At 38.8% G+C, this 72,089-nt stretch overlaps 1 long non-coding RNA gene across 1 annotated transcript; it reads left to right on the forward strand.

The window, feature by feature from the left end:
- Window positions 1–1,175: 1,175 nt before the first annotated feature.
- On the forward strand, window positions 1,176–59,505 carry LOC139040957 (uncharacterized). Its single transcript, XR_011495282.1, has 3 exons — window positions 1,176–1,283; window positions 57,422–57,545; window positions 58,646–59,505. It is a non-coding gene; the product is annotated as an uncharacterized lncRNA (long non-coding RNA).
- The last annotated feature ends 12,584 nt before the right edge of the window (window positions 59,506–72,089 follow it).

Below are 72,089 nucleotides of genomic sequence, written 5' to 3' on the forward strand. Positions count from 1 at the left end.
AATTTCTTGCCATTCACCTTACCTTCAATGCTCTCACTCTCCCATGGAATATTCATTCCAGTTTCCTCAGCTCACCTCCTTCCGAGAACATGCTAACCAGGTTTCTAATTGCACCTTAAAAGCCATCCTATGTCATAAATAGAGCACACAAAGTTCATTGATGGCAAAAAAGAAGAATCAAGAATAATAACAATCTCTGAGAACTTTTTTAAGTAGAAGTGCTCCCCCTTGTTAAATATTTTTGATGGCTATGGGAAATATTCATATTAGTTTCCTTAAAAAATGATGACCAGGCTAAAAAGGCTATGTAAAAGTTGGCTGAAGGACAGTCACCAGGCTGATTTTATTTCACCAGGCAAGTTTTCAGTGACGGCTCTAAACTAGCAACTTTTCAATTAACTCCAATCTGTCACGGTGGGAAAACAGTGTGGCCAACAGGCCCTGCAAAGAGATTTGGCTATGAGTAGCCAAGTTAGCACTTTTAACTGAAAATAAGCTACATTTGTTTAAACCATTGCTTAAATAGCACTGCATATTTTTATTCCATTGCGGGCATTTATGCTACTAATTTATACAGTATACAATCAGGCACCGCAAGCTCAGTATTAGAATCTCCATGTTTCAGTCCTTCTCGTGTCTCTAAGTTTGCCTTGGTGAGAGTAAAGCAGAATGATAAAAAATCTTTTCTTCCCTTCTTTCTCTACTACATTGGGAGAAATTTTTGTCCTTGAGAATGTTAAGTGTCCAAATCATCTCCGTGCCTGGTTCATGGTCAGTGTTTAAAGGGAACAGTTTGAGACAGCAGGAGCCTCTTAAACCATCCCACCACAAATCTATTACAATATAACAAGACAGGAAATAATGCATCCATCCCTGCTTCAAACTCTAGTGACACGATGCCATTATTGTAGTATAAAGTACCTTCTTTTCAAGGTTGTTCTTAAGAGCTGTGGAATTACACGTTTTAAGAGACTTTACATTATTAACAAGGTTTGTATTATTAAAAAAACATAGAGGTCATAAATTAATGGCATCAATATTCCCTGGAACTAGACATTAGCTGTATTTGGTTAGAGACATTCTTATTTATATTGGTCTAATAAACAGGACGTTTGTCTGCTCATCACACTCCATCAATTTGGATTGGCTGTATATTAGTTCAATAGCACAAGTACCAGATTCAGCTCCAGGGGCATGTCAGTCATCTCATGTTCTTCTTCACCTCCCCCTCTCCTCTCTCCCTCTTGTGTTATGATTTAATTGCGAAAGCTGGAACTTTTCTGGTAAGTAAGGTTAAACGCAAACCGAAGCATGCAGGTAGGATCTTACTTCCTTTCATTCTCCTTTACTCGATGTAATGTGATCAGCCTTGGGAGGGGCAGGGGCCGACATACCAATATTTTATTGAGGGCAGCTGCCCTGCATTCTTTCAACTGCTGGATGTCCCTTGATTTAATTCAGGAGTAAATCAGAGGCTTGCTTTTCTTCCGTTTATGGATTTTCAGTTTCGGGAAAATTTTTAGGAAGTCAACAAGCCTTTTTTGTTGTTCATGTGCTGATAATAGAGTGTATATCTGGTGAATCTTTAAATTTCCTTTATGAGGCTCTCGATGTGTGCCCTCGATCAGTTGTGCTCGGACAATGATTGGAATTTTTATAAATAAAACAGTAACCGGCTAGCTGACGTGGATGAACACCGCTTTCAGGACACAGTGTAGCTTGTAAGTCAAGCACATGAGTAACACAGAGAGAAAGAGAGCTATGTGTTGGCGGTGCTGAATTTTGTTAGAGAACAAACTGGTCACCTTACCAAGGCTGACTTGAGCGCTACTATAAACATGCAAAGCAAGGAAATTGCATGCTTTGGGGGCATATTTTGTAAGGCACCATAAGGTCTATTTCAAGAAACTAAGATAACAGTGGGTGATGCTAAATGCTACTGAGGAACTTGCAATATTTTGCACATATGGACTGACTATGTGGCTGCATATATAAATATTTCACTTGCTAATTGTAGTTGGTTATCAGATTGCACATGAACAGACAGAATGACACATGAGAAGTTCCAAGAACACTGTGTACCAGGACATACAGCTGAGATACGGTTTTCTCACACTTGGCGAGCATTCGAACTCAGCAAATGCAACTTTTTCTCTATACTTTAATTAAGATTAAAATATTTAAAAATCACCAAATTGAGAACATCATTATATTGTCATGTTCAAGGACCGATGCCAAATGGAAAGTTAGAAACTGGAGCTGAAAAGCAATGTCTTGCAACTTGCTTGGTGCTATTTAGAATCAGTTGATAGTTCAACATCTGACTTTCTCCCCAAATTAAGTACCCAATACCTTTCTTTGTTCTTTTGTAGCTTAATTGATGAGCTAGTTAGTAAAGGAGAGAAAATAGAAATCAAAATAATAATTAAAAAAATTACTATATCTCTGAAAATCCAACTATCAAGTCAGCCATTTTTATTTTTCAAAGTAAAAATGAAAGGATTAGAAATATTTGGAACTGGAAGGGAAGGGACCATAAAAATAATCTAATAATTTCCTCTTTTATAGGGGATTTATACATAAATCTCCTGTAGATAAAGTGTTTCTCCAAGATCATAAGTCTGGTTTGTCAGGGCCAGGACAAGAATTCCTACATCTTTCCAGCTGGTTTCACTGTCCTGATTTTTAACAGACCTTTTTAATTTGTCTCTAAAATACGATTTGGGAGGCACAGCAGTTTAGTGAAATGAAGCTGGGTTTTTGAGTCAATGATATCTGAGTTCAAATCCTGGTTCAATCTTATTATCTTCATCTAGAAAATAAGTATAATTATACCTCATTTCCAGACATGCTTTAAGGATTAGCAATAAAGTGTGTATAGTGCCACAAATCAAAGAAGTTCAGAAAATGGTATCTGTTCTTGGTATCTTTGCATCCTGAAGGTGTGGACTCTTAGTATACGTTTAATAAATATTTGTGAGTAAATGAACAAATGAAGGAATAAATGACAGCACGAAAGAGTAAATACGTGAATGGATGACAACAGTAAGAAAATGGCCACTGAAAGATACATGAAGAAGAAAACTGTGAATATTTCCTTGGGGTTCTTTCAATCTATTAGGAATGCTTTGTTTGCTCTTTGATTGCACTAATTCATCAAGTTTGTTCCTTTGGCCTCCATGTACTTAAAAACATGACCCAGAAAATTGAAAATCAAAATGCACCAAATCACTCGAAAATGTATATCAGCTCAGTGCAGCCTAAATTGGAAAATCTAATTGAACACCTATCCAAACAGAGTTTTGTAAACGTTACCTGCACTAACTATCCAAACTCAGGCAGAAAATGTCTCCCAGGAACAGGCCAATTTAATTAAATTTACTGAGCAGTGGAGGGCAACATGGCCTTGTGCCTGGGTATTCTTTTTATTTTTTTAATTAATGTACACAAAATTACCCTCATACCATTTCAACAACCTGCTTAATCAGACTGCCTGCAAAAGTTGGGAGGCTCCAATACTAACTTTGCTCAAGTGTCCTTAAGGCCACAGGAACAAAGAGAACAAGAAGAGGTCAGCAGTTCGCTGTGGAAATGCTGAAAGAAACATTATCCCTTATGTTCCTAAGAAGCTGAACTTTCACTACAGAGAGGTCAGGATGAGGCAGCTGAGTGATCATAAGCCATCTCTCTGCCGAGCTCTTCAGCCCATATAATTCTCCAGCAAATAAAGCATGTAGAGGACCTCGTGTGAGGGATTTTTTACTTTAAAATGGTCCAGTCTGAAGATGGGAAATAGGTTAGATATCCTTAGATCACCAACTTTTAAAAAACAAAGTAATTATAGGAAGGAGGAAATGCAATAGTGTAAATCTGTATGGAAATTTGTAGAAAAGATTTAAAAGATATTGATGCTTTTGCAATATGGAAGAAATGCTTACACAATTTTTAAAAAATTAGGAGTGAGAGGAACAAATATAAAGCAAAGGGGGAAAAAAATCCCATCCTCTGGTCCATCAACATAAAACCAGTCTTAGTGGGTTTTTTGATCAGCTTATTTTTTTAAATCAACATGATTGAGGCATACTCTGCATACAATAAAATGCACTCCTTTTAAGCATACAGTTCAATGGATTTTAAGAAACGTATACAAGGAAGCAACCACCACTAAGGCAAAAAGTTCCCTTGTGTTTCTTGGAACTCAGCTCTACACCCTCACCCTTGGCCCGAGGCAATCACCAGCATGCCTTCTGTCATTACAAGTTGGTTTCCCTTTTGTAGGATTTCATATAAACAGAACCACACAGTACATATTCCTTTATGCATGCTTCTTTTCCTCAGCATGTTTTTGATATTCACTTCTCGTGTGATGTGTATCAGAGATTTGTTCCTGTCTGTTCCTCAGAAGTATTTCATTGTATGGATATGCTCCAATGTGTTTATCTATTCACCTCTTGATCCACTTTTGGTTTTTAGTTTCTTGCTATTAGGAACGCAGTTGTTAGGAACGTTCACCACAAGTCTTCGTGTAGACATATGCTTTCATTTCTCTTGGATAAATACCTAAGAGTGGAATTGCAGGGTTGTGTGACAAGGGATGTTTAATCTTATGAAAAAACAAACTGCCAAACTGTTTTCCAAAGGGACTGTAAAATTTTACTTTTCCTATAACAACGGTCACAGTTTCAGTTGCCCCATATCCTTGGCAACATTTATCACTATCCATTATTTTAATTTCAACTATTCTATTAGGTGTGTAGAGGTATTTTACTGTTGCTTCTTAATTAGCATTTCCCTGATGACTAACGATGTTGAGCATCTTTTCGTGTGCTTATTGGTCATTTATATATTTTCTTTTTCTGAGGTTTCAGTTCAAATCTTTTGCCCATTTTAGAAATTGTTGGTCTTATTGAGTTGTACAAGTTCCTAATTTATTCTAGATATAAATTATTTGTGAGAAATATGTTTTGTCAATATTTTCTTCCAATCTGTGGCTTGCTTTTTAATTTCTAAATGGTGTCTTTCAAAGAGGAAAGGTTTTTAATTTTGATAAAGTCTAATCATTTTTTTCTTTTAAGACTCATGTTCTTTGTGTCCTATAAATTTTTGCTTACCCAATGATGTAAAGAATTTATCTATATTTATTCTAGAAGTCTTGGCAAAACTCTCAGCAACATTTTATCCATATCTCTTAAAATTTGATGTTTTCATTTATATTGAATTTATTTAATTTTATTTATTTATTTATTTTTTGTGAGGAAGATTGGCACTGAGCTAAGATCTGTTGCCAATCTTCCTCTTTTTGCTTGGTGAAGAGTGGCCCTGAGCTAACATCTGTACCAATCTTCATCTATTTTGTAAGTGGGTCACTGCCGCAGCACGGCTTGATGAGCAGTGTGTAGGTCCACTCCCGGGATCCAAACCTGTGAACCCTGGACAACTGAAGTGGAGTCTGTGAACTTAACCACTATACCACCTGGCTGGCCCCTATTCAATTTATTTTTTGTAGTTCACTCTTGATTTCTTTTTTGACTCATTGCTTAAGTGATGCTGAGTATTTAGGCCTCTAAATATTTGGGGATTTTCCAGATATCTTTTTCATCTAGATTTCTAGTTTAATTTTGTGGTAGTTGGAAAACATACTCTGTATGGTATCAACTATTTGAAATAGTAAGACATTTTATGGCCCTATGTATGATCTATCTTGGTGAATATTGTCTTAGAAGAAAGAGCCTAGGAGAAACAAAGAAATCTTGTTATTTCTTTGTTTAACCTTCCAGTATGTATACTTGTTTCAATCTGAAATGCCACTTATCGAATAGAGCATGAAATTAAGATTTCTACAGGAACACATAGAATAATTCTGGAAATAAGAAATTTATCTGTAAATAGCCTAACAGACAATAAATATTTGAGGTTTATCTCATCATAATTCCAAGAAATCAGCAAAATTTTTTACTTTGCCATGTCTAATCTCATATACAAATTTATTGACTATTTTCCTGTAGGATATATAATTTTATACTCTCATCTTTTAATAATATTACTTTACCAAGTAATTCATCTTCCATATGGCTCTTAAAAAGAAAGTTTTCTGAACTTTTGACAGAAAATTTAGACATAGAAACCCAAGAGGAGGCTAATCTAACCAGGATAGTTGGGAGGTGGCCAAATATGTTTATTTCATACAATCTGCACTAAGATTCTTTGCATGTCAGGAAAAATTTTGAGGGAAATCGATTGTGTAATTGAAAATTCCTACCTCATCAAAATGACCTAAGAGTAACAACAATCCGAGGTCAAGAGAGCACTCTACTCCATTCCCAAAAGCTTTAATGATAAAATGGGAAGACAATAAGAAATGATGAGCAGTAAGCAGAAGGATGACTTTTCTTGAGCAGATTGCAGTCCTCAGTGAACTCTAGGGCACTAACTGACAGCACAACAAAACAGCTGCTCACCAATAACCATGGGTGATCACCATAAGAGATTGGACGAGGCTATGGAGTAGAGAAAAGAGCTTGGATGCCACGTTGGGAGAGGACCAAACTTTATTTGGGCCTGGGCAGCCACCATACATGATTTGTTTTTCCAGCGAAATTAATGAATGATTCCTCTTCAAACTGTTGGTAGATTTTTTTCCTCCCGTGAATATTCGTTTGGAGCGCTCTGCTGATGCCATGCGGTTCTGTCTGTTAGGAGTCAGCTATGTTAAAAATCTTGTATGGTAAGCAGCAAATGAGAAAGGACTTTGCTGCACTTTTAAATTCAAATTAGCTTCCTCAAACCACAGCTGGAATAGATTATTTTCGACCTTTCTTTAAATCATAATTTATATCTTTGCAAATTACCACCATCAAAGTTGTCAGGACAGCAAGAAAAATGTTTCTGTTTCACATAGTGGAGGATGTGATGCCTGAACGATGGTTCGCAATGAATTTGGGATTCTTTACTTACAGGTTTTCAAGACCTTCAGGCTGATCGCCATACATTCAGCTGGGAAGTTTATCTTGGTTTTATTTTTTTCTTTTCTCTCTTACCTACCTATGAATTCTAACTTTTTCTCTTGCCAATCTGATTATTACAAAAAGCAATGCCTATATGCTAATAGTCTGTATGTTTTTTAATGCTACTGTTTTCCAGGCCTCATGTTCCTTTAACCCTCACGATAATGTCAGCAACTGATGAGAAAACTGAGTCTTAAATATATTGCACTATGGGCACTGTCATACTAATAGTAAAGGAAAGAATCATGTCTTGGACCCTGAGCTATTTGAGCCAAGTCTGTTAAAAACCATATGTGACTAATTCAGTCTTTCATTCACTCATTTGTTTATTCATTCATTCACATTGAGCACCTGCTGTATACTCGGCATTATTCAAGATATTCAAGGTATTCAAGGACATGTCAAGATGAATTAAAAAGCAGACCTTTCCATCAAAGAGTTCACAATCTTTGATTAATTAAACAAACAATGTTAGGTCAGCCTTGTTCATGTGATGAAATCACCTTCTCCTACTGTTTAATATGCCTGACTAGATTTGTCTAAATATATTTTTTATTTTATTTATTTATTCTTTTAAAGATTGGCACCTGAGCTAACAACTGTTGCCAATCTTTTTTTTTTTTTCCCTCCCCAAATCCCCCCAGTACATAGTTGTATATTTTAGTTGTGGGTCCTTCTAGTTGTGGCATGTGGGACGCCACCTCAACCTGGCCTAATGAGCGGTGCCATGTCTGCACCCAGGATCCGAACCCTGGGTCACTTAAGTGGAGCGTGTGAACTTAACCACTCGGCTACGGGGCTGACCCCTAAATATATTTTTAAAAGTTGTGCTCTCTTTTAGCTTACCTTTGCCCTTGAAGAAATAGGTACTTTTTTAAACTAAATTTTTTTATTGAGAGATTATTGACATATAGCATTATATTAGTTTCAAGTATACAACATAATGACTTGATATATGTATATATTATGAAATGATCACCCAAATAAGTCTAGTTAGCATCCATCACCACATGGTTACAAATTGTTTTTCTTGTGAGAGCTTTTAAGAGCTACTGTTTTAGCAACTTTCAAATATACAATACAGTGTTATTAACTATAGTTGCCAGGTTGTATATTACATCCTCCAGACTTATTTTAGAGAATAATTACTTTTTAAAACTAAAGAGCAATTATATCTAATTCTGTGGATAGTTACTATGGGAATGATTTTATATAAATTTTATCATACTCAGTTAAGCTAATAATTGGGTGGATTCGAGAGATACTCAGAGCCTTTTCTCTAAAAAATAGAAAAAGGAAAGATGAGAAATCAAGTAAATAGTGGTTACAGTGTTTTGCAATCCACCAATCAAATGGCCTGGAGTTGAAGTCATGAATTGCCGTGTGGACATGTGGGATGTTGCAGCACAAGACTCCAGGTGAGGGGACAGAAAGAAAAATAACCACAAGGTTAAAGATCAGTCAGTATCCTTTGTTTGGAAGGACTTATGTCAATCAGATGTTGAAAAACTCAGAATACTCTGACCTATCAAAGTGTCCCATCTTGATTTAGAGTCCCAGGCAAATCAAAGCTGCTCAAAGTCTTGTGTACCTTCCAAATTACTCATCACAATTACGTGAGTTACGTGTCCTAAGAACTGGGAAGACCAGTTGAGGAACCAGCCAAGCAGAAGAAGGAGGAGAGTTTCTCCTATTTCTTCCGGATGTAGAGCTGATCCCAGACACCATTTGAAAGAGTATAGTTGTTTGTGTTTTAACAGCTTTATTGAGATATAATTCACCTACCATACAATTCACCCAGTTAAAGTGTACAATTCGATGGCTTTTATTATATTCCCATAGTTGTGAAACCATAACCACAATCAATTTTAGAATATTTTTGTCACCACAAAAAGAAACCCAGCGTCCCTTAGCCATTACTCCTCAATGCCTCCATGCCCCTCCTCTGCCCGCCAGCCCAAGGCGACCACTAATATACTTTCTAGCTTTATAGATTTGCCTATTTTTGACATTTCATATAAATGATATCATTAAATATCTGGTCCTTTATGACTGACTTCTTTCACTTAGCATCACGTTTTCAAGGTTCACCCACATTGTAGCATGTGCCTATGCTTCATTTCTTTTTGTTGTCAAAAAATATTCCACTGTAGAGATTTAACACATTTTCTATATACATTCATAGTTGAAAGACATTTGTGTTGTGTCTACTTTTTGGCTATTACGAATATTGCTGCTATGAACATTCATGTACAAGTTTTTGTGTGGTCAAATATTTTCAGTTCTCTTGGATATGTACCTAGGAGTAGAATTGCTTGTTCATATGGTAATGCTATGTTTAGCCTTTTAAGGAACTGCCAGACTGTTTTCCAAAGTAGCTAGACCATTTTACATTCCCACAAGCCATGCACGGGCGTTCAAATTTCTCCACATCCTCACCAATATTTCTTATTATCTGGTTTGTTTTATTATAGTCATCCTAGTGAGTGTGGAGTGCTTTCTCATTGTGGTTTTGATTTGCATTTCCATAATGGCTAAGGATGTCGAGCATCTTTTCAGGTATTTATTGGCCATTTGTGTATCTTCTTTGGAGAAATGTCTACTCAGATGCTTTGCCCATTTTTCACTAGGTTATTTGAAAGCCTTTTTGCTTTCTTAGCCCTCTGCTGCTTCACAGGGTCCAGACTACCCAACTTTCAAAGTGATTCAGGCTCCAGAATGAATGTACAAATGGCATTCCTCTTTGTCTTGGAGTAGACGGTTTTATAAAATTTTAAGGGAAGGACAATTTTATCAACCTTATTAGCACCCCTGTGTCTATGACTGATGGGACTTGAGTACATCCACATAAGTATTTTTAAGTTTTTCTGTTTCCCAAATGAACTTCTAATTGAGCACTACAGGATCCTTCACCCTGCCATGTGCCATCCTGGCTACCCCAACCCCCGGGCCTTTGCTCCTTGTCTTCTGTGTGTGTTCTGCTTGAAATGTTCTCCTCCCAGTGGTCTTCGTATAGCTACCTCCTTTGTGCCATTTAGGTCTGTGTCAAATGTCACCTTCTCAGAAGATTCTTGCCTGACTACCCCATCTGCATTTGACTCTCAACTCCCCCTCCTGTCATTCTCCATAATATTACCAAGGTATAACATTACCATTATTTTTCCTTTATATCACTAATCATTATCTCTAATTATATATTTAATTATTTATTCTGTTATAGTCTCATTTCTCTTGAGAATGTGACATGAAAACTGAAGCTTCATCTCTCTTCTTAACCCTTGTATCGTGGCACCTGGAACCTTGTCACAGAGACAGGAGATTCCCAATAGATGGTTGTTGAATCAAACAAAGACTCAATTGAAACCCAGAAATATTCATGCCAATCCCTGACTATGAGCATGAGTTACTAGCATATGCAAAAATTTAGTCTTAAAATCAGAAAAAAAAACTGAATAATGAATGTGAGAATAAATGCTACTGTGTGTCAGGCATTTAGCAAAGTGCTTTATATGCATTATCTGTAAGCGGGGATTTTTTGGTTTCTTTTTTGAGGAAGATTAGCCCTGAGCTAACATCTGCTGCCAATCCTCCTCTTTTTGCTGAGGAAGCCTGGCCCTGAGCTAACATCCATGCCCATCTTCCTCCACTTTATATGTGGGATGCCTACCACAGCATGGCTTGCCAAGCAATACCATGTCTGCACCCAGGATCCAAACTGGCGAACCCCAGGCCGCTGAAGTGGAATGTGCGCACTTAACCGCTGCACCACCAGGCCGGCCCCCACTAAGTGGTTTTTTAAAAGTTATTTATTGGGGAAAATTAATATGGAATACAGAACAGTGTTTACAGTTTTAATTCTGTTTTCTAGATTGTGTCATTGGAGAAGATGTGACTAATGCTGGAATTTAGAGTATGTGCTTTCAAGTTTCAGTTCCATTACCAACAAACTCTACAACTTTAACAGATACTTCACTTCTCCTTGACTCAACTTATCCATCTGTCAAATGGGAATAATGATATATTCTACCTATTTTGTGTAGCTATTTTTAATGATAAAACAATAGATTTAGGGGCTGGCCCTGTTGCCGAGTGGTTAAAGTTCGTGCGCTCCTCTGCAGGCGGCCCAGTGTTTCATTGGTTCGAATTCTGGGCGCAGACATGGCACCGCTCATCGAGCCACGCTGAGGCAGCGTCCCACATGCCACAACTAGAAGGACCCACAACTAAGAATATACAACTATGTACCGGGGGGACTTTGGGGAGAAAAAGGAAAAAAATGAAATCTTTTTTAAAAAAAAACCAATAGATTTAAAAACATAAATGTGCTACACAATTATATAGGGTACGGCAATTATCCATATTGTGTATATTCATCTATTTAAAGAATCATGCAAACTTTATTACTTATGTCTAAATTTCCTTGCATTTTACTCCTTGTTTTCTAAGATGTCTGTCATTTATTCCTTTAATTGTTATTTTTATGGGGTTCTCTCATCACATCTCAACAAAACTCAATGTAAGATGTCCATGATTAATTAAGCACAATGGAGAAATGGTGTATTTCAGGATCGAGAGCTCCTTCATTCAATAATCTGATCTTGATTTACAGAAAAAATATATTGCATTTTTAGGTAGAGAGTTGACTTAGCAAAATGCCTGCCTTCAAATTTGAATCCTCCTAGTATATATACGTTAATATAAAACGTGTCAGTCACACTGTCCTAGTTGAACACACCCTCCCAGTTGATTCACTGTCAATATTTTGGTCTCCTGAATAAAGTCTCCTGTATAATTAAAATTTACAGCAGGCTGCTTTTTGTATTTTTCCGGAAGATCTTTTTTCAGTTTAAACTTTTTGCAGATTGAGCAGCCCTTACCTAGTAGTCACAATCTGCCTTTTGGGGAAAGATTTCCATTTGCCCACTGCTTCCCCGCAATGCCCTCAGCCCCTCTCCCGTTTCTTTCCCTTGGAGACCATTGGCCATGGATGAGAGAGTCTGTGATAGAATAATCCAACTGTGGTGTGGCCAAGACCTGCCATGTGAAAGTCATTGTGCTAGTAAATGGTTCAGCTTTTATATTTTATGGAGGAACTAAACTGGGAAAAAAATAGAGGCGAAAGGATGAATCAGTTTTGTAGATTTGGTCTTTTTAAAAGTGGCTTTGTATCTGTTGGAGATGATAAGACAGGAGAGGGCTGATCCAGGAAGAATTGCTATTTCTGTAATTAAAAAGAAGTGGAATCAAGAGAGAGGAGCTCTTGTTCAGGCTGGGTTTGAATTACAATATATCTTTAATTATCACCCTTTTCTTCCTATTTATTTTAAAGTTTTATTAATCCTGTTCCTCAAAATATCTTCTTCCTTTTCCAACGATTGAAATAAAATGTGACAATTTGTTTTCTTTTGTGCTTAGTAGATGGTGTTCTCTAACCCTATGGGTCAACATGACCTTAACTTTAGTTTTATTATATGATATCTACAAGGGTGGCTTATCAGTGCCTCCTACTCTTTTGTGTTTATACAATTTTTAAAGAATTACTGTGGCTCAGTGGACCTTAACCCTTAGTAGCAGAAAATCAAATTATGAATTCTTAACAATTACATGCTTAAGTTTCTTCTGAACTGAAATTACAAAATCATTAGTCAATTTTCTGTGGGGGGAGGAGAGATAGAAAGTGAAGGATCTAATTGGTGACTAGTAGGGTTAATTTGGATTCACTGATCATCTCAACTTCAAATACTAAGCCTTTCAACTGCAGATAACTAAGAGCTGAATATATCACAACATTGCTAAGGAAACCACTCAGACTGAATTAAGGCGAGGCTGAAGTCTTGGAACAAATTTGCAAAGAGACTGTGTGATCTTCTGCTTGGAGATATTTTTGATATGAGTGATTTTTACTTCGGTGGTTCTCAAAGTGTGGTCTACAGACCAGCAGCAGCAAGCTAATCTGGGAACTTGTCAGACATGTAGATTATCTGGCCCCACCCCATTTTCTGAATCAGTCTCTGGGTATGGGATCAAGCAATCTCTGTTAATAACCTCTCTGAAGGATTCTGATGTTTGAGAGCCTCTGATCAGCACATTGGTTCTCAAACTGGCTTTACGTAAGAATCACTAGGGAGCTTTCAAACATACCAAGGTGTGGGTTCTGTCCAAAAACTTTTAAATGAGAATCTTTTGGGGGTTGGACCCAAGCCTTGGTATTTTTCTAAGCTCCTCAGATGACCCTAATGAGCAGCCAGGCCGGGGAACAGAAGAGTATTTCTCAAACCTGGCTGCACTTTATAATCGCCTGGGGAAACATTAAAACATACCGATATCAGGGGCCCCACCATATAACTATTGAATCAGGTACAAACTTCCAGTTATAATATAAATAAGTCTCGGGGGTGTAATGTCCAGCATGGTGACAATAATTAATAATACTGTATTGTATATTTGAAAATCACTAAGATAATAGATCTTAAAAGTTCTCATCACAAGGGAAAAATTGGGGGAAAAAAGAAAAGAATCACTGAGGATGGGTCTGGGAATTGATATCTTTTAGAAGCTCACGATATAACTCATGCAGTCAGAGTTGAGAATTGCTCCTCCGTCTGAAGCATTTCAATGGATTAAATGATCTCTCTAGGTCTGTTCTCTTGATGCTGTTTAGCTTTTAAAGGTTGTGAAAAAAGGTATAATTTTATGTGGACACTTTTCCACTTACCACAGTTTTAACTTAGTTCAATTTTTTTGACCTTGTGGCATTTTTACAGTCCTGCATTGGGGTGGATCACCTGATGTGAGCCTGTTGTTAACGAATGAGGACAGATGCATTAACCACCACTGAAAAAAGGGAAAGAGTAGGGTCAAAAATACACCAGGGGTGAAAGCCAGCCACAGGAGGAACTTTCAGCTCACATAACTGAGACGATGGAGCAAGCTCTTGCTGCAGAAGCCGTGTCCACATTTAGAGAAGAGCAGGAACTCCTCTCTTTGGAGTCTGACGGCATGATGCAAAAGTGGATAAGGAGCAAAAAATTTTGACCTGTTTTGAGTCCATAGGTCTGTTATGTGCCAGGCAAAGCAGACTGGCCTTGATATTTACTTGTCTCTCTGCATAAAACTGTCAACACATAAACCACCTTAAAAATAACATACGATTTTGTTCTGTCTCACTTGTTGGTTGGGTTTCAGTGAAGGCTTTCATGAAGGAAGTTTTCAAAGATTTCTTTAGTGAACGGGATGAACCTTCTGAGTTGGATGCACAAATGCTCATCTAGGTCACCCTCGATGGTTACCTCTTGTTATTTTCCTATTTGGAATCTTCCACCCAACCCTATACGCAATTGCTTCCTTGAGAATGGCTCCAGGGATCACCATTTCTTCGCTATTCACATTCCACTACTCCAACTCTCCAGCTCTCACACCAATATTATTCCCATCATCTACTGACAAGCTGCCCACACACAGGGCATCTCCTGTCATTGCCCTTTGTTTCCTATGTCTGACACCATCCTGCATTCATGACAGCCAGAGATAATCGTCCTAAAGCCCTGTCCTGTCATGTCACTACCCTGCAAGATCTCCAAGTTTCCTTCAGGATAAAGTGAAAGTACCTTTGCATATTTCAAATCTTCCCTGAATGGATGCAACCCCTCTCTCCAATTTCTTTTATGCTGGTCCGCAAGACAAACTCTCAGCTCCAAGCAGCTGATCATCTCATTCTTTTCCATTTAAAAAAAATTATTTCTATTGCCATAACACAGCAGCTTATGCAGTCCATTCCACGGCCCACCTAACATCGCCATCTACCTAAGTTGTATCCATACTTCAGGTTCAGATGAAATTTCAAATCCTGGATTGCAGTGTTGGCTACTCTTTAAGGTTCTCTGAGTGCTCAAGTTCTCTACTCCTGCACTCACTGGCCTTCTCCTTACCTCTGTCCTCCTGATACGCTACAGTCCTTATCAAAGAGGTCAACCCTTAATTGTCCTTTCTGTGAATAAAGGGGCTAACTCAAGCTCAGTTCTACACAACTCTTTTCTTCAATTTCAGATTTGTCCATTCGTCTCTTACATAAATTGTAACTTCTGTGATGGCGGGGACCCACATTTTCATCTAGCGCTAACTTTATGGTAGGCATTTTCCTTTGTGTTTTACATGGATTATTTAGATTATTTCGCTTCTAGGCTGTAAATTAACAGATAAGGAAAATGAGACAGAGAGGTTTAAAAAAAACAGACTTACCCAAAGTAAACAGCTCTCAAGTGGGGAAGCTGGAATTCAGATCCACCTCTCATTCCAAAGACATTTCTCCAAACCATTCTTCAACTATTTATGACTGAGTTGAAATGATTTAGACTTTTAAAACAAAGATATCATTTTTTTTGGAAGATTTTATTTTTTCCCCTTTTCTCCCCAAAGCCCCCCGGTACATAGTTGTATATTCTTCGTTGTGGGTCCTTCTAGTTGTGGTATGTGGGATGCTGCCTCAGCGTGGTTTGATGAGCAGTGCCATGTCCACACCCAGGATTCGAACCAACGAAACCCTGGGCGGCCTGCAGCGGAGCGCGTGAACTTAACCACTCAGCCATGGGGCCAGCCCCTAAAGATATCACTTTTTTAAGAGGAGTGTTTCCATCTTGAATCTTTCTTAGGCAAACAGAGCAACGGAAGTCAAAAAAGAAAAAAACATGAATTTTCTTAAGTAGAATAATTAATTTTCTAGTCACTATAAATGGTTAGTGTTGATGATCATGGCACGTCGCCAGCGTGTAATGAGTCTGAGAAATCAAAACCTTGAATGCTGAATCAAGCCAAGACCCTGAACTGGCTAAATGATATATTAGGAAGGATGCAGAGGAGCAAAGATGAAGGGTGGGAGTTTTCCAAGGTTAATTACGGAACGAACATCTAGGAACAAGGAAGTGAGAACAGGGAGGTTTGGTATGTGACGTATGTTGAAGGGCTGGGACCACACATTGGAGATATTGTGCAAGTACAGTTCATTATTTAAGAACACATTACCCTCTGAATTGTCTAAAGGTCAGGGTCAACTTTACACTCAGACTTTATTTTCATTCTTTGTTGATTTAGAAATGGTCTCTTGAGGACCTCTCTAAGCCTCTCATTGTGTAGTCTGTAAGTACTCTGTTGAAAATATTCAGATTAATCACCCACTTTACTCCCTCTCTAGTATTTTCTTGGCATTGTACTAAGTGACACAGAAAGTGCATATATACATATATATATTTCTCAAAAAGATTGCAAGCTATTTAGGAATGAAAGATACCATTTATTGAGCATCTACTAAATAATAAATACTCGTGTATTTTTTATAACCCTATAGTAACTCTTCAAGATGGGTAGTAGTAGCTTCCATTTTACAGATAGGAAAACTGAGGTGTAAGATGTTCCTTAACTTCTCAAAAGCCACATTGCTATGAAGTGTTAAATCCAGGATTTGAATTCAGGTATCTCTCTCTTTTTTTGTGTGATTGAGTCCCTTTCAACTGTGCTAGTATATATCGCAGATAAATTAGGTTATGCTATGATAACAAACAACCCCAAAATCTTAGTAGCCTAGTCCATCATCGGTTAATTTCTTGTCCACACTGTGCTCTGTGGATTTGAGCAACTCTCCAGGGCAAGCGTCCTCAGTGTGGAAGCTCAGCATCACAGGCTGCTTTGTTCGTGGAGCACTTCCATATCTACATGGACCTCCAGCAAACAAACAGGGAGCACGGAGAAATGTACATCACTTCTAAATACTTCAGCTCAGAAGCAACACACTTCATTTCTGCTCACATTTTATTGGTCAAAGAAACTCTCATGACCATACCTACCTTCTGAAAAGAAAGGAGAACCACAAATCCTGGTAAGAATTAGTGTTTTCTACCTCAACAATAAATATTGTATTTCAATTCAGCAAATAGCTACTAATTCTTTACTTAGAATATAACATTTGGTTCAGAAAAAAATGAAGGGATTTGCTTCCTGATATGAAGTAATTGACAGTTTGATAAGGAAAGTAAATCCTGTAAAAAGGAACTAGTATATTAACACAGAAAGACAAAGAATATTTGAACTCAGAGGAGAAAAAGGCAACTGGGATCTGGAAGATTAAGGAAGGTTTAAGGCATTTATATTGGTCAGTGGAATTTAATTTGGAAGTATAAGAAAGAAACGGTAGTTGAAGAAAGAAAAGAGAGGAAGATATAACAGGACTTCTTGTCAGTGGCACAGCTGCTATTGGCAGGTAACTTATGACGTCCCCCCTCTGCAGAGGCAAAGCAAGCTCCCCAATGGCAATGGGAGGGGACAGCCGTTCCAGTGGTGGCCAAGGCAACAGGCCTGTAAGCGCCTGCCCTTTGACTATCTGTTCTGTGTGGTTCTTGCTTTCACACGGCTTCCACTAACACATGTTTTATCATGGTCACCACTAAGTGAATTTTAATTTTTTTTTCTTATTTAAAAAGTGCCACTTTTGGAAGATATTCGCGGACAGCGAGAAGCCTCTCCAGGCTCCACAACCAGATACACACCTGACCCTCCTCCGATGTTCTCATTTGCCTTTGGGCTTGAATATTGCTGAGAGGTGGAGTTAGACTGACTCCTCATTAACTAACCCAGGAGGCTGAGGAATCACATGTAAAGGGATGGGGCGGCTAACAAATATTGAGTCTCAGGGTCACAAACCAAGCCAGTGGGGTAGAATAGCTTTTGCCCCAAAGCCAGAAAGAATAGTGAACATTCTAGTAGAAAATTTACTTTAAGGGAATAGAGATTTTGGACCAAAAGGTTGGTGATGCACTCTCTACATACGTGCTCAACATCCATAGAATTTCTCCCAACTCAGGCCTGGAGAGGTGGTTATAGAGCCTGAGAGAAACGGCCAGTTGTGCGTTTTGAAAGTGCAGAGGCCAAGACTCACTCAGCAACACTGATACATGTCTCAGGAAATTTGTGAAATCATTTGAAGGAGGAGACCTTCAAGAAAAGACGTGAGTCAGCCGCAACTCTCATCCATCCAGCTCAAGTGGTCAATCATTCTTCCATCACAGGACAGTAACCTTGGAACCAGAGGTCTCTCCCATCCATCAACTCCCATTTGTTCTTCCCTTCTGGGCATGTTCAGTTGAGATTGCACAGGCCCTCCTTCAGTCACCCTCTTAGAAATGTCTTCTTAGTGAACTGAAGCCCTGTTGACTTGCCCAGAAACTCAGGTCCCTTTCTTCCTCACTACAGGTAACAATTTGAACTTACCATTACCTTGCATGTTTTTGTACTATTACTACTTATGCATGCATGTCTAAACAATAGATAATATCATTCTTCATGTTCTAAAACTTTATCAAATGGTATAATACACTGTATTAGGGATTTTGCTTTTTTCCCCTCGACAGTTTTTTTTTGTGGCTTATCCATGTTGATTTGGCTATCTTAACAGAAAATTTACTCAAATGCATTGAAATTTTGGTTCACAGGCTCATTTTCAGTGGATGAGATTTCTTTTGTGCAGGATTTTTGGTTTTTATTTTGTTTTCCTTTTCTCTCTCCATTTACCTTTGCTTCATTCATTCATTCAACACATATTTATTGAGAACTTATAATTGGCCGAGTCCTAGGCACTGAGAATATTGCAGTGAATGAAACAGATTAAAAAAACCAACCAAACAAACAAAACTCCCCAGTCTCATGGAGCTCATTTTCTGGTGATGGAGAGATAGATCATATAGAAATACATGTGTGTAACAATTAATGTGTCAAATGATAAAGAGTGCTGTGGAGAAAAATAAGAAAAGAAAGGGATCCAGGGCATGTCTATGACAGGGTTTCCAGTTTCTAATAGAATGATCAGAAAAGGGCTCATTGAAAGGTAACGTTTGACAAAAGGCTAAAGTGGGCGAGAGGGTAAGACCTGTGGTTCTTGAGGACAACATTCTAGTCAGAGTGAAAAGCAAATGCAGCTCCTGAGACAGTAGCATGCATATTTGTGTTCAAGGAACATTGAAGAGACCATTGAGGCTGGAGTGGAGTGAGCAGGGGGGAGAGTTGGCCAAAAGAGGTCAGAGAGACAGCAGATTGTGTGGGGCGTTATAGACTATGGATTCTCCTCTGGAGAGGTGGAAAACTTTTCAAACATTCTGAGCCAAGGTTTGACATGAAATGACTGATGTATTTCAAGGGCTCCCTCTGAGTGGCATATGGAGATTAGACAATAGGAAGGCAGCTGTACAACCAGCGGGAGAGCTAAGGAATTGTAATAATCCAGGTGAGAGATAGTGGCATCTGGATTCAGGGAGGTAATTTCAGAGAGAGTGAGAGGTGGTTATATTTTGGATATGATTTGAAAGTGGGGCTGTCAGGATCTACTGAGATTGGATGTGGGGTCATAGAAAGAGAAAAAGCCAGAGAATACACCAGTTTTCAGTCTCAGCAATGGAAAGGATAGAGTTGCCTTTAATTGAGGTGGGGAAGACTAAGATGGTTTAGTCACATGACTATGTTTTGTCCTTATATAACCCTAGATTAAATGCTTGATGTAAGTCATAGTCCCAGACAATGAGAGTGACTAATATTTTCAATCCCACCCTGGCTCCTGACCTAAGTGAGCCTGACCAATATTCCAAAACCTCAGACCATTTCGTATAAGCACTCTTGGACTCCAGCCCACTTGCCTACTCATTGTTTTAGCCCCACTAATTGCTTTGCATTGCCTTCCATTTGTATCTGGGAAATATTTATCTTGTTTGAGAACCTGGCTCTATAATTATTTTTTCTTTTATATTTTATTTATATGTGTGCTTGAATCAGAAGAGCTATGTCAGAGAGTAAGCTTACTCTCCACCTTGACCTCTCTGCTTCTCTCACATCCTTTTGTGAGAATTCAGTCCAGTTGGCTTTCCTCTTCTGGGATTACTTTTCTGACATTGGCTTCTATTACACTCACTATCCTGATTTTCTCTTGCCTCTCTGGCTATTTATTTGGCCTTTTGCAAAGTTCATCTTCATCTTCTAGAACTCTAAATGTGAGAATTTCTTGGGACTTAGTCCCAAGCCCTTGTCTTTACAATCTATACTGTCTCTCTAGTCATTCTTATCAGTATTTCCAGTTTAAAATACCATTTATATGCTAACGACTTCCATATTTGTATCGCCCTTCCTGACCTCTCTTCTAAACCCTAGACTTACATATTTAACTGCCCATATACTTATAAGAGTTCTTAGAAGCATCTCAAACTTAAATTGTCCAAAATTAATTTTTTTTTTTTACGATTGGCCCTGGCATGCCATCTTTTGTCAATCTTCCTTTTTTTTTCTCCCCAAAACCCCACTACATAGTTGTATATCCTAGTTGTGGGTCTTTCTAATTCTTCTATGTGGGATGCCACCACAGCATGGCTTGATGAGCGGTGTGTAGGTCCATGCCCAGGATCAGAACTGGTGAACCCCAGGCCACCAAAGCAGAGCACACGAACTTAATCACTTGACCACAGGGCTGGCCTCTTAAATTTTTAATCTTTCCCCTCAATATGGATCCTCTCCAGTATTCTCAATTTCAGCATCTACCCAGTGGTTTGTGCCAGGAACAAGCACTGCATCTTTGACACTTCCTTCTTCTTCATTCCCACAGTCAGACCACCATCAAATCTTGTCATTCAACCTCCAAAATATACATCCAGCCCATCCTTTTGTGAAATAACTAGATAAGGCAAAGACTGAAGTGCTATGAAACAACACAAAACCAATGGAACCCCCTAGAAGGTGCATGGTAAGTGGGTGTCATCTGATCTTGGATGGAGCAAAATAGAGATGTTATACCTAAATCTCTTCTTTTTGAATCAGAATTATAAACATTTAAGGTTAGAATGGATCTTAGTGACATCTTGCCCTAATCGCTGTCTGTAATAAAAAACTAAAGTCCAGAAGGTGAATATCTTATTCAAGTTCCTACCATTAGTAGTGAAAGACTTAGGATTATCACCTACCTCTCCTAATTCAGTGCAGTGCTTTTTTACAGAGCCATGTTGGCAGGAAGTCATGGGCTGGGCTCTGATAAGTATGAGGCTGGTGCCATATAAATAATATTTTGTGGCATTTGTTATTTTCTATAAAGTAAGACAACTGGTTTTATAGAAATTTTCAGCTCCATAGCAGTAGTGTGAATTTAACTTTTGTCTTAGCATAAACATGGTTTTATTTATGAAACACTGACCTTAAAACAAACAAGCAAATTAACAAATAACTTGGCTTAAATACAGCTCAGGCTGCAAATAATGCAATTACGGTGTGGCTAATGGTATTTGGATATTTGTGCAAGGTCTAAGATTTTGGAAAAAAACTTCTGGGAAAGCAATGGCCTTTTGCCATCTCCACCTCACCCCTCCCTGGACTCCATGACTGCTTTCAAAACTATTCTGCTATAAGCTTCAAAGACTTGAGATTATCATCTTTTATTTGATAAGGAAGATAATCCTGTTGATGTTTTGCAACCAAGTTGTCTACAAACCTGATCCACTTAAAATAAAATATGATAACAAAATTGTGCCCTTCAGTCTCTAAAGAAACTGGTAAAAGAATGAACAAAATATAATTGAGATAATCCGAGAAAAGATTAAGGAAGTTGATGACAAAATTGTTTTCTTACAGAATGGAGTTGTATTTATGAGTGAAAGCTCAAATTCTCCTCTCCTTACTGGAGATGAATCCTATTATTACTCTAGTTCAAGAGGATCCTTGCAATTAAACTGCCATTGATGGAAAACTACCTGAGTGAGATCTTTTATTATTTTTAAATGCCAAGCATGAAATTTTAGGCAAATAATACTTATCGTAGAAATGGGACTAAAATCCTTTTGTAATAAAAACAGCAAAATCAAGTCTATTTATTTCATCCAAGATGAAATTGTCTGAGAATATCTGCTTAATTGGCATCTAACTGCTATTCTTTGCCAAAGAAGAATCATTGAGACAAATAGTATTTATATTGCAAAATATCTAATTTAAGCTGCATGTTTTTAAATCATATGGCATGTGCAGTCGGGGTTACAGGCATAGATTTCAGGTTCAGGAAGATCTGGTTTAAATCCTGCTTCAGTCATTTGCTTGTGACATTGAGCAAATTACTTAAAAACACAGATGCAAATGCCCAATATCTCCACCACACTAAACCGCTTAGCATTGCTGAGGTCATCATGCTCCCTCGGATTTCCACATCATTGTACCTGAAGCCTCCTTTCTCACTCTTCCGAACACCTTCATCTCCTCCACCCCTTCATTGTGTAGCTAATTCCTCATCTGTTTAGATTCAGTTCATGTGTTACCTATACCAGGAGTTCTCTCTGACCCACTAAAATTTAGGTTCAGACCTAGTGTATCTCAGTCTCAAGCCTTATTAAACTCTTTCAATTCTCTGTTTTATTGTTTTGTCTGTGAGCTCCTTCAAAGTAGGAATCTTGACATTCATTTTTGCATTTCCAGAACCTAGCATGAGACTTGGCCCACAGCTTGTGTGCAATGTATTTTGGTAAATTGGATGAAAAGAAAGTTGGAAGATCTCTGAACAGAGATTTCTCCAAAGAAGATATATGGATGGCCAACAGGCATATAAAAAGATGCTCAACATCATTAGCTATCAGGGAAATGCAAATCAAAACTACAATGAGGTATCACCTCACTCCAGTCAGAATGGCTATAATTAACAAGACAGGAAACAACCAATGTTGGAGAGGAAGTGGAAAGAAGGGAACACTTGTACACTGCTGGTGGGAGTGCAAACTGGTCCAGCCACTATGGAAAGCAGTAAGAAGTATCCTCAGAAAATTAAGAATAGATCTACCATTTCATCCACCTATCCCACTGCTGGGTATTTATCCAAAGAACTTGAAAACTCCAAGGCATAAAGATGCATGCACCCCCTATGTTCATCACAGCATTATTCACAGTAGCCAAGACTTGGAAGCAACCTAATTGCCCATCAAGGGACGAATGGATAAAGAAGATGTGGTATTTATACACAATGGAATACTACTCAGCCATAAGAAATGATGAAATCCGGCCATTTGTGACAACATGGATGGACCTTGAGGGCATTATGCTGAGTGAAATAAGTCAGAGGGAGAAAGTCAAATACCATATGATCTCACTCATAAGTAGAAGATAAAAACAGCAACAAACAAACACATAGCAATGGAGATTGGATTGGTGGTTACCAGAGGGAAAGGAGAGGGAGGACAAAAGGGGTGATTTAGGCTCACATGTGAGGGGATGCACTATAATTAGTTTTTGGGTGGTGAACATGATGTAATCTACACAGAATTTGAAATATACTACAATGTACATCTGAAAACTATATAATGTTATAGTCCAATGTTACTGCAATAAAATTAAAAAAAATAAAATATATAATGTAAAAATTAACTAAAGTTAGAAAACTCTTGGCCTCTATTTGGTGCTGGTAAAGGCCTATGGTTTCCACAGTCACCGGCACTCAGCAAGTGTTAGAAAATAAGGCAAAGACTTAATGACAGAAGTTCAGATCACTCCTTGCTATTCATATTCTGGTCGCTTGTCCAGCAGAGCCTGCAGGATCCATCCAACCACTCCTTTGGGATCAATCCCCAGGCCTATCTTCTGATTCGCTTCTTTTCTTTTTCCAGCCATGTTTTGAGTGACCAAAAAAGAGCAACAGGTGGAAAAAAATCAGGCACTTCAGGCCCTCTTTTTTCTTTCCTCCCCTTTTTTATCATCAGCCATGGAAAACCTTTCCTCTCCATGGGTAGTAGAAATGAATAGCCAAGTATCTGACTCCAACATAAGATTTAACCCTAGAGCCTAATTATTATGTAACGAAGCAGAGAGTTTATGAGACAAGTGTTATGGGGCAAAAAAAAAGAGTCTGAAGAGAAAGCAAGTATTAGCCGTCAACCATTCTGTCTCAGACAACAAGAAATGTTTACAGCTCCTCTTCAGCTGCAGGCCCATCACAGTCCTAAGAAACAGTACATGCTCGTCAGGAGCCTGGAAACTGCTCTCTCCATGTGATTAAAAAAACGCCTGAGGTAAAGTTACTTACTAAGGTTTTCCTACACTTTAGCCCGTGGGAAATCATCTTTTAAAAGTTAAATAAGATAAAATAGATTGAAGGAAATCACTATTTCAAAATGTAAATGCGTGACATTTAGCATCTGCATTTCTTTAATGAGTGAGAATTATGTTTCACAGTGTTCTGTTAATGCTGTTATGCAGATTAGTACAGACCTGGGGACCAAAAGAAACAAGGCGTAGCCTAAAGAATGAATTAGAAACCAATTAAAACAAACTGTCGGGTTGAAGCTGTGAAGCCAACCGCTTCCAGACACGTCCTTATTGGAACTGAAGAGGCACAGGCGAACAAGTTTTGCAAGACAAAATATTTTTTAAACTTGACTATGAGGCAGTTAATAAGATTAATCCTGATTTTAGAATAAAATTAAAAGTCCTCAAATCTTAATATTAGGATAAACTAAAGCCAAGCAACGAATGATATATAATGTAGCCTTGATCTTCAGATATGTTAACTGATTTCAGAGGCCTGAAATTTTATGTCCAACTTTATCCTTAAAGTTATTGATTAGGCAATGGAACCATATACTTCAGTAGAATTAAACTCTCCTGCCTCTCTTCTAGTTCTCACTTCTCAATTAATGAAGCCATTATCTGCTTGTCCTGTGGGCTGCCTTTGAAAGCATGGTTAGGACTGATGTTTTCTGGGTCATGCAGCTTGGGAAAGGCTCTTGTGACATGGTGCTCGGAGATTCTGAAAGAGGCTCACTACAGAGACCATTTGCAACAGCTGAGTGATCTTTTGATCAAATTAGTCATATCTGATTCAAGCTAACAGTGCAAGAGGGCTTCAAAGGGAATTTTCTCCTAAGATTTCAAAAGTCTTAAGGCATAGACTCAGAGTAGGGAAGAGTGTAAAGCAGGTCTCTTTCTACCTTACTTGCTCAATCTGGTGGAGCTAGTTGAAACCGGACATGTTTAGTCTGCAGAAGAGCTGGCTCTGTGGGAACATGATGCTGTTGTCAACTATTTGCAGGACTGTTTAGCAGAAGAGAGAGTAGACCCTCCATTCTGTGGCCTTGAGATAAAACAAAGATAATGCGGAAATTACAGGGAGACAGAAATCTGCTCGTGATAAAGACTTTCCTACCAGGCTAAGATGTAAGCCTACCTTGGAAATAGTGGCTTCATCATTACTGGAGGTGATTAAGTATAATCTGAACAGGCATTTATTGGATATTTGTTAAAGGAAATTCAAGTCCTATGGGAGTGGAATGGGGTGACCTATTGACGATCCTTGAGATTTTTTCTAACCGTGATAATCTATATGTCTTTAAAGAGCAATGTACTATGAAGAAAACTTCTGTTTCTGGCCGTGAAGGGGTGACTGGTACTGAACTAGCCCTTCTGATGTAAACAATTGAGTGGACAAAATATATAAAACCACTGTTTTTAGACTTTGGGAAAGAAAAATTAAGACTGTGATCTTGGAAAGAGGGAAAGCAAATGATGTTAGTCCTATGATTTCCCCAGGTTTCTTCTTGGAGGTACTTTCCAGGCTCTGGTGCATGGACGGGGAACCCACTGCAGATCCCAGTGGTCTTCCTGAATAGAAGAAACATAGATCAGAATTTGAGGAGGATTAGGCAACTAGAATTGGTGGGACTGAGTGAAAAGAAGGGAACTTCTCAAAGAAAGATCCCCCAAAATCTGCATAGGGGCACCCTTGAGTCTTTGGTTAATGTTAAAGTGTATGTGTATAGGGTGAGGCATGACAAGGCAGAACAAAGAACTCCTGGAGAAAGAAAAAGTATTGGGTAATGATAAACTGAATGTCTTAGTCCATTCAGGCTGCTATAACAAAATATCAGAAACTGGGTAGCTTATAAACAATAGAAATTTATTTCTTACAGTTCTGGAGGCTAGAAGTCCAATATCAGGGTGCCAGCATGGTTGGGTAAGGGCCCTCTTCCAGGTTGCATAATTGTCTCTTGTATCCTCAGTTGGCAGAAGAGACTAGGGAGCTTTCTTGGGCTTCTTTTATAAAGGCACAAATTTTATTCATGAGGGCTCCTCCCTCACGACTTAATCACCTCCCAAAGGCTCTACCTCTTAATACCATCACGTGGGCATTAGGATTTCACCATATGAATTTGGGAGTGAGATGAAGAACAGAACACAAACATTTAGATGGTAGCATTACTCTTGGCTCCCCAAATTCGTGTCCTCCTTGTATGGGAAATACATTCATTCCATCCCAATAGTCTCAAAAGTCTTAACTCATTCCAGGATCAACTCAAAAGTCTAAGCCAAAATCTTATCTAAATATCATCTAAATCAGATGTGAGTAAGAGGATTTATCCTGAAGCAAAGTGCTCTCCAGCTTTGAACGTGTGAAATCAAACAAATTATGTACTTCCAAAATAGAATGGTAGGGCAGGCATGGGATAAACACTCTTATTCCGAAAGGGAAGAAATAGGAAAGAAGAAAGGGGTAACAGGTCTCCATCAAGGCCCTAAGGCCCACTGGGGCAGAGGTCTTGCCTTTCAGACCCACTGGCGCAACAGTCCTGTACCTCTGACTTTGCTGGGCCCAACCCACTCTGCAGCTCTCATGAGTTGGAGCTGTGTGCCTGTGGCTCTTGCAGGCTGGAATTGAATGTCTGTGGCTCTACCAGTCTGGGGTTTCAGGGGCGGCCCAGCCCCTAAGGCTCCACTGGGCATTGCCTGTAAAAATTAATAAGCAGAAATCTCATTTAAAATGGAGATGGGGTGGCCAGAAGAGGGGGCTCTCACACCCTACAACAGTGGCAGAATCCAATGGGAGGAAGACTTCTTCTTGCCTGGCAAGAGCTCAGGCAAGGATAGACTGTTACAACTCAACCAATGAAAGGCCACTATACTTCAAACTCTCAGTTCTTCCAATGGGCTCTTTGTTTACACTAGTCCTCCCAACTTCCCTTCCTCTTTATAAGAGTTTCTCCTCCCCTTGTTTGGAATTTGCACATGGTTCACCATGGTTACAGATCTCGAATTGCAAAGTTCTTCTTCTGTTTTGATCGACAATTCCATTTTCAAGTCATTTCTCTCTTCTCACATTTCACTATAAGCATTCAACAGAAGCCAATCTGCACCTTCAACATTTTATTTAGAAATATCTTCAGCCAAGTATCCAATTTAATTGGTCACAAATTCTACTTTCCACAAAACACTGGAACACAAACAGGATTCAGCCAAGTTCTTTGCAACTTTATAGCAAGGATGGCCTTTCCTCCACTGCCCAATAACATGTTCTTCATTTCTGTCTGAGATCTCAGTAGAAAGTACTCTACCATCCATATTTCTACCAACATTCTCTTCACGACCACCTAGGTATTCTGTAGGAACACTGAGGCTCTCTCTACAGCTCTCCTCTTTTCCTTCTGGGTTCTTGTCAGAATTGCCTTTAAGGACCCATTCATGGTAATGGAGGCTTTTTCTAGCATCTACCTCCAAATTCTTCCAGGATCTACCCATTACCCTGTTCCAAAGCCACTTCCACATTTCTAGATATTTGTTACAGCAGCAGCATCCCCACTTCTATTTTTTTTTTTTTTTTGGAGGAAGATTAGCCCTGAGCTAACATCTGCTACAAATCCTCCTGTTTTTACTGAGGAAGACTGGCCCTGAGCTAACATCTGTACCCATTTTCCTCTACTTTATATGTGGGACACCTGCCACAGCATGACTTTCCAAGTGGTGCCATGTCCGCACCCCGGATCCAAACCGGCGAACCCCGGACCACCAAAGGAGAACGTGCGAACTTAACTGCTGCCCCACCAGGCCAGCCCCAGCACCTCTACTTCTTGATGCCAATTTATTGTCTTAGTCCATTTGAGCTGCTATAACAAAATACCACAAACTAAGTAGCTTGTAAAAACCAAATTTATTTCTCGCAGTTTCAGAGGTTGGGAAGTCCAAGATCAAAGTGTCAGCATGGTCATGTTCTAGTGAAGTCTCTCTTCCTGGTTCACAGCCAGTGACTTCTCACTGTGTTCTCACATGGTGGAAGGGGTGAGGGGTCTCTCTGGAGCCTCTTTTCTAAGGCTCATGACCTAAGAACCTCTCAAAGGCCCTACCTCCTAATACTATCATACTGGGCATTGGGATTTCAACATACAAATTTTGAGGGGACATAAACATTCAGAACATAGCACTGAACAAGTATTGAAGCTCAGGCACTGGAGGGCTTGGACGCATTCAAGTTGGAGACAACCAGCCAGAGTAGAGCGAGCTCATGGAATTTTCTGGATGTCCAACAGAGATCCCAGAAAGCTTACGTACTGGGTATAGAACTAAAGTAGTCCTTTGGTAAAAACTCCTGTAGACTCACCATAAAGAAACATTTTTTAAATGAATAGCTCAAGCTGACCTGCAGATCAGTGAATTGCCTGCTGAGATTGAAGTAGATTTCATAACTATAATCAAGATTTAAAGGAAATGAAGACAGAAATGGAAATGATGTATTAAAAAAATAGAACATCCAGAACTGAAAAATACAATATCTGAATTGAAAATATCCCTAGATAGGCTTAAAAACAAATTATACGCTGCCAGAGAAAAGATCAGGGAACCTGATGATATGGTGATAGAAACTAATCTAAGCAAATAGAAAAAAAGGCTGAAACAAACAAACAAAACAGAACTTCACTGTCCTGTAGGGTAACATAAAGCAGCGTAACAAACATGTAATCGGATCCCACGAAGGATTCACGGGTCAGAAATTGTATTTGAAGAAATACTGAGCAAACACTTTCTATATTTAACAAAAAATATTAACATACAGATCCAAGGAACTCATTGAACCTGAAGAAAATAAACACCAGAACAACCACATATCACAATAAAATTTATTTAAAACACTGATAAAGAGAAATTCTTAAAAGTAGCCAGCGGAAACAAGACAGATTACAAATGGGGGGAAAGAAAAAGAATCATAACCAATTTCTCATCAGAAACAATGCAAAGTTGGAGAAGATGGAATGGTATTTTTAAAGTATGAAAGGAAAAAATGATCACAATTAAATATTATATCCAGCCAAAATATTCTTAAAAAATGAAAAATTTTCAGGAAAAAAGTAGCTAAATGAATGTTAAATAACTCATGGGTCAAAGGAAAAATCACAAGAAAAATTAGAAAATATTCTGAACTGAAAGATAATGAAATGAAAACACAAAATGTAAACTTTGTAAAATACAGCTAACAGGGCTTAAAGGTAAATTTATAGCTTTAATACCTATATTAGTAAAGAAGAAAATACTAAATGATCTAAGCTTCCACCTTAAGATAGAAAAAGAAAAGCTAAAGAAACTCAAGGTAAGTAAAATAAAGGAAATAATAAAGATAACAGCAAAGTTAAAGAAATAGAAGAGACTATAAATAAAGTCATCAAAAGCAAAAGTTGGTTCTTTGCAAAGATCAACTTAACAAACCTCTAGCTCAGACTGATCAAGAAAATTTGAGAAAACACAGGCTCCAATGCCAGTAGTGAAAAAAAGAGAATCACTCAATATCTTATACACATGGAAAATATAATAAGAGGATATTATGAACAACTTTATATGTTGCCAGAAGATCACCATTATAAGAAAAGTTTTAAAAAAATTCTTCAGGCTGAAGGAAAATGCTAACAGATGGAAAACCAAATCTACCCAAAGAGAAGAACACCAGAAATGTTAAATATACTTGTATATATAAATGACATTTTTCTTGGTTTTTAATTTCTTTAAAAGGTAAATTGACTATTCAAACGAAAATAGGAATAAATAACACAACTAAGAACAAATCGTAGGACCTATGGCAACTAGCATCCAAGACAACCTAAATAAAAGGCAGGATGGGCCATATTCATGTATAGGAGTACCTAATATAGTAAAGATGTCAATTTTGCACAAATTAATGTATAAATACAAAGCATTTCAAACAGAAATCTCAACAAGTGTTTTCGTAAGTTCTAACAAGCTTATACAATTCACATGAAAGGCCAAGAATAGTCAATAGCCAAGAAAACTGAAATCAATTTCCCACCAGGTATCAAGATTTATTATAATACAATAAAATATAGTGCTATATAATTTCAAGATAGACAACGAGGCCAAGAGAACAGAATAGAAAGTCTGTAAATAGACCCTTAAATAAAGAAAATTTCATATAAAACAGAAGTGTCATTTCAGAGCCATAGGGAAAGCACAGCCTATTAAATATAGAGTGCTGGGAAAATTGGTTATTCTTACAGAAAAACATCAAATGTTATGTCTACCCCACACCACGCAAAAAAGCCAATTCTGGATGTATCAAAAGCTTAAAAGCCAAAAGAAACACTGTAAAATCTCAGAAAAAAATGTTGGAGATGGTCTTTTGGATCTCTGGGAAGGATTTTTAAACAAGATACAAAAAAGCACAAGCCACGAAAGAAAAGATTGATAATATATTTTTGTTAAAGTTACTTTTGTTCATTATACAATATAAAAATTAAAATGGAAGCCAAAAACTGATAGGAAATATTCCCAATCATTGTAATCAACAGAGAATTAGCTCTCAGAATATTTAAAGAACTCTTAAATATCAATAAGGCAAATACAAGGAAGTATCTAAACAAGCAGCTTGCAGAAGTGGAAGGTGTAGTTCCCAAGAAAATAGAAAAAAAGATGTTCAAAAACGAAAAAAAAAAACCCAACTCACAATAAGAATCCATTTTACAGCAATCAGTAGGGCAAAAATTACAGACTTTTGTAAAAAATACGATGCACTTGGGACTCTCATTGGCTGCTGGTAGGGGTGTAATTCACTATATCCGCTTTAGGGGAACGATTTAGTGATAGCTGTTAACTTTGAAAACATTTAATAAAATTATACTATAGCCACAAAAATAAGAGTTTCCTTAGAAGAAATATACTTAAAAACTAAAAGGAGAACTTTAACTACAAAGAGCAATAATTTGCTGAAACAGAAAAAAATAAGGCAGTATAGTAACTTTAATTAGAGAAAAAATGTGTCACATACCTTGACAACAATTAGAGTACATAAAGAAGGTACACTAGAGACAAATTGTTTGCCAAATGACATAGATTCAAACTAGTAGAACAAAATCTATTAAAAAGCAAGGAAAAATTTAGAGAAGTGTAATTTTTTCTGTTGGGAAACATTAAAAAATATTAATAGCCTTTGTTAATTCAAATACATGGAAATTGACATGGATAAGTTGACTAGTAGAATTATTAAACATCAGATCATAGATATATTAAACTTCCTACTTTAAAAATTGAACATACCTTCTTTTCCAACATCCATGGAAATTTTACCAAATTTAATCATGTACTATATCTCAAAGAAAGCATTAATTATTAATTAATTAAATAAAAAATTAAGTAATTTTAGATTACTTTAATTATTCTAAAATTAAATAATATTTAGGTATGCCCATAGGATATAAAATTTACATAAAAATCCATAACCTCCATGTATACAGATAATAAACAATTGGAAGTTGCCATAGAGAATTTCTCTTACAATTCTTCCTCTCTGTCTCAATATTTAGGAATAAACTTAACAAGAAATGGACAAAACATATATGATGAAAACTTGAAAGCACTTCTGATAAAAACAAAGACTTAAACCGATGGAAAGAGATACTTGTTCTTGGATAGGATGATTCAAACATCATAAAGACACCAATTTTCTTCAATTCAATGTATAAATTTAGAACATTCCCAATACAAATAAGTTTGTTTTATTCCTAGATCAAGGTAAGCAGTTTTGAAGATCATAAAAAAGAATAGTTTGGAAATCTCTGGAAAAGAAGAGGAATAAACGAGCAGTAGCCCTACTTGACATTAAAACATGCTATTAGTTCAATTTATAAAGTGTGATGCTGGCACATAAGTAGGTACACTAATGAAACACAGTAGAAAGCCTAGGAATAAACCCAGTGCACATTGAAAATTTCAAAATTGCTGGGGAAAACATGGACATCTTATAAATTTGGAACACTTGGATAAACATTTGGAAAAAAGATAAAATTGGGTTCATAGCTCACACGATGCACCAGAAAAAATTCCAAATAAATCTGAAATTTAAGTGTAAATAATCAGACCATATGAGTATTAATAGAAAACGGATGAATTTGTTATAATCTTGGAGTGGGGAAAGACTTTTAAACAAGATTCAAAATCCAGTTGCAATAAAAGAAAAGATTGGTGAATTTTACTAAATAGAAACGAATTGCATGACAAAGAAACCATGAGCAAAATCTAACGAAAATGACACTGAAAAAGTAAAAATGTCACAGATGAAAAGCTGATTTCCTTAATACATAAGGAATTTTTTACTACCAAAGGGGAAAAATATCAAAATCTGATAGAAAAGGGGGCAAAACTATGAATATACAATTCCACAAAGGTTCACATCTGGTATTTAAATATGAGAAAAGGACTCCACTCTTAATAAGAGAAATGCTAATTACATCTACTGTGTGATACAATTTCTTAACTGTCAGACTGACAAAAATTAAAAAGCCTAACGACTTGCTCTCTTGGCTGTGGAGAAACAGGCACTCACAAATTGCTGATGGAAGTGCAAAATGGTACAATCCCATTGGAAAGGAGTTTGGCCATGTCTAATGACTCTTCACACCCATTTAGCCATTGACGCAGCAATCCCACTTCTGGGAATTTGCCTGAAGGTGCACTCCCACAAATAAAAAAAAAAGTTATATATGCATCATTATATATAATAGCAATATACAGAAAACAACTGAAATAGTCATTCATAGGAGACTGAATAAATGATAGTATAACTGTGAAATGAAGTCCTGTGAAACTCCAGAGAGAAAGAGAGAAACTGACGTGGAATTGTTTCAAAGACATGTGGACCAAAAACAAAGTACGGATAATATGCTTCCTTTTTTCTATGAAAGAAGAGACAATAAGAATATGTGCGTGTTTGCTCATTCTTACTAAAAGAAACACAGAAAGGATAAACCATAAATTGCAATTGCCCATTAAGGACCAGGATATGTTCTGAGAAATGCATGGTTAGGTAGTTTTGTCCATGCGGGAACATCATAGAGTGCACTTACACAAACGTAGGTGGCATAGCATACGACATCCCGAGGCTCTGTGGTACTAATCTTATGGGACCACCATCGTATATACGGTCCATCTTTGACTGAAATGTCATTATGTGGCGCATGACTGTATGAAAATGATGGGGACGTGGGGCTGGGAGAAATCAGATACGGTTAGAGCTGTAGACAGAGCTAACCCTTGTTTGTTGGTTGATTGTTTCTTCATAATGCTGTTTGTTTAATTTGCTATTTTCTATGATTCTCAAATTGCCACTTCACTAGGTTCCTGATTCCTGGCCTAACTGCCCACGTAGCAAAGGATACATTCCTTTTTATTTGGACTTTAAAAATAAGGCTATGACATTTTTAAAATAAGGCTGTGATTTTTTTTTTCCCAAGGTGAATTACACTGCAAGATCACCAAAGCAATTTTCCCCTGTGCTTTCAGCTCTTTCTCCTGCAGGTTTGTGTGTTGAGAAACACAGAAACTCTCCTGTTGTGAAGGAAAGAGACCTAAAATAGATCTTATTGGAACTCAGTTAAGTTGAGGTGGGAGAGAGGGAGGGAGAATCTGTATGTTTTATTAGGTAGTGATAAGAAGCTAATACTGAATCGTTGAGCCAGGATGCCTCACACATCTATTTTCCTCTTTTCCTATGAATGTTCTGTATCTCCACACAACAAAATGCATTTGAAAAATGATCAGCAAATTCGGGTATTTATATGTAAGCTAAAAGCATTTTTGCTAACTGTTTAAATTGCAGGCATACTGACTGTGGCAAATTGCTGCTGTGGTAGGAAGTATTCTATGCGAACAGTAAAATTTTTGTCAGGAGAACAGCCCAAATAGAGGATTCTTGACAAATTTTCCTCAGCCAGAAAAGGGCGACCGGCAGCTTACCTGGTGAACAGGCCTTAGAGCTATCATGTTTCTCTACCAAGAAATATTCTGTCGGCGGAAAAAATGATGGCTGCCAAGCCCTTTAATAATCCCAACCTTCTTGCTACTGCCCACAAAGACCTGCATGACCTGCTCTGCTTAGATCTCTGAGGCCATCTTGTACCAGGCTTCCCCTGTGCTCTGGCATGACGTTTCCCTCACACACATCACACTAATCACTGCCAGAGGCACGAGCGATGGTTGATTCCTCTGCCTGAGATGTTCTTCTCACCTACCTTGGTATGGCTGGCGGCTGCTTCCCATGCAAATCGCTGCTCAAAAGCCGTCACCTCAGAAGCCACTCCACCCCACCTCCAGTCATCACACTAGTCCATTTTATTTTTTTCAGGATTTTTATCACTATTTGAAAGCCCCTTATTAAAAATATTTATTTACTTACCCATTTTGTGTCTGGCCCTGCTAGATGCAATCTCCATGAGTGTGAAAACCAGACCCGTCTTGTTTACTATTGACGGAAATGCCAACTTCTAGAACAATGCAAAGTTGTGCCAGCTCATAGCAACTGGTAGGCACTCAGTAAATTCCTGTTGAATGGGTGGCTGAATGCAGCCCCAAATCCCAGTCTTTTTAAAAGGGCTATGGTAGGCAGAATTATGATTCTCCTAAAATGTCTGCATCCTAAGCCCTGGAACCTGTGAATATGTCATTTTACATGGCAAAAGGGACTCTGTCGATGTGTTTAAATTAAAGATTTTGAGGGAGATTATCTTGGATCATCCAGGGGGGCCCAAGATGATCACAAGGGTTCTTATGAGAGAAACGCAAGAGAGTCAGTTTCAGAGATTGGAAGATGTGACACTGCAGGCTTTGAAGATGGAGGAAGTGGCCACTAGCCAAGGAGTTCAGGCGACTTCTCCAGCTGGAAAGGGCAGGGGGATGGATTCTTTCCTAGAGCCTCCAGAAGGAATGCGGCCCTACTGACACCTTGATTTTAGCCCAGTGAAACCTGTGTCAGACTTCGGACTTCCAAAGCTACATGATAATAAAGGTATGCTGTTTTAAGCCAATAAATTTATGGTTCTTGGTTACAGCAGCAATAGGAAATCGATACAAGGACTGAGTTTGCTCTGCCCAGTGTAATAGTAACACATCCACATTAGAGTTCATATTAGTCAGGTTTCTGCAGAGAAACAGAACTAACAGGATGTGTGTGTGTAAATAGAGAGAGAAAGAGATTTATTTTAAGGAATTATTGCATGTGATTGTGAAGGCTGACAAGTCCCATGGATTAATAAGTGGAGACTGGTGCGCATCTGAAAACAAATGCCACGTGAAGCCACTGCTATCCCTGGACTTCTTAATTCTCTACATCAGTGAATTCCTCCTTTTGCTTAAGCCAGTTTGAGTTGAGCTTTTTATAATTTTCAAGTGAAGGAGTACTGAATATATTAAAATCAATTCCTGCGATAGTGTTTTGCAAAAGCTAGAACCTAGAATGTGAAATTGACTGAGGTGAAGATATAGGTCAATAACGGTTTCTGGTCAAGACCTAAAATAATCCCGAGGCCCCTGACATATACCAAAGTGAACTAGGCTCCAAAAGAAGTGTTGCCCTCTGAAAGGGCATCCTCCCCACTGCCCATCTTTTGAGCAGGACAATGCACAAGAGAGATCCTTCCTCAGGCTAGAACCAGGAGCTGTGAGAAAACAGTGATGATGGACGACGATCTTAGAGAATAGAATCAAAGTCAACTAGATTGACGGACCAAAAGAGATTTCCTTGCCATGGGCTGAGCCATTGCTTTCCATGCCCTTAGAATAGGGTGCATACTATAAACTGGGATTCAGTATGCTTTGTTTTCCATACCCTCTGCTTTCTGAATAAATGTTTTGGTTGTAGTCACTTTGTTCTTTTTCCACCACTGCTCATTGGGTGTGTTGGGATGGTTAAATTTATCAGTCAGTCATGGGACAATGGACTGCCATTGCACATTGGATACACTGGTATATTTAGATTTACTCATTAGCCATAGGTCAATGGACCATGAGGACCAGCATCTTAATATGACTTGGGAGGACAGTACATCACGCAGAGATTTTGTACTTGAAGATGTTTGCATTAACTAGATGAGGCCTTAAAATGTCTCCCTTTGAAGTTTCACATTTGGAACAAAACAAAAGGAATGTGTGGAGGTTTCCTCTGTTGTTCTTGTCACTCATCATCTAGTCTCTCTTCTTATAGACACAGTGTCCTAACTTCCCCACACTCAGCTCCTGTGTTTGGTGTGAACATGCTGACTCCACCTCCATCTTCAGGAATGCAATGTATGACCAAAGTTAAGACAGTCTACTCATTCGGCTTCCCTGGTCACAGTGTTGGGCCACGGTCAGGGGTATGAGCCACGTCTGTCCAATCAGGACAATGAGACTTAGTTTTGGGACTACTGAATGGGGAAGCAGACTCTCTCTTTTATGCTATTGTGGGCCTAAATATTCTGGTATCTAGTATGTGTATGGAGAGAGAATGAAAGAGAGAGAGAGAGCAACAAGAAAGGGAGAGAGAGCCAACTCCGAAGAAACAGAACCAAGAAATGAATCTGGTGACATCATTTTGACCAGAAATCCAACTCTTCTCAAAATAATTCTCTCTCTCCAAAATAAATATATCATACAGTCTTTCAGTCCTTTTGGCTTAAGTTTTCAGTAACTTGCAAACAAGTGTTCTAACTGATAGAACTGCCTTATCCTGTGAGAGTGACTTTTGCTGGGATGGCCAAGAAGATAAGCATTGAGCAAAAGACATTCCAACCTGATGTTCCAACTGCTGCTATTCTCTGTGGTCAGAAATCTTCGTGGCTGCTTCTGTCAACATCTTTCATTGATGAAGGACTTACCCTTTCTAGCTCCTGGTGAGATCAACTGCCAACCTTTCTGACCTTCTTCTCACCTTCCTTAGACAACAGTTCATGATAAGCCCCCGGAAGTGGTTGCTGCAGTGCCACAAGGCTCTTTGCAGAGAATAAATTTTTCTTTTTGCTTATTTTTTTAACCTGCAAATTGTTCCTTAAGAACACTAAGAAAGGAAGGTTTGATGATTCTTAGAATTTTACAGCCGGAAGGTAATTGCACATTTATCTAACAACCCAAATTCATGATTTACAGATAAGAGGTTCATTGAATAAGCCACGGAAGGAGTGTATCAATTAAGATTATGTTCAGCTGTGAACAATAAAGGTCCCAAATGCAGTAGGTTAAACAAGACAGAAGCATATTTTCCACCATCTGGATAGAGTAAGATCGGCAGTTTCGGTCGAGACTGCTCTTTGCTCAGTAGCAAGCACTCTACCCTATTCTATTACAATAAAGTTGTTGCTGGGCACAAGAGCTGATTATCCAGGGGAGTTACATTTCTTAGCTTCCCCAGCATTCAGGTGTGGCCAAGAGGCTATAGTGTCACCCAAACAAAGTGAGCAGAAGTGATAGGTACCTTCTGTCATTGGATGTGTGTTCCTTGTGCTCTCTTTCCTTCCCACTGGTTTGACATGATAAAGACTAAGGCAATCTAGAAGCCAAGTGTTGAGAATGGCAGAGTGTCCTGCCAGTCTGGGTCCCTGGGTGATTTTGAGCCACATCACCTGCTTATCTAGCCCGTGAAAGGAAAATGAATTTCTAACTTGTTCGAGCCATCATGTGGAGGGGCTCTGTTTTCTAGGGAAGTGTGGCCTTCGCCATAATTAATACCGCAATCCAAGGCTGGCATATATGTTGTATGGTATCCAGAATCCCAAATATTTCAACTTTGTTGCTTTACTTTGCTTGATTTCCATTAAAGACCCCTTATGGCCCAAACTGGCTATAGAAACCCCTGCCATTATATGTACATTTCAAGCAGCAGGAAAATGAAGGGGAAAATATAAAACAGACAGTGCCTCTCCTTTTCAAAAGAGACTTTCCGAAAGTACTATACTACACTTCAGCTTACATCTTACTGGCAAGAGCTTAGTCACTTGGCCTTGCTTAGCCGCAAGGAAAATGTATCTTTAGATGGGTGGCAATGTGCCCAGCTATAAAAATCAGGGTTGTTTCAGAGGAATGGTAACCATAGGGAAGTAAGATAGCAATTTCTCCTATAAAAAAGAAATGAATCTTTAATTTCTCAGCAAAAGAAGAAATAAAAAACAATGAGGGGCTGGCCCCGTGGCCGAGTGGTTGGGTTCGCGCACTCCACTGCACGTGGCCCAGTGTTTCGTTGGTTCGAATCCTGGACGCGGACATGGCACTGCTCATCAAGCCACGCTGAGGCAGCGTCCCACGTGCCACAACTAGAAGGATCCACAACGAAGAATATACAACTATGTACCGGGGAGCTTTGGGGAGAAAAAGGAAAAAATAAAATCTTTAAAAAAAAAAACAAACACAACAATGAAGTTCACTATGGACATGGCAGAAATGGAGACGTCGAATCAGGATTGTTCTCAACCTGAACCATTAGGGGGCCAAGATAAGAAAGTTCCTGAAATCTTCAGCAAAATTCCTACTGTGAGGAATGAGGAACACCAGTTCCGGTTCCAATGTCTGCGGTATTATAAAGTGGACCTAAATTGGATAGGAGCCTATTTAGGCCAGACAAAAATTGGGCACTTCTTCACAGGGACAGTGAAAATGAGCAGTTTCTAAGAAGAGATTTTTATTTTTTTTTTGACCGAAGTGAAGGCTCTCTGCAAGAAAGGCCATCACACAGGGACGTCCACCCTCCTGCCTCCTCAGAATATTTTGCCTTGTTCTAGTAAGGATATATCCATGCCAAAATTATGCTTAGGTTATGCTCTCATATTTCTAAGGGAAACTCCTCGAGGATTTCAGAGTAGTCCTCATCAAGAGCCTCAGCATTATCCAACTTAGTTTCCAGGCGTATAGTTCAGAGATTTTTACAAATCGAATCATAGTTTCAGCTCTGGATATCTCAGTGGTTCTCAGTGTATATATGTGAAACGTGCAAACACTAATAATGACCCTGGAACAAGAGCATGGAGTAGAAAAAATGTAACCCAAGTATGAGCTTCTTGGGGTCCTTCAATCTTGTGTGACCCCTTGGAGTCTTCTCATTTGGCTCTGGGAGTGGATTATTCATAGATTGATGGATAAATAGATAAATAGGTGAGTGGATGGATGGATGATAGATGGATAGGTAGATAAATAGTAGATAGACTCTCCCGATCCCACATAATTTGAGAGAGCCATCATTCTCTGCCCACATTTTCAAGAATTTGCAGAAGGCTAACTTTTCCTGATCACCTCTCATTCCAGTTTCTTATTCCCCTACTGTCACTAGTTTCTTCTTCCCATGTCATAGCCTCAGCCATAAAACACATTCCTTTTACTGTGATTTTCTAAAGTAACTACAAACATAGACTAAGATAAAAATTCCTCTTTCTTTATTTTTCAGAGCAGTTCAGTTTTCTTGTCCTCACTCTTCTTCCTTCAAGAATTTTTCTAGAACTTCTCTTGACCCAATTAGAAATGATCAGCAAGGTCTTTTTAACAAAGGCAATATTCAAAGTCTTAAGATTGTGGTTTTGCCTTAAACACGATCATAAATTCTTAGGCACAGACTGCATACCCATCCATTTTTGCAGGTACAAGAAATATTGTGATTTATTCTTTTGCTAACATGAATTATTATCTCATGACAAAAGGCAAAAGTGTTGTAAATTTTTAATCTTAAATAGAAAATTTCATTTATATAAGAATCTTATGTTCAATAACTGATAAAAATGATGTGTAACAATTTCTTAACAGTAACACTTTAACCTTTATTTCAATAATAATAATAATCTGTTATGTATAGTGCTCCTGGCAATGTCAAATGCTGCTCTAGTGCTTTGCATCTTTCACTCATTTAATCTTTACAAGAACCTTGTAAGGTAAGTCTTATTAATTCCATTTTACTGCTGAGAAAATTGAGAAACAGAACAAGTATTGGGATAAACCCAATGTTACTGCAGCCTGGTGTGTTCCTACAGGCTTGTGTTCTTTGAGGCAGTAAGATGGCTTGTCCTGCTCTGTCCTGCCGAGTCCCTCTGGGATCTCGAACTGTTCAGCTGTCCCTCTCAACCCATGCCAGCTCAGAGGGTACAAATCCACGATCAGTTACCGAGTCTTGGTTTCCCAGGTTTAAGTTACTGCAAATTTTAAACCCAGTCCACTCCACTCAGCCCACATGCAACAGTCATCCATTTTCTGAAAAACGATTAAGCAAAAACTTTGTTACCTGATGGCAGCTTGTTCCACTCCCTGAGGTGCAAACTTCCTAAGCACAATAGAGACAAACTATTCAGTCAACTGAGGGGAGCTGGCAACTGCACTATTCTGTTTGCCAGGTCTGCCTTCCATCCCGTGCTGATGCCTTATTCTGGGGCTGTCCTGGTAGGAGTATAAATTTTACTACCCTCCAGAGCTGCCAGGAGAGCTTGTTAAACAAGACAAGAATTATCATTTTCATTCAATATGTCCTCCCTCTGGAAATGGTTTATGAGTGACTTGGGCATTTCCCCTAGCAACCCATTCTCTCTTTTAGGGAAATGGAGATAAAATACTTGACATTTACTTCATGGAGTGATTCAGAATAATATTAAGGAAAATTCTGAGACATTTCTCAAGCTAGTTGGAGGGAGTATGGAGTGGACATATTTCTTCCCCATGAGTGGTCTAGATGCAGGCTTTCTTGACATATTGGCAGAACAGTGCCATGTAGTCATACTCTGTGCTCCCCTAAGCAGGGACACCAAATGGATTTAGTCTGGAGAAGAATAGAAAAATCTAGTTAACACATAGCAAGAATACATATATTCCCTACTAATGATAAACCTCATTTCTCTTAGGACCTACCAGTACCGACCTGGCTTTGTTGATCTGGTAGAACCTTGACCTTTGTATGATTTCTTTTCCTTCAAATGACAGCACTTTTCCTGGATAAAAAAGGAAGGAAACAGTTCCTGGAACATTTTCTGTACATTTAACTTACAAATTCGACACAATTCTAAGATTTCTATTCCCTCCAATTCCAAAAATATTTGTAATTTTAAAAAAAACTTGAAGACTGACTTAGAAAAAATGAATGAGAGATATCTTGATGGTATTCAGTAGATCAGATGCCAGGCTACATTAAGGCATAGGCATACTCAACTTAACATCCCTACATAAATATTTTACAAGTATGGTAAACCCAATATGTCCAAAATCCAACTCATGACCTGCCCCAACATGTCTGGACTATCCCCATATCTCCCTGATATGAATTCTCCATGAATTTTTTACCATTCATCTGGTTGCATGCCCAGAAAACTGGGAGTCTCTCTTTACACCATCTTCTTTTCTGTCCCAGTAATCAAGCTACCAAGTTCTTCGAGTTGACCTCCAAAATATTGCTGAGATTTAAATACTTTTCTCATCTCCACAGGCCTGCTTTAGGCCAAGGTGGTCCACTGTATTTCTTCTGTCTCTTGCCCAGTTTTAAATCTGTTATCCACTTGCAGCCAAAATAACCTTTGAAAAATGCAAATATGATTGCGTATTTCCTTCCTTAAAATCCATCAAAAGCCTCCCATTGTTCTTAGGACAAATATCAAAGCCCTTATCATAGTCTTATGGCCCAGCAAGTGTAGATCCCACTTACCTCTAAAGCCTCATCTTAAGCCAATTTCTTGTTGATATGTTAGAGTGTTGTCTGTGCGTGTATTTGTGTGTGTGTATGCACAGGCATGTATGTGTTGTGTACTTTACAGAGTTCTTATAGGATGGATAGGGGATTGTCATCTTTTCCTCTCACCTCACCTCTGTACTGTCTCCCATTGGTTTGTGTCTCAATGCCAGAGAAGCCTTAATGCCAGCGAGAATTAGCAATCATTCCCTGGGGCCCTGCCAGGATCTTGCAGATCAATGATCCAGCAGGACCAATTTCCAGCCCAGTGGTGCACAAGCCATTTTAGCTTCCGCTGTCCACTGCACACCCTTCTAGGGAGCAACCTTCTTGCTAGAGTGGTAGCTTCGGGAAAGTGCTTATTAATCATTGCACTTGCAGTTCCTGGGCTGGTGCCTGTTGTTGGGTCCTGAGGGCTGTTTCTCAAGTGTAATGGCCCTCAACCTGTTAAAGAATCCCCCTCCCCCCTTTTTAATACCCTGTCATAAGATTAATAGTTCAAACGTGAGGCCACATGCAAACACCCTGATAAGATCTTACTTAATGAAAAGCCAGCAGAGTCTTTCTTCTGCGAACATATGTCTTTTGAGAAATTCAAAGCAAATTGGAGATAGCATGTAAAATGTCCCAGGAAAAGAAAAAGTTCTAAATGAGAACATTTATCATCATCATAGATTCATGTGGGCTGTCAAGACACAATAAAGATTTTAACTCATTTTGTCTCCGGCAGCCTTTTCCACAAGGACCTTCATTAACAATACTCCCTGCTTGACCTGTTTCTGCTCAGCCACATCTCCCACTGTGGAGGACAGGGTGTGAAATATATCTTTTCAAATGGATGTCATTGATTTTAATATACCTTTAATAATATTACAGCTCAGTGTTTTAATTACTCATACTTTTTGGTACTTCCGCCCTCTGGCAATTTTATCTAATAAATCTGATAAGTGCAGTAGACTCTGACACCCAGATATTAGATGTACAGTGTATGCTGTGGGGAGACCATCTTCTCTGTGGTGGATTCAGATGGGTCAAAGGTGTGCCCTGAGGAGCTGGTCACTCTGGCCTGCTGCCCATAGAAGGGAGAGGCTTCTGGATTCCCAGCTGCAGCGGGACATTCTTCTCTGTTCTGTAGCAGCACCACCAGGAGAACCCTTGGCTGACTGTTCAAATGACAGTTTCCTTCTGCCATGAGCCAACTATGCCAGGTCTAACCCCAGTCACAATGTGACACTCCTCCTACCTGCTTTGCTAGCACATAGTGCTTATCATTAGTATTCAGCTTCTCATATTTTATTCAATTAATTCTATTTGTATGCATTTTGCCCACTGTCACGGGTTGAACTGTGTCCCCTCCAAATTCGTATGTTGAAATACTAACCCCCACTATCTCAAACTGTGACCTTGTTTGCAAATAGGGTTGTTGCTGATGTAATTAGCTAAGTTAAGATGAGATAATATTGGAATGTTAGGCCCTTAATCCAATATGATGCGTTTCCTTATAAAAAGGGAAAATTTGGGGGGCTGGCCCCGTGGCCGAGTGGTTAAGTTCGCGGGCTCCGCTGCAGGCGGCCCAGTGTTTCGTTGGTTCGAATCCTGGGCGCAGACATGGCACTGCTCATCAGACCATGCTGAGGCAGCATCCCACATGCCACAACTAGAAGAACCCACAATGAAGAATACACAACTATGTACCGGGGGGTTTTGGGGAGAAAAAGGAAAAAATAAAATCTTTAAAAAAAAAAAAAGGGAAAATTTGGACATAGATAGGTACAGAGTGAAGACACAGAGGGAACAGCATCTACAAGCCAAGGCACGCTTGAGGCTACCAGAAGCTAGGGCAGAGGGAAGAACAGATTCTCCCTCACAGCCCTTAGAAGTCACCATCTTTGCTGACATTACTACCAGAACTGGAAGATGAGAAATTTCTGTTTGCTAAGCTACTTAGTTTGTGGTACTTTGTTAAGACAGCCCTAGGAAATTATTACACCCCCTAAAGTATAAATCTCTTAAGGGCAAAGATCTAATTTTATTCATCTTTGTAGACTTGAAATAGTACCAACATGAGGGAGTAGCGCAATAAATGGTTTATTGAACCTAGTTTTATGTGAGGTGAAGAACCACAAGACACAAAGGTGATCTGTTGGAGAGGAAAGACAGACAACGGTAAAGGACGGACTCTGCCATTACTGGGAGAGATGGGATGGGAGGAGATGATACTAAGGGAAGATCTGCTAGCAGGGGTGGGTCAGGTCCACACCACGAATGACAAGCACGTGCCCAAGCATGCTTCTAAAGCGGGTCTGGCAGTGTCGGGGAGGCAAGCAAGTAGGCTCAAAGGAGGGATGCAAGGCTGAGCCCTAAGACCCAAGCTGTGTTTATTCGACTGGCTTACAATGAGGCAGTAAACTCAAAAACATACTGCTGCCACTCAAGGGAAAACAGTGCTTTGGAGATAAAGGTTCTTGCAAAAACTGGAAGATAAATTATAGGCGAGACTATGGGACGCGAAAGAAAGTATTGGTAACAAGCAACTGGAATTCTTCAGACAATCTCAGATGTATGAGACCAACAAAAGGAGCACCTGGGAAGACTGACATTGACCTGGTGCTGATCTGAAGGATAAGGATCCTGTTTGCCTTTGGGGGTCTGGGTAAAGACGGATCTGTCTCAAGATGGTCTTTAAAATGCACTAGTTTCTATGATAATAGACTTGCTAAAGTCGAGGATAAAGTAACTTGACACAGTCCATCTATTTTTGGTATCGGTCCGCATCTAATTGCAGTGAATAACTATAACTGTAAACCAGTGACTGACTCAAGGAGAAGTTGCAAAGTGGCAGCTTCTAGTATGCAAGCAGTCAATAGGGGTTTTCTGTTAGGGTTGCATACTTGGCCCAATTTCCATTTTTTAAAAGTTTGGATTAGTCGCCAAAATGACCTACCACTCAGGAGCATTAGTTGAGGTATTGCTTCTTTCATTCATGACACTGGCGTGGCCCCCGTCATCATTTATGTGCCTGATCCTAAACTCAAAGTCTGTCATGGAACAAACTGATGAAATCCCTCTAGTTTTCCTTAACACTTTAAAAATTCTTTTCAAGTAAGATATAGAATAATGTTGGCCCAAATTGCTTTAATTTACATATATCTAAATGCAAATTCTAGGACTAGATTCTAGAGAAAAATCATAGCTGTCCTACTTGTAACAAACAGTTGCAGTGTAAAAATGTCTGGATGAAAATAAAGCATGACTAAGCCAGATGGACGGTAAAGTGACATAACTAATAAGAGTTTTAAAAAAGAAATTGGTTTTATGATTTTGTAAGTGACAAGTGAGAATCACAGAAAACTTGAAAATATAGAAAATTATAAAGAAAAAATCACCCACAGTTCCGCTACCTGAAGATAGCAACTGTTGAGATTTTTCTGTCTCTTCTTTTTGTGGTGTGTCATGTTCCTTTTTATCTTCAAATCAAATTTAATCTAAGGCCTCAGCAGCAGGATTGGAGGAAAATCACAGTCATTATTAACCCTATACCATGTGGAAGTTGGGTGGAGGGATATTTTCCAAAAGAGTTTCATGTGATGTTTTGCTGTAGAGAACATTCTAGAAAGGGATTTTTTCCTTCATTCCACTGGTCCCCACAGCTATTCAGGTTTTTAAAGAAAGGCATAAGGATCTTTGATTGGTCTCCCAGTCCATGGTTTTTAATGTTTAGTCCCTACCACCTCTGTTTTCCCCCCAATCCATCACCACACACTTGCACTATTCCTTCAGGTCATATTACTAGTGGGTTGAGTGTCACTCACTGTGGGGACTGGTCTCCATTAACTGAGGAACCTGCAAAAAAAAATCTCAGCTACTTTCCAGTGATGGGAGAAGCTCCCTAAACTTCTTGCCAATTCTCCTGTTTCCATCTCTTCTCCTCCCAAAACGCTTGCCTCCCAGCCACCATGCCCCACAGCCAGGCATAACCTCCTCTAGGAGGCTGTGTGAAGGTGGGAGTGGGATCTGCTGCATCTGGCAACTGCTGCTTTTGACTCTAGCAAAATCTCAGCTGAGTTAAGGGAACACAGAGGTCTGGAGACCTTTTCTTCTTTTTTGAGGAAGATTAGCCCTGAGCAAACAGCTGCTGCCAATCCTCCTCTTTTTGCTGAGGAAGACTCGCCCTGAGCTAACATCCGTGCCCAGCTTCTTCTACTTTATATGTGGGATACCTGCCACAGCGTGGCTTGACAAGCAGTGCATAGATCCACACCCGGGATCCAAACTGGGGAACCCTGGGCCACCCAAGCGGAATGTGCAAACTTAACCACTGTGCCACCAGGCTGGCTCCTGGAGACCTTTTCAAAATAGCAATAAAAATACACCCATAATTAGAAGGAACCAAAACAAATTAATTTCTTACTAAATTTTTCTGCCATATATATTTGATATGATTAGGATCATACCATACATGCAATTCTAAACCCTATTATTTTATTTACATTATAACTAAGTGTTTTTTGATGTTGTCAAAAACTCTAAGCAGATGTGATCAAGAGCTGTGTGGTGTGTAAGCACGAGTATGCGTCTGTGCATGTAGTATTGGGATAGGCAGCGTAATGTAGGAGTCACCAGGGGAAGCTGTGCAACTAGACAGTCTGGGTTGCAATCTCAGCTCTGCCACTTATTACCAGCATAATCTAGGTAAGTTACTGAACCTCACTAAACCTCAGTATCCTTCTGGAAAATGGGGGTGATAGCAGTATGTGTTCATACTGTTGTGAAAATTAGATGAGCCAATAAATGTAAAGTCTTGAGAAGAGTGTCTTGCTCACTGCAGAAATGCTGACTGTTATTTCAGTACCTTGTCCCGCTGTGTCATTAAGATAAGGGCTCTAAACAGCTGGTCCTCAGTTTGCATCTGACCTCTATCATCTGTGATCTTGAGTAAGTTACCTAGCTTTTCTGAGCTTCAGTTTTCTCATCTATAAAACAAATCATAGTACCACTTTTCAGGTTGTTAGGTTGATTAACTCCAACATTAAAGGTAAATTCTTTCACACAATTCTCAGCACAAATGAAGTGTTCAATATATTATGACTTAATCTTCCCACATCCCTTGTGCCTAACACAAAGCCTTCTAAATAGTAAGTTCTCAAAAACTATTTGCTGAATAGATGTTTATTGATTAAAGAGCTGGGTCACAATATACTTGTGTCAATGTAAAGCTTTATAAAAGATTCAGAAGGATACACACTAATTCCTTTAAAAAAAGCGCCAGCATGGAATGAGATTGGGGAGAGTTAAGAGGATTTCACTTTTTCTTTCCTTCAATTTTACAATGGAAATAAATTCATATTTTACTTTCATTAATTAAAACTAGTTTGAAAATAATTAAACCTGAAAATGAAAGGCAAGAACAGCATCTTGCAGAGTCCTGTATGGGTGGACGGTCACAATGCTATAGGTAGCATGAAGGAAGAAGCAGGACAGCACATGAATTCCAGATCTTTCCAAAAGGCTTCAGATCTGAATTTCTTTTGACTCTCCTTTCGAGCCCTAATACACAGGCCACCTAATATAGTCAGAATTGGTTTTTTCTGAATGAATGGTTTTCATATATATATGAATATATATAAATACCTATAAGATTTTCTCATAAGTTGGGCCAAAATTTTTTTAAAAGATTATTTTTACATCACCATTCAAGAGACGTAAATCCATCCTGGAGTAATATCTTGTTTTGACACAATCCTCTCCAAGTGAAAAGATTCCATTGTAATATACTCTATCAAAAGCCTCTTTGTGTTGAGATGAAGTGGTCAAAATTGCCTTGTGTGTCTATGGAAAAAGAGCTTAGCACAGTTGGCAAGATACGAATTTCCCAGGATTTGTCATTTCTCCGTATGCTGATGGTCTCCAGGGTCTTGCTCATGGCTGCACATGCGCATGGACCTGGTGAAGAGGTGACTGATTAGCTCTGCAGTAGACTCTCTTGGGTGGGTTAGGCCACCCCCAAGCAGCATCTGGCGGCAGGTGAAAGCATTGAGTCTGGAGCAGAGCATGATATCCATGGAAGGATTGATCATTCATTCCACCTGTCATATCCTGGTTGTAATGGGCTGGCCACTGGGTCTGTTCCCCTGTCTCCTTCTGCCAGGTCCCAGTTCCAACCAGCTTAGAGTTCAACCTTTCTCTTCTTATTGTACCTCATTCCTTTCTGTGAAGGAACCTGCCATTTGGCTGGAGGTGTGTTTGAAATTGTGGTCTGCGGCCTGGGACATTCAGGGGTCTCAGAGAAAGGAGAAAACCTCAGGTGACAAGCTGACATGAAGGTCTGTGTTCTTTTGCAAAGTGTCTTGTGAGTCTGAGTTTTCAGAGAAAATGTCACAAGTTAGAGCGGATGCCACAGTATCAAGTCAGAAAGAAAGGAAAACACTTGGGCTTAAGGGAACAACTCTTGGACAAGAAAAAGTTTGAAGAACAAAGCCAACTCATACAAAGTTGGAAGCTGATGAAATGTTACCTGATGATTTTCTATCCCTTTCTGGTGGCCCCCATCCCTCTAAAGCCTTGTTGTGGTGGAAAATGCACAGGACCGGAAGTCACACAGACATTGTTTCAAATTCTGGTGTTGCCATTTACTAGAGGGCTGACTTTGGTCATGTTCTTTTTCCTACAAGGTCCTCAGCTTCCTCATTTGCAAAAAGGGGATGAAAATATCTATCTCACAGGACTGTGGGGGAAGAATAATGACACAAAGTGGTTAGCATTTGGTAGACATTCAATAATAATAACCACAATTATGAGTAGCTTTTATGTACACTCAGAACTTAAGGCCCTCCCAGTCTCAGCCCCTCAGCTGAGGTCTACAAGCTGTCAACTGACTTTTTGGTTTAATAACAAGATTGAGGTGGTATTTTTTCACAGGTACTAGAGTTTAATAGAAGACATTTAAGAAATGGTTTCTCATTAATGTTGGTTAGAATGTAGAGAAATTACACCCCTTATACACTGCTGTTGGGAATGTAAAAGGCGGCAGCCACGACGAAAACAGTTTAGCGGTTCTTTGAAAAGATAAACACAGAATTGCCATATGACCCAGCAATTCTACTCCTTACGCAGCCAGAAAGATTGAAAACAGGGGCTCAGACAGATAATTGTATGCTAATGTTCATTACAGCATTACTCATAGTAGCCAAAAGGTGGAAACAACCCTACTATCCATCAATAGAAGAATAGATAAGCAAAATGTGTTATATACATATAATGGAATATTATTCAGTCATAAAAAGAAATGAGGTTCTGATACATGGCACAACATGGATAAACTTTGAAGACATTCTGCTAAGTGAAATAAACTGGACACAAAATGACAAATATTGTATGATTCCACTGGTATGAAATTTCTAGAACAGGCAAATTCATAGAGACAGAAAGTATATTAGAAGTTACCAGAGGCTGGAAGGTAGGGAGAATGAAAGTTACTGCATAATGGTCAAAGATTTTCTGTTTGGGGTGATGAGAAGTTTGGCAAATCGATAGTAGTGAGGGTTGTACCACATTGTGAATGTAATTAACGCCACTAAATTGTACACTTAAAAATACTTAAAATAGCAAATTTTGTTATATGTATTTTACCACCATAAAAATACTTTGCAAAATAAATACATAAATGTACAATTAAAATTTTTTTATAATTATAATTATAAAATTTTTAATATAAATTATTAATAATTTTAAATTATAAAATTATAATTATAAAATTTTTTGAATAGGTACACATAGTTCAAAAATAAAAGCAGTAAAGTATTTTTTAAAAGTATATAAAAATATAAAATGCATATAAAAATAAAAGAATAAAAGCAGTGGACATTGAGAATTCTTACTCCTCTTTCTAACCCCATCCATCTTCTTCCTTCCCCTCACTACTCTCCACAGGTAACCACTGTTAGTAGTTCCTTGAGTATCTTTTCAGTACATCTTATGCAAATAGCAAACAAGCATAAATATGAAATTTTATTCCCCTTTTCCATATATACATGTACTAACATATATGCGTTGTTCTATATTCTATATGCATCGTTTTCCATTTAAAGATACAACCTAGAGATGTTTCCATATCAGTATACACAGAGCCATCCTACTTTTTTGTAGTGCTGTCTGTTATTTCATTGTATGAATATACCATAGTCAATTTAACCAGTGATGGACTTAAGTTGTTTTGAAATTTTTATAGAGATTTTCGATATATGATTTTATGTATTTGTCATTCATATGTGCAGTTTTCACTGTAGAATCAGTTCCCAAGATTGGGATTTGTGGAATCAAATGGTAATTGCACTTGTAAATTTGATAGCTTTTCCTAAGTTTCCTCCAATAGAATGGCAACCACCAACAGTGCTATGAGTATACCTATTTGTCCAAAGATTAGCCAAAAAAAGTTAAATTTAATTTTTGCCCATCTCATTAGTAAAAAGCGATATCTGAATGTATTCTTAATTTATGTTACTTTTATTATGAGTATGGTTTAGCATCTTTTCAAATATTTAGAGGTCATTCATATTTCTTTTTCTTTTTTTTTTGAAAATTGCTTTCTTGTTTCTTTTTTTAAAGATTTTATTTTTCTTTTTTCTCCCCTAAGCCGTCTGTTACATAGTTGTATTTTTTTTTCATTTGTGGGTCCTTCTAGTTGTGGCATGTGGGATGCTGCCTCAGCATGGCTTGATGAGTGGTGCCATGTCTGCGCCCAGGATCCGAACCAGTAAAAGCCTGGGCCGCCAAAGTGCAGCGCACAAACTTAACCACTCGGCCACGGGGCCAGCCCCTTCTTTTTCTATTGATCCATAGGTTTCCAGAATTCAAAGGAATAAATAGTTAATGGCAGGGTTTCAGACCAGGACAAGTGGAAAAGAGATAATTAGGGGAACGGAGTCCATCTGATTCTCCCCACCCTCATCTCCATGATACCGTCTAGGCAGTTGCCTCTTAGAGCAAAAGCTGCTTTCAGATATCCTGGGGGGGTGGGGTGGGGGGTGGGTAGATGGGAGGAAGGGCACTGCTTTTGGCTGGAGGGGGTTGAGGTTTTAAGGAGAAGGCAGTCTGCCCTCTGTGTGCACTCCATCACAATTAGTATGAAGAGTCAATCAGCTGTGAGTCAATCAGCCTAATAAAATTACTTTGTCTAATGTCCTACCAACCTTTTCATGCAATTTCCAAAGAGGCGCCTGTGAAAATCTCCTCAAGAAAGATGATCACCTGAGCTTGCAGATTTCATGCTGTAGAGCTCCACAATTTCTTGGGAGAAACCACAAAGCCATTCAATCACTCCCTTTGAGATGAGAATAAATAACAACAATGCCACGTAAATAGTGTCAGTCGGCTGTGGGAGCAAGCTGTCATTTCCAGGAGAGGGATGTGGTTTTACATCCACGGGTGCAGCATATGATCATGTTAAAAAAATTTCAAAGATAGCAGAAATTCAAATGATTTGGTTTTGTCATTAAGCTTCCTGCAGGTGTTCTATTTAGATCAGATGCCACATTTGTGAACCAGAAGGAAAGAAGTGGGCTTTTACTTAATTCATTGAATCTCAAAGAAAATGAACATTTTTTTTTTTCCATGACAAACTGGAATTTTCCTCAGACGAGCTTGACATATTGCCTGTCTGTGGTCTAACTTGGTCTGAGAATGTCACTCCACTCTTCTAGAGTTGCCAGGATCAGAGGCCAAAAGGAAAAAGAATGGGGCTTTTCTAAGACTGCTGGATGATATCTTCCCCACAATCCATCCTGATGTGTCACTGCAAGTGTCCTGGTGACTAGGGTCAGAGAGGAAAACAAAAAGAGAGGCGTTCTTGAGACCAGAAATGGCTTCTGGTAAGATAAAATAACCAGGAACATGATGGCTTCAGGACATTTATAACCAACCTGGGCTGGATCAGCATTTCAAAGTTTTTAACCAAGAAATATTGATTTATGTTTATTATGCTTTATGGCACTTTAGAGCAATTTGTAACACTTACATTAAGGAATGGATGGGCCGGGAGAAAAGCCAATATGGGCACGAAAAAAGATGAAGTGCTGTCAGGAATAGCAACTTTCAAGCATCAGGTGCAATTTTTTGCTTTTGCATTTTATCTAAACTATTTAACATGAAGCAAGAAAATGATTATTGATTTTTAAGTTACACAAACAAAAAATGAGATAAGTTGAATAAACCTAAAGGAATTCTTAAAATACACACAGATATATATACACACACCTAGACATGCGTACATCCTCAACCGTTAAAACTAAAAAGCAAAAATAAAACCCTTCTCTATCTACTTATTTTCAAAATACATTTAAGTAACGTTATTATGTAAAAATAAAGGGAACAAATAGTACTGTATAAAATATGGGTTTTTATTTCAAATATGAGTTATTTTAATAAAAAACAAACAAATGCAGCAAAATACTATACATCTTTGCCAAGATAGTCACTCTTCTTCTCTAATAAGTTTTGATGAGTCAGGAAAGACTTTAGAGACCAGAGACATTTTCTTTGTATGTGTCCCATAAGAGCAGTTCCAGAATCTTAGCTTCAAGTAAACAAATGAAAATATGCAAAATAGTCTCAAGAGACCAAAGTAATGTGTATTGAAAAATAAAGTTTTACAGATGTAGAAGTTCATTCTTTTCATGATTATTTATTAACATCATCAATAGTTATTATTACGAAATACTTTCAGAGCTAGAAAGTTACCAAAAGCATTTATCTAATTCATTACTGTTATTATTAGCAATTTTAAACATTGAAACGGACATACAGCACATCTCCTTCAAAACAGCCTTGTTTTAAAGAACAGCCCAGGCTAAGATAAGGATAAAAAAGTAATTGGGAGTGAGATAGGTCACATTAAAATTTTTTAGGATGGATATAATTTTCAGTAACTTTAATTTGGAATTTTTCCTTTGGGAGAATGTTCATGACTACACAAGTCTTATAAGCATCATAGAAAAATCGAGTTTTGAGTTGAGTTTGTAAAGACTTAAGTAACATGATTTGTCAATATAAGGAGATGCAGTTCTAAGAAAGTGAAGTTAACATCAGACAGAAAGTGTGGGTTTGGTGGATGAGAAATGGAATAAGGAATCTCTGATAAAATTGATAATCGTAGCAGGAAGTCAGTATGATTTTAGAAGACAAAGTAATACTAGCAGAGGACGCTGAAGGCAATATTAAATATGACTTCAATGCATATGGACAAACAAAAACTTTGAAAGGGAGAAAGCTGGGATACAAGGATAAAGGAAAGAATATGACAGAATAGACCTTAAGAGAAATTGGTTCGGTTTGATTTGGGGGAAATCAGGTCCATATAGCGAAATAATATCTCCCCCAATTATCTAACTCCATGACTTTTCTCAGTCCAATAACTATGCTGAATTCCACTTAATGTTTTGTACTATGGAATTTAGACTGGCAGTCAAGGCCTTTCAAAGTGTGATCCTAATATAGTCTTCCAATGATATTTCCCCAAATTCTCCATCATTCCAGGCAATTATTCCATTTAGTCTTAAAACATTCAAAGGGCCTCTATGTATGGTAATGTGTATTCACTGACTGAGTTTTAATGGATACTTGTGTGGGGGACTGGCATTGGCCACCCCAAGATATGTCTCTTTGGCATGAGGATTATTTGGGGCTGGTTACTTTTAATAAACTGGGACAGGGAAGGAAGCTCTGAGGAGTGGAACTTGCTTACCCTTTGTTAAGAGACATTTACATTGTAAAGGAAATCTCCATCTGTAAAATTGTCTCCCTCTCTGTATCAGGAAGAAGGGGGGATGACCTTATCTCTAGAAACTCTTAATCAAAGGGGAAGGCAAGGACTTAAATATGCATTTGTTTATTGTGCTTGTCTGGTAACTTCCTGTAACTGACTCCCCCACCCCCAACATCCTCCTTTGTCTTTAGCTGGATATGATATTTAAGGTGGTGGCTTCAGCCATTTTGGTGAGTTGCTCAGCTTGCCTGAGCCTCTCCCATGTATACATGTTATAAAGCTTTGTTTAATTTTCTCCTGCTATTCTGTCTCATGTGAATTTAATTCGTTCTCTGGCCAGACGAACCCAGAGAGGGTAGAGGAAATGTCTTCCTCCCCTACACTTGGATGCTTCATCCACTTGTCAGTGTGCCTTCCCTCCCTCAGCTCCTGGAACCCTTGAACTTCATCACACATGGAGTCTCTCCATTAGAGTCCTGGTGCTCTTTGGGCAGCCCTCTTGGGTGGAGACTTTTGGAATGGCTCAAGGTCAGCTCCAATTGTCCCATGGGGAAATGAGCCTACTGGGGACAGTGCAGCTCCCTCCCAGGATTCTCTGTCTCATATTGCTCTGCCGCCAGCAGGCAGCTTTAGTCACTCCTGTGGCCTTTACATTTTTCAAGTCTATGTCTGGCCCCATTCCTTATTCCTGTGCTTCCTTCAACTACAGGGATACAAATCAGACTCTCCTCGCAAAGCTCAGACTTGGCTGGAGAAGGTGGGGGCAGAGCATTCTGACTACCCCTCCTTCAACCGTTCTCTTTTCTGGACTGGCTATGGTGACTCCCTGTGCTGGCAGAACCAGCCTCAATCCCTGGCATATCCTTTCCAGGGGGTCTGTCCCCTCACCTCTCTTGGGTATGTTTACTCTCAGCCTTTGGTGCCTCAGACAAAACTGAGTTTAATGTTCAGTTACACTTAAATATTTAAATGTATTGTCATTAAATAATATTACAGGTAGAAAGACTTTTTGGTGCTCTCTAGTATATGTCTTTCCAAAGAAAGAATCCTTTATTATGTTAGTCATTTGGCCTCAACTTAAATATATTGAGTTCATCACTTCTGTGGCAGTTTCATTGTGGGCTACCCCACATGGCTAGATTTTCCTTATGTTAATATACCATTTCTCTCAGTGTAATTTTGTCTTATCTGTCCTGGTTCTGTCCTCAGAAAAAACACTGAATTTTCAGTGTCAGCTCCTAGGATTGTTTCAGAATTCACTGCTGTGTAAAGATGGCTGGGTAGTCAGTTTGGAGAAAATGGCAGAAATAGGAAGAAGTGACTTAATTAACCAAACCCAGGGAAAAATGGTGGCCAAGAATCATATCATCAAGATATGGCAAAGACAATACAGGTGCAAGCAGGAATTAGGGATGACAGACAGAGTGACATTTTTTGTGAATGTGGTTGTGTGTATCAATGTGCTGCTTAATTCAGGGCCAAGAGCATGAGGACATGACTGTGGATGTACAGATAAGAGACTGTAATAGCATATCTAAATGAAGTCTCCAAAAATGAAGTAGGGTTGGCTTATAGCATTGTGTGCTTGGGTGGGGAAAGTGGGGATGCAGTTAGAGCAAAAAGCAAAACAATTAAGATATTTTATATTGCAATATTTCTTTAGGCAGTTGATGTATAATCATCCTCCTTTAGCAAGAACAAAAGAGCTTAAGGGAGCTGACCTGGCCATGATGGTGAGGTGGGAGTGAAAGTTGGTGCCCTGTGAAGCCAAAACTTGTAGAGAAATCCCTGCTGAGATCCTAACAGTTTAGCAGGAGCTTGAGGTTAAAAAACACTGAAGAGATTCCAGTGGACTGCTAAAATAGCAAGAGGCCTTAAAGCCAGGTTTGGGGAACTGAAAGTGCCAGAAGATTGAAAAGCTGAGAGTACCGGGTCAAGTAGGAAAGCCTGAGGGTGAGGCAAGTGTCTGTGATGAGTCTGATGCTCATAGTTGGATTCTAAGATCTCTGAACCATGACAATGAGTGGATCAGTTTCATTTAAAGGGCTGGGGGCAAGGCCTAAAGATCAGTTACTTTCACTGAGTCATTTCATTCAGCTTTCACTTGAAGTTTAGGAACAGAAAATTTCTGGAAATGGAGTAACCCCACTGTCCCAAATAGTCCACCTTGATAGGCATAATATTTTCCTGGTTGACTGTTTCTAACTTACTTGACAAAGAGGTAAAATGCCTTGTAGCACTGACCTGATCCCTTGAAACCTGAGTTTCTAGGCCTGCTTTAACTCTTCTAAGAGGTGGCAGTCTAGGTGGCCCAAGGAGGTCTTGATTATGAAAAGTTTTGCTCCAGGGCTAGTGATTGACTTTGGCCAATGTTGTTCCCTCAAGATATCAATGCTAGGAAGGAATTCCATACTCCCTTCAAAGTCAGAACCTTTCTGCAGGGTAGAGTAGACCAAGATCACAGTAAATGTTAGCCCAGCTTTTAAATGCCAGAACCTTACAGATGTGATAAGGACTGGACCGGGCAAATGCTTTCCTTTCCCAAAGATGTTGTTTCTGCCATAAATGTAGAAAAATGAAGAACAAGTCAATGGTAATCAGCAGTGGACCCCACAAATTACTGTACATCTCTAATCATCTTCAAGGACATTCCACCAATATTTAGTTTAGTATCACACCACCACTTTTGGCCAGACAAAACGTGGCCCAGAAACTTCATTTGAGTTCCTGAACACACATTTTTTAGGGTTGGTCCTGAGGTGGTGCTCTTGTCTTGTAAGACTAGATTCATTAAACAGATCAGGATCTTGTCTAGACAAATGATGATGAGCCCTTGATGGAAGGCACCTTGCTAGAAGAAGGACACCAGTCTAATGGCATTCAGAGCTGCTAAGGGATGTCTGGGTGTCTGCCTTTCATTCAGTGCCCTTCCAGACCCAGACAAGGTTGCAGGTGCCCCGAATACCCAATAATTCATTTGCCAGAGAAGCAAAAAGAGGCCACAGCCCCTGGATGGTGTGTCTTGTTTGGCTTGGTCTAATGGAATGGAGGAGAAGAGGAGGTAAGGTTCTCTTGCAGAAAGGGTAAGGATTTCTGCCAATGCACTGAAAACCAGGTGTGGAGAAATCATAACCAGAATCATGTAGCCACAGCATGAGACCCTGGCAGGGTCCAAGGATGGCTCATCTGAGTGTGGCGACCTGGGCTCAGATTACAGATAGAGAACGGCTGCCCTGCTGTGGGACTTGTGTGTAGCTGCTACATAGATGGATGATAATAGGAGGTGAGACATCACTTTGGGGTGACCAGAGAGAGGGCATTTCGACAGGTAGAGGAGCACCTCACTCAGACTCAGATAGCAGGGGTCTGGGAGATGACTGTAGCTGCTGAATAGGCTGAAAGTGAGAAATCAGGTCCTGCTTGAGCCCCTGAGAACAGAACGGAAGTGATGAGGGATGTAGATTCCAGTGGTGACACTGCTGGGGTCACAGCAACCAGAGAGGACAGCGTTCTTTTACCATCAGGAATTATCCAATTCTTCCCTTTGCCCATCTGTCGCCTTCTCCCCATGCTATCAGCTAGAGGAAATGTTTCATTGTTTTTAACAATAAAAATTGTGTTTAACTTGAGCTAGTTAGTTACCTGTCTTATTGGAATGCTTAGTTTATAAACAGGATTCCCCCCCCACCCCCACCCGCTCCCAGTAGTACTAGTTGCTTCTTCTTATTTCCATCTTTGTATCCAGAGATTCATTTTAGGCAAGATCGCAATTTGTATCAAAGAATGCCAATTTGTGACTTCTTTGCCAAAGAAAATCTTGCCAAATGGAGATCAGTTTTGAAAAACCAAAGATAAATGTACACGTCTTAAAGGTTTAATTGTATTATGTCCCTCTGTATACTTTGATTACTTTGACAGATGGGACCTTCACAATATACGCATTGTTCATCTAGAAACCCCATGAAGCTGTAACCTGAACCCCTTGTCCTGAGGCTACTGAAGGCGGCTCCATCCAATGGTGTCTGTGGACCCCAGTGGAGAGGTGAGTAAAGAGTTATTAAGCCACTTGATATTGCTTTTAGTGCACTGAAAAGTGGCTGGGCCATTTCAGGCCATAACAGTGTGGCGGTGTGCCCGACTGCCTACGTCAAGCAGTGTTTATAAATTAGAAATTACCAGCCATTTGGTTCCTTGCTGATCAGTCAGAGTCCTGGAAGACCGTGCCGACGTGCCTGGGGCAGAGTTGTTACTGGACCAAACAAAGCAGAGCTCTTGGTTAATCAGTCATGATTTGTCTATCTGGTGGTGTTTTTGGAAGAGATTTGAAAGTGTACATCTCTTTAATTGCAGTGCTATGTGGCTAATTATTCCAACTAAAAGCAAACATGAAAATAGTTCTTTGAAAGTTCTGTTGCCAAGCACAGAAACTGACCATAAAATTCACAGACAAAGACAGTCCCGTGTGATTATGTCTAGATATATTTCACCCATCTGGTCAAAAAAGGCTTGTTGACTAAGTGTCAGGCATGCAGCATGATCGGACGAGGCTCACCCCCCATTTTTTAATTGAGTCATTGCTAAGTACCTGCAACTATTTTAAGCCCTTTACATATATAAACAGATTTAATCTTCACAACAACCCTAGGGGGAAGGTATGGCTAATGATCCCATTTTACAGTTGAAAAAACTGAGGCTCGGAGAATTAAGCAAGTTTTCCAGAGTTCCCGCATCTAGCAAACCCATGGGGCTGTGACACGAATGCAGCAAACTCTGGAGACCGTTCTTGCATTTGTTTTTCCAGATGTCTTGACTACATGTCCACTGGTGCTAAATCCGGGGGCTAGTGACCACAATCTCCTCTGGATTTGCTTAGAGTTTCTAGGAGATTTCCAGATCCAGACAATCCCTCCAAGGCCCAGTTTTGCTCTCCAGGAAGGCTGGAGCAAACCTCAGCCTGAAGTCATTGTTGCTGAGCAGCTGCCTCCCATCCTCAGCCCTTCCCCATCCCCCGTGTGATCCATTCCCAAAGCCTAGGCTGAGTGTGGATGGGTGTTCCTGAAGTCAGGCCACCTTTCTCAGTTTCTCCCTCACTCCTCATCATCTTAAAAACCAGTCCTCATGGCTTTTCTATCCACTTCACAGACAGGTAACTGGCCACAGCCACTGCTTTGAGGTAATTGGAGACTGGGAAGAATAAAGTAAGAAGAGAAAATATTTTCACCAAAGGGAAAATGGCTAGAAAGAAACAATAAAACAGACTTTAAATTAAATGTGGCAGATTGAATACGTATTCTTCTCTCTCAAAAGCCCCCCAAATGACAAGAACAAAGTGAAGAGGAGCAGACAAAAAAGCAGATGAGTCATGGGGCAGTGGTAACTCACAGAGATTTGAGCTTTCTGGAAATTTACATGCTGAAGGAGAAAAGCCAAGAGTGACCACAGAACCTTGAAAAGGCTCAGGGACTGGAGGCACCAAGCAGCTCAGAAGGGGGAGGCAGGAGATGGCTAATCCCAGATGGATCTATGAAACATTGTAGGGAACAGTTGTTACCTCCCAATGCCTTTTCTCATCCACATACCTGGTCCGCTGTCCCTCTTGACTCTGGAAGAAATGAGAAGGTTATGATCAAGAGTCCCATCAAAGTGAAGCTCTGGACTGGTGGACCAGTGAGCTAACCACGGAAGGGAAGCCAGTACTGAAAATGAAGGCATTAGGTGGTTATCTGCATTCTAAATGGTGAGATGCCTGGGCCTCCCTCTCCCCTCCCTTCCCCCGGATATCCCAGATTACAGCTGCCAGGTTTACAGGTCACTTAGCAAGAGGATGGAGGACCAGCTTTAGCAGAATTTCCTAGGCTGAGAGAAAACACTTGCAATTCATAAACCTGGGCTCCCACAGCTTACTCTCAGCTCTTTAGAACCTCAGGCTGAAATGGACTGATATCCAGTGATTTGAGAAAAGCTGCTATTATTAAACATGGAATCCAAAACAGAAAAAAAAAGGACGTAGAGGAAACAAGAACAATGAAAACAAACTTCAAAATTTTAATTAATATAATCTGATAGTTAAGAGAAGAAATTGCATTTTTTTAGACAAGAACAGAAGATAATTAAGGGCATCTTTTGAGTAGGAGAATAAATAGAAAAAGAAATAGAGAATCAAAGAGAAAAGGTAAGAAAATTAGAGGATCAGTCAGGATATCCAAGAGATAGAAAAGAGGAGCTCCAGAAATTGAGAAAATAGAAAATCGAGGGTAGGAAATAATAAAAGAAAATTTCATAGAACTCCAGACATGAATTTTAAAATAGTTCCTGCATATAGCAAGAATTTAATAAATGTTTGGAGCACAAATTCTAAAGAATCCATTTATATACAATGTAACAAATGAAAAGGACCTCATCAGGAAAACCTGAGACAAAGAGAGTATCTTAAAAGCTTACAGACAAGCATTAGCATCCAAATGTTTTGGACTTCCTAACAGCTACCCTGGAGGCTAGAATTCAATGGAGCAAAACCTTCACAGATTTAAGGGAAAACAATTTACAACACAGAACTCTATAGAAAATCAAATTATAAATTAAGTTTGAGGATAGAAAGGACATTTTCAGACATGCAACAAAATTTCAAAATCATTATCCATCCCTTCTGCTCCCATACTCCTCAGACTTGCGCACTTTCTTGAGAGAATACTGGTGTATCAAGGGCAAATCAAGGGCACAAATCAAGGAAGACAAATGATTCAGGAACTGTGATCCAATGTGGGAGAGAAGCCGAGGGAATTCCCAAGATGAAGATGAAGGAAAGTACCAGGAAAATAACTGTGCTGAGGCTAATAGAGCCATCAGTCCAGATCAGAATGGGCAAACAGAGGGTTCTAGGATGAGGTTTCACCAAAAAACCCATAAAACCACCATGCATGACTGCATTTATACAGATTTAGAGTTCAGTCAGGCAGATTATGGATATGTTAATGATAGATTCAAGCAAATAAATGAGGCAATTACTAAATCCAGGAAAAACTAAGTTATGCAAGTAAGGGAATGTAGCTATGTTTTCTAGAAGTTTCCATGTGACTAAAAATTTAACATAAACATAACAAAGAAAATACCCAATATTTTAAAAGCATTATGGAGCTATCATGGAGAGATGGGGGAAAGAGAAGTATGTATGTTGGCAATGCGATCAGACTACTAAATCCTGGTCGTTTTTAGAATGAAGTAAATAGACAATTTATAAAATTGGAAAAAAGTCCAGAAATAGCAATATAAGCACATTATTTGGAAACATGGAGGTAAACGGCAGAGGAGACAGGCAAAACAATGGAAAGTCATCTTTCTCAGGCATAGAACTAGGCGATGGGAAGTATGGAACTATTCTTTTTACTTAAAAGAATTATGCCACTTGACTTTTTAAACCAAATACATATATTAGTTGGGAAGAAAATTTAAATTAGAAAGAAAGGGAAATAAAGAACAAGGGGAGAAAGGAAGGAGGGAGGTGAGGGAGGAATGAGGGAGGAAGGGAAGGAAGAAAGAAAGAGGAAAGGAAAAGACGGGAAGAACATAGCTTATCATTAGAAAAGTTCCCAAAGAACTGGTGCTGAGTGCTTGGGTTTTCAAAGGATGGAGGGATGAGTAGAGCAGGGTAGGAGTGATTTAGACAATCAGTGGGGATGTAGAGGGAGGGATTATGTAGCTGGAAGGAACAGAGATAGTCATTGAAGCAAATTTAGACGCAGTGCCTTCAAGGCATCTGGGAACCCAAAGAATAACGCCTTCATGGGAAATGAAAAGACATTCCCAAGATTTGATAATTGTATAAGGTCAGTGATGGTATAGAGGAGTTCTATCTTTATCAGGTTGGAAGTTTCATAGTTTAAAAAGAGTAGTAAATGGTCCTCTCTTGAAGTAGATGCAGCCCCACCCCATGAGCAAAAGACTTGTGAACAGACGGTAGTCATCTGCAAATTTGAAGGGTGCCTCTTCTCCCCAGTGAACACAGCCCCATGCCAGGGCACGTGGGTTGGTGAGCACAATGTGAGCAGAATTTCAGTCCTCTCATGCCCCCTTGGCTGAGGATTCCAAATTCACCCTCCAAGTTTCCAGTCCACACTCCTAAGCCTGATCTGTGGGGATCAGAAAACATAGCTGGCTTGTAGGCTGAAGAGGGTGATGTGTCTGCCCACCTCTGCCTGCTTCCAGGCTTCCAGGCACAATGCAGACTTGAGCTGTAAGAGGGAAGGAGTACTAACTAGGCACGAGTCTAGAATTTTATTACGATCCTCTACTCAATATTGTCGTTGATAAAATGAGATTATATTTGTAACTAAAAATGACTGGATGAGTTTTTATCATGTGAATACTCAAGGTGTCATCCAAGTGGCAAGAAAAAACAAGTTTTCAGGCCAGGTCTAAAAGGACACTGGACAAGAAATCAAAGTTGTTCTCTGTGTCCAGCTGGTGCATTAAAATAGTTATGGAATGATCTTATTATGTTAATGGAGGTATATCTATTACCATCAGTTACAAGAACAATTGAAGAAGGGTATCCATCTATTACTGTAAGTGCTGGGTATTATGCCTTAACACTTAAATATTGCCCAGCAAATATAACCACAACTTTATATACCCAAAAAGCAATTCAGAAGAGGCTATAAAAATTTAACATGATAAATGGAGAAAGTCAAATAACTCTTCAATGGTATCATATCACTATAACAGACTTAACTCCATTTTGAGTTTACTCAATCTAGTTTCACTTAAATCAAAAAAGTAGCTTTATTCATCATGTATTCAAGGAATATATGCATACATAAATTTCTTAAAATGTCAATAATGTTTCAAAAAGATCTCGGAAGTGCGATGATTTTTCAAGTTTCTACTATCTTCTGATAAGGGTGCATGAGCCCCCTGGCTTTTGAAACTAAATATATATATTTGGTTTTTAAAAACATCTTCATTGAGATATAATTCACGTATCACAAAATTCACCAAATTAAATGGTTTTAACATATTCAGAGATTTGAGTATCCATCACCACAATCTAAGTTTAAAACATTTTCATCACCCTCCCCAAATCCTTTCCCCATTAGCAGTCACTCTCCACACCCCACCCTACCCTGCCCATTCGTCGCACTGCAGTCTCCATTCTTTCGCTACAGAGATGCCTATTCTGGACTTTCATGTAAATGGAATCACACAATGTGTGATCTCTGGTGATGGCCTTCTTTCACCTAGCATAATGATTTCATGGTTCATCTCTGTTGTAGTGTGTATTACCACTTCATTCCTTTTTATTGCTAAATAATATTCTGTTATATGGACGTATCTTTTCATCAATAGATGGACTTTTGGGCTATTCCACTTTTCAGCTATTATGAGTAATACTTCTATGAACATTCATGTTTATGTTTTTGTGTAGATGTCTGTTTTCATTTCTCTTGGGTATATGTCTAGAAGTGAAATTTCCACCAGTAATGTATAAGGGTTCCAATTTTTCCACGTCTTTCCAACTTATTTTTCTTCTTTAATTTCTCCTCTTTCTTTTTCTCTCTCTTTCTCTCTCTCTTTCTTTCTCTCTTCTCTCTCTTTCCCTTCCTTCCTTCCATCCTTCCTTCCTTCCTTCCATCCTTCCTTCCTTCCTTTATAGCTCTCTCTCCCTCCCTCCCTCTCTCTTTCTCTCTTTCTTTTTCTCTATAGCCATCCTAATGGGTGTGGAGTGATGTCTCATTACTGTTTTCATTTACACTTTCCTAATAGATAATGATGTTAGCATTTTTCTTCTGCTTTGTGGCAAATTTGTATACCTTCTTTGGAGAAGTGACTATTCAAATCCTTTTTAAAGAGGATTTAAAAAACACTTTTAAATTGGATTATTTATCTTCTTATTGATTTGTAGGAGTTCTATATATTCTAAATGCCATTTCCTTATTAGATATATAATTTGCAAATATTTTATCCCATCCTGTGAGCTGTCTTTTCACTTTCTTGTTGGTATAATTTGCATCACAAAAGTTTTTAATTTTGATGTAGTCTAATTTATCTGCTTTTCCTTTTGTTGTTTATTCCTATATGAGTATTTATCAGTAATCACTTAATTTTGGTCTAACTAAATATGCCATTCAAAGAAAGGTAACTTGTAAAATAAAAAAAAATTTTAAAGAAGAAAAAAAAGAAATTAACTTCAAAAAAGAAAAAGGAAAAAGAAAGATGCCTTAGGATATCTAGCAGAAATTGCCCTAGAATATGTCAGGAGACCTCTGTTCTGGTCTACTCTGCACTCCTATTTGTTGGTGACCTTGGTTAAGGAATTACCCTCTCAGAGGATGTGTTCCAAAATAATAATATATGGACATACCACATAGGGCCCAACAAATATTTAAAAAACCCACCTATTATGTGTGCAGCCTTCTGTTAATGTGGACTTCAAAGGACAGGAGGGTCCCGAGGAAGTTTAATGCTAAACAAAATGTAGTTTCTGATATAAATGATCATATATGACAAGGGATGCTATCACTAGTGTGACAAAAGTATAAAGAAAATGTTATCGAAGGTTGGTCATTTCATTAAAGACATGTTTCCTTCACCCTTTTGGCTTGGCTAATGCTACACATCCTTCACAGTTCAGATAAGACATCATTTCTCTAGGAAGCCTTCTCCTCAAGGGAGCGGCTCTCCCACTGTTCTCATAGCACTGATAAGTCACCTACCATTTTGTCCTTGTGATAACCCTACTATAGTGATAAGATCATCCAATTTTAAAGATGAATAAACTGGTGATAGCTACAGTTATGGATTGAGCAACTATTGTGTGTCAGGGGTATGTTATGTGATCTATATGCATTCTATCCTCACCTCCCAATGTCATTATGAAATCATAGCATCACCAACCCAATCATAACAGATAAGGAAGCTGAGGCTGTGAAATGGTAAGCAACTTCCCCAAATGTATACAAGAGCTTTGGAGCCAATATTTGAACCCAAGTCTGACTCCAAAGCCACGGATTTTGGTGTTCTTTACTATAGTACTAACAGGTTTACAAGCAGGTGATGATTTTTCAAAAGAGATGGTAACCCTTACACTGTACATGAATTCTCCCATTTCATCCACTAAGGATCTCCATGTGCTTGTTCAGGCAAATAAATTATATTTCATGCATAATCAACATGACTGTTGAGGTTTTTCAGGACTCATTGGGAAATCATAATGAGAGTGAGATGAGGGTTGTCTTCTGCTTTACGTGTGTTCCTGAGTGTCCCAAATTAGACGGCTTCACCATGCGACTCTTACCAACTTTTCTCAGAGGATTCGTGTCTGAGAATTAAATATGCAGAGATTGCACATTAGCACAACACATCTTAAGAGGATGGTGACTTTTATTATAGATAAGAGGCAAATATTGGGAAATAGAAATATGTCTTTGGAACTGGAACCAGAAGGTAAAAGACGATTTTATGCTAACTATATTTATATTTGAAAATATAATGCATAAAACATAATACATATAAACGTAAAATATATTAAAGAATACGAATCTGATTGTATCGATGTCATAGCAAGTAACATGCTATATTTAGGAGTCTACCCACTCAAAATGAGACTGACTATGAATGTTACATTACTTCAATTGGTTTAGTATTTTTCTGGTATGTCATAATGATGAAAAAGTTATGATCATTTAATTACTAATTTCTCATAAGAAGTATCAATAGACTCAGAAAACTGAGTCTCATGGAGCATGTTCTTGCCCTGGATCATCAACAAGCGGTAAGAAAAGTCAATACTTTTTGTGTGCCTCCACGGTCCTAGTGTGTAGCATACGTGATCTAATGTGAAGTTCACAATAACTCAGTGAAGCAAATGTTGCTACCCTTTTTTTACAAATCAAGTAACTGAGGTTCAGAGAAGTCATTTAAACGGCTCAAAGTTCAGAGCTGATTAGGTGGCAAAGTGAGATTCATGTTGAAATCATGGCCCATCGCCCGTGCTTTTTCTACTAGACCATTTCTAGTCTCAGAATTCCTGGCCTCCAGCCCTTCACTTAAGACACTGGTTCAAGCTGCCTCTAGATAAGAAGGTAATGCGTTAAGACATGAAATGCTTACTTGGAGATTTTAGTCTTTTTCAGCAAGAATTAATTTATCAAGAACTGGAGCGAACTCAAGAGCTCCATTTTTGGATGATACTAACATAATCACCAAAAGTGGGTCCTCTCTTAGACAGTAATAATTACCGCAGGGGTAAAGGCCTCTTGTTCTGATTGCCAGTGTTTCTTCGGGATAATATTCCATCCTGCATTCATTAAGAAGTCATGTGACATTTCTTGTGACCTTTGACACCAAGCTCTGACCTTTCAGTGAACTATTCAGGGAGCACCCACTGACATCGAGCATTTTTCCTGCACCATTCCATGTTCTCTGGTTCTTAAACCGGAAAAGATAGCGTGATGTCCTTCATAAAAGCCTAAGAAATCAAAGGATCATGTTTTTAACTTTGTCCTAAAAGAATTTACGTTTTTGTGTGACAGATTTGTATATGATGACAAAAAGACAGACGTAGCCTGCAAAGATTCCTGTAAGAATCTGTAGAAAAACTGAAATCTTGGAATAATTTAAAAGCCAAGTTTGTGGCTGTAACGGTACTGTGACACTTGATGGGAACTGAGCAACTTTCCCGGGAGAGTCTTAAACAGAAACTGGGGATGACAGAAGGCCAGCCAGACACTCTTTCGAGCTTTACCTTCCCTACAGGCCTCCCAGATGAATCCCAGCCATTACCACATCATTGTCTCTTGGGACCTCCACATTTAGGTACTTTCCTCAGAAAACACCAATATGTCCTTGTTTTCCTGCTTTATCTGCTTCTTGCTGTGATCCTTTTATCATGCATTTCCCCATGCTCTAGGATCAACTGAGGTTTTGAAAACAGATTATCCAGCACCTTGTTCTTCTCCACAGCACCTCCTCTCCTCAAATGCCCCTCCCCCAGTACAGCCCAGACTCCCATCATTGGTGGGTAGAAGAGACTTGATCTGTGGTGAAAAAGGCCAGCCAAAGCCCCTGATGGAGAATCCAAGTGGCACATCTGGGTTACCATCACACAACTCACGCCACCCCACAAAATGTACTCGTCTTTACCACGCCCAAATTGATGCCTCTCAAAATTGCACCTTTCAGACATTAATTTTAAAGCAAGTATTACTGAGAACTAACTCTTCAAGCTGGTGCCTTCTATTGATTTCTTGGTGAAACAGCTTCCTTTCGTTTCCAAGAGAAGGTTTAAAAAAGATCAGGAAGGCATTAGACCAGGAACCCAAGAGTACACTGCTGTAGAGAGGTGGAAGGGCATCCACCAAGGCCACGATTTTGCATCAAGCCATCCCCTCTTTTACAGATGAGAGGACCAAAGCCCCAAGAAGTGAGGTGACCCAGGAGGGCCCTCCAACTGGGGAGGCCCAAACCCAGCCTCTTTCTCTGAGCTCTTTCTCTTACCTCTTCTCACCTAAGTATATTGAGAACTGTGGGGGATCCACCAGCAGAGACAGAGTAGTTCTCTTTATTGTGCAGTATGGTACGTGCACCCTGAAAGAATCATCTCTTTGGGCTTCCCATGTAAACAGAATGGAGCCATGGTGCCAGGGGAGTGAACTCATTGCTATGCATGCATAGACTGTGAGGAATAATGGTTTACTAGTGTGGGAAAAACACAAAGCAAGTGCTCTCCAACCTCTCTAAATCTTATTTCTTCATTGTTCAGGTGGGGATAATGAATCCTGCTTGCTTATTTCCCAGTTTGGTTGTGAAATTTTAAGGCGAGCTAGTGAGTGTACGGTATATTCTTATTTAACAACAAGCAGGCATTTATTTTAGAAATTCCTTTAGACCCACTAATAATCAAAATATTAAAGCTCCAGGACCGCCTGGATTCTGACCAATCTGAGTGACGTCCTGCTGTAAATTAGAATCCAGCTGTACCACCAGTGTCTACTGAGTGAAAACCAGACTTACCTTTAGGATTAAGATCACTTCCTAATTCCCCTACACATATAACCTCCTTGATATGATATTTACTGGAATGTCTATGTCTTACTGAGGTCCACTGGGCTTAGAAATTACTTTGGACTACTGTGCAACAATGCTTTGTGTTTGCCTATCAGATTTATTTGAATAAGGGCAATTCCTATCTAGTGGGTTCTTAATAAACGATGCTCCTTCCAGGGTTGTCAATTCCATTTTCTACTGAGTATCTGATATACTTCAGATACTTCTAGGTTTAAAATTATTTTTAGCACGTAAACATTTAGGACAAAAAAGATGCTCCAATAAAGGCACCAATGACAACAAAAGCAACAACAACAATAGCCACAAAACAGCAGGTTGTATGTAAAGCAGGTGGCAAAGAGAACTGACGCTAAAATAGCACACGGCCCAGGAATCTCAAGAGAGGCCCTGACTATTGGCAGTAGATGCGGATCCTTCAGTAATTACGGAGCTCAGTGACCTGAGAAAGAATCGGCAGTGAGAAAGCTTACCTCAGTCATGCTCCCTACCCCGTGCTCATGCCAGCTGGGGGCCCTGGGCTGGACTAAATCCTAGCAAGAATCTCATACCAGTGCAAACATTTCCACAGTACAGGGTATTTATTTTGGCTCCAAAGAAATGTAAGCATTTTTCAGAGTTCACAGGACATTAAAAACATGTTTAAACTTGGAGTATTGGCCTGCTGAAATGATCTCATATTGATGTATTTGTGGTGATTCAGGATCTCTTTTTGGTCATAGGGATTCCCCACCCTTAACATCTCATTCATTCTTCTACACTTATTGAAGAGGAGGTAGGGCAGGGAGGAGGAATAACTCAAAGACGGAGTCTGGCGTTATGCATCCCTTAATCACAGCACTGTTGTACCAAGGGCTGACTTGCAAGGAATTATCATCATGCTGCCCTTCCTGTACAAAAGTGATGCTAATGACCTGTGGAGAGTAAGGCCTATGCAGTGATTTGCTTTCTGGGGGGTGCTGGATTCTTCTACTCTCCCTTGACGTCTCAATGAGAGCAATGAAAGACGAGGGTGTGACCACAAAGACCAAGTGCTGTGCTCTGGCCTCATTAACACAGGGCTCAAACCAAATGAGTCCAACAATTTAGAGAAACAATTCCCTTTTCAACTACCAAAGAAGGCTGATCTGTGAAAATTACCTGCGAACTTTGTGCCAAATTAGGTACACAATAAAAATAGAGAGTTAGTTCCTCCCTACTCAAAGATGAAAAGTCTCAAATTGGGGGAGAGGGAGGAAGTCAAGTTTATAAAAGTAATTTCCAAATTTTTATTCAAAAATTTCAAAAATTGAGTGAATGTTGTGTTGAATATGTAGATATAATAGCTTTAACATTCAGGGAAATCTTCCAACTCTAAAAGTTTCTCATTCTAAAAGACATACTACATAATATCTTTCCTTGGAGAGACGTTTTCTTTCTGATACCTGTAGTCCTTTCCTTTAAGTAGAAAAGAAGTTTTCTGGCTCTAAGACACATGCATTCGTTTCGCATTCATTCATTTGTCAGACATCTACCAAGCTGGACACTGCTGGTGCATGAAAATAAATAAGTTGTCCTGTCCTCAGGGAACTTACAGTGTAGACGAGGATGGGTCATTAATTAACTCCCCAGTACAGCGTATTGAAAGTTTAACAAATGAAAGTATATTCTCTAGCTTTATTATCACACCAAAATGAGACGTCACAAAGTGCTATGAAGAATTGGGCTCAGTCTTCATATCCAGCACAGACTAAACACATTTCCGTGAGTGATGACTTATTTCCCTGATGCATGTGTGTTTATGAATGTAGCTTATCCCTACAAAAGTTTCCCTGACACCTAAAGAAGTTCAAAAGCAGGGATCGGCACCACAACAAACAGTATAATTTTCTTTTTTGGGCGAATATATACTATAGTCATTAGAGCATAGAATGGCTTGTCATATAAAAAAATACATAAGTCATGTTTACAGGGATTTAAAACAAAATGTCTTGGTCGTTTTGAAGTAATATAAGTGCTAAGTACATGCTGAATAATTCCAGGAGGTCTTTTCTTTTCTTTTTTTTTTTTTTTTTTGTAGTTGTATAATTTAAATGGTTCTTAATTTTAAAATGTTTTTTGGCCAACATATTTAATGTTGAAAAGTGGCTATTCAGCATGCAAGAGACTATAAGTATTTTTCATAAGAATTTTTATTATAAAGCAGCCTGCATTTTAAAAATTATTTACACAAAAGGCCCTAATGGATCTAGTAGTTTATCAGATCAATAATCAATGTTCTTAAAAGTCACTTAATTCAAATTTATGTAATCTGCATGATGAAAAGATCTTATATACATATTTACATCATAACTCCTAGTGATTTCTTCATAACTATTTTTGTCCCCAATGTCATCTTATGCACCATTATGATGGAAATATTTTTTAAGACCAACACAGCTAGAATATCAAAAGATATTGCGTAAACAAGTACATTAAAAGTCACCTAAGTCTGTGACAATGCCACTAAAATAAAAAATGTCCAGTTGAGCCTCCTTTCTTGTAATTTTCCTAATTATGAGCTCTAATGAGTCAAACACTGTGGTGTGAAGAGAGCAGGAAATTCAAAGAAAATTATAAAAGAGTTTACAATAAGATATTTCTAGTATCTTAGGTGTCTGTCAAAATGACTTATATGGCCTTTGTCAATCATTACACAGATAAGAGGAAATAAAAGCTGCCATGGCAACCACAAATTTTCCTAGAATCTATGGGCATGTGAGTCTGCTGTGTGCTTTTCAATATTTACAGAGTCAACTATCGTCTATCACAGTTTTATAAAATTGGTACCAGCTCAATACTGTGCACACATCAAGGGCCTTCGGGAAAAGTAAAGAACTCGTTAGAGTGGTCCCTACATCTCCAATTTATAATCCTCTTCAGACTATATGTTGTTCTTTGGGTTTTGAAAGAAGTAAATATCAAAACCCACTTCTTTTCCAGGTCCATCTTTGAGATGCATTTTTATTTCTGTGAGTTGTTCACCTAATTATTATTCTTTTCTCCAAAATAAGCCCGAGGGTAATTTGATACAGCCGGCCTCTTTGAGTTTCCCATAACCAAAACATATATACTGATATTTGTCCTGGACTGTAATAAATGCATGTTCTGCTCTTCTGACCACCACCCTACCCATGGGGAACCCCTGACAAGCAACTCTAAACCTTAAGAAATCTCTGATTTCTGATTACAGCCTCTTTAAGGATTATATAAAACTTATAATTCTTTATCTGGTTTTTCCTCTTCAAAACCAATCTCCAGTAAATGATATCACACACACAAAAGAACAAAATGTAAAAAATTTTGATATTTTTAATGACTTTCTTTTAACCTACTCCAACCCAAGCCAAGAACAAACTTTGTAATTGATGGCCGTCTCAGAAATGTTATATTATCAGTTCTTTCTCCCTCTCATTGGCTTCCCCCTTTTCATTTCTTCAAGAGCCCTGTAAATCATATGATTAACTTGCAAACCAAGACTGGTTGATGTGACTGAAAGAAATCTAATTGGAATACAATCGCCCCTACTGCTCTTAACATTTTTTTGTGCATCTAAATGTGATCTGAATTTCAGATATGGTTTTCTATTTGACATTTATTTTCCTCCAGCATATATGTGCTACATCTTTACATAAATAGGGTTGTTATCTTTTTCTGCCCTTTTGAACTCAACACTATAAATTAACTATTATCCTGCCAAAATAAATTTCTTTGCAGATTTTATGTATATAGAGGGTATTTCAATTTCATTTAAGAATAAATATTGACTTATTATGTCCCATAGAGTAATTTACTGATCCTTGAGAACAAAAACCACCAGTATAGCATCAAAAGGATTTTAGTGTTAATTTTAGAAATAATATTTCAACGTATTTTCTTCACTTAAGGGGATATATGATCGCTTATATCCGTAAAATAAGGAATCAGTTGGATCTGAGAGGATGGAAATCTGTTACTCAAAACATGTTATTATTAATTTTTATATTTAAAAAATTAAAATAAGTCCTTATTCAAAGCGAGAAAAGAAGTATGTGCCATTAAATTAACAGCATGCAGAAATATCCGTGATATCTACACTATTCCTAAGAAACAGCAGGGAATTTCATTGAAATTAGCAAGAATTACAACACATCTCACCTGCAAGGCGAAAAAGAGACAAAGCTGGGATGACATCAAGAACCATCAGGAAAACTATTTTATCATATATAATCAGACAACTCATGGAACATTAGTTAGTTTTTTTGACACTGTATGAGACTAAAGGTTTGCTGCTTCTTGTTGTTATTAGACTCTCCATGTTCTCCATTTGGTGTATTACTTTTGGTTTATACTAATTCCAGTGATCTGAAAATCATGGCCAAATTTGAGAGGTTAGGTGCCAAGAGCCCTGGACATTGGGTTACGGTTACCCAGGCAAGAGTAATTCTTCTGCTACTTTTGTGCACATTTCTGGTGCTTAACAAACCAGATGCTGAAAAACCATACTTGGCTAAGGAGGTGGATTTATGGC

This window comes from Equus asinus, chromosome 18, assembly GCF_041296235.1.
Source record: "Equus asinus isolate D_3611 breed Donkey chromosome 18, EquAss-T2T_v2, whole genome shotgun sequence".
In the NCBI taxonomy this organism is placed as follows: domain Eukaryota; kingdom Metazoa; phylum Chordata; class Mammalia; order Perissodactyla; family Equidae; genus Equus; species Equus asinus.